Source organism: Oncorhynchus mykiss, chromosome 7, assembly GCF_057628025.1.
Source record: "Oncorhynchus mykiss isolate SJ-2025 chromosome 7, ASM5762802v1, whole genome shotgun sequence".
Classification (NCBI taxonomy): Eukaryota; Metazoa; Chordata; class Actinopteri; order Salmoniformes; family Salmonidae; genus Oncorhynchus; species Oncorhynchus mykiss.
Window position 1 is genome coordinate 51,949,786 of NC_143028.1, and position 72,089 is coordinate 52,021,874.

Genomic DNA, 72,089 nt, shown 5'->3' on the forward strand with positions numbered 1-72,089 from the left:
ACTTGGGTCACAGGAAGTCAGTGTAAGCCGTCAGAACAGACACAGAGAAAATGGAAAGATCTGACCCAGGTCAGTCTGTTAATCAGTCATTATAACTACTGGCGGTATGTGGGGTTTTCTTTCTTGGCAGCCTCCATTGCAAAATTTCCATAAGCACAAAAAGCGTATTTCTCTCATTGTGTGCACAAATATGTTTACATAACTATTAGTGAACATTTCTCCTTTGCCAAGATAATACCTGACAGGTGTGGCTTATCAATAAATTGATTAAACAGCATGATCATTACACAGGTGCACCTTGTACTGGAGACAATAAAATACCACTAAAATGTCCAGATTTGTCACACAACACAATGCCACAGATGTCTCAAGTTTTGATGGAGTGTGCAATTGGCATGCTTACTGCAAGAATGTTCCACAGAGATATCTAGATAACTGAATATTCATTTCTCTACCATAAGCCACCTTGAACGTAATTTTAGCAAATTTGGCAGTACGTCGAACCGGCCTCACAACCTCAGACCACGTGTTTGTCATTGTGTGGGCGAGTAGTTTTCTGATGTCAATGTTGTGAATAGAGTGCCAATGGTAGCGGTGGGGTTATGGTATGGGCAGGTATAAGCTATAGACGACGAACACAATTGCATTTTATCGATGGCAATTTGAATGCACAGAGGTACCGTGACAAGATCCCGAGGCCCATTGTCATGTCTTTCATCCACCTCAATCACCTCATGTTTCAGCATGATAATGCACAGCCTTATGTTGCAAGGATCTGTACACAATTCCTGGAAGCTGAAAATGTCCCAGTTCTTCCATGGCCTGCATACTCACCAGACATGTCACCCATTGAGCAAGTTTGGGATGCTTTGGTTCAACGTGTACGATAGCATGTTCCAGTTCCCGCCAATATCCAGCAACTTCGCACAGCCATCAAATAAGTGTGGGATAACATTCCACAGGTCACAATCAACAGCCTGATCAACTCTATGCAAAGGAAAAGTGTTGTGCTGCATGGGGCTAATGGTGGTCACACCTATCAGTCAAATGTATTTTTTAAGCCCTTCTTACATCAGCTGATGTTACCAAGTTCTGTGCAGAAACCCAGCCTAAAAACCCAAACAGCAAGCAATGCAGGTGTAGAAGCAAGGTGGATAGGAAAAACTCCAGAGAAAGGCCAGAACCTAGGAAGAAACCTAGAGAGGAACCAGGCTATGAGGGGTGGCCAGTCCTCTTCTGGCTATGCCAGGTAGTGATTATAACAGAACATGGCCAAGATGTTCAAATGTTCATTGATGACCAGCATGGTCAAATAATAATCACAGTGGTTGTAGAGGGTGCAACAGGTCAGCCCCTCAGGAGTAAATGTCAGTTGGCTTTGCCTAGCCGATCATTCAGAGTATCTCCACCGCTCCAACTGTCTCTAGAAAGTTGAAAACAGCAGGTCTGGGACAGGTAGCACGTCCAGTGAACAGGTCAAGGTTCCATAGCCGCAGGCAGAAAAGTTGAAACTGGAGCAGCAGCACGACCAGGTGGACTGGGGACAGCAAGGAGTCATCAAGCCAGGTAGTCCTGAGGCATGGTCCTAGAGCTCAGGTCCTCCGAGAGAGAGAAAGAAAGAAAGAAAGAGAGAAAAAGATAGCGAATTGGAGAGCATAGTTAAATTCACACAGGACACCAGATAAGACAGGATAAATACTCAAGATATACAGACTGACCCTAGCGCCCCGACACAAACTACTTCAGCATAGATACTGGAGGCTGAGACAGGAGGGGTCGGGAGACACTGTAGCCCCGTCCTACGATACCCCCGGACAGGGCCAAACAGGTAGGATATAATCCCACCCACTTTGCCAAAGCACAGCCCCCACACCTCTAGAGGAATATTTTCAACCACCAACTTACCATCCTGAGACAAGGCTGAGTATAGGCCACAAAGATCTCCACCACAGCACAACCCAAGGGGAGGCGCCAACCCAGACAGGAAGATCACGTCAGCGTACGTGTAGGTATGTACGGCAGGACCAAATCGGAAAGATAGGTAGGAGCAAGCCCATGTAATAATTTGTAGGTTAGCAGTAAAACCTTGAAATCAGCCTTTGCCTTAACAGGAAGCCAGTGTAGAGAGGTTCTAGTCAAAACGTTCTAGTCAAGATTCTAGCAGCCGTGTTTAGCACTAACTGAAGTTTATTTAGGTCTTTATCCGGGTAGCTGGAAAGTAGAGCATTGCAGTAGTCTAACCTAGAAGTGACAAAAGCATGGGTTAATTTTTCTGCCAAATTTTTGGACAGAAAGTTTCTGATTTTTGCAATGTTACGTAGATGGAAAAAAGCCATTACACCAGATACTGACTGGTTTTCTGATAAATGCCCCTACCTTTTTTTAAGGTATCTGTGACCAATATTCCCAGTCATGTGAAATCCATAGATTAGTGCTGAAATAATTTTTTTCAATTGACTGATTTGAACTGTAACTCAGTCAAATCTTTGAAATGGTTGCATGTTGCGTATATATTTTTGTTCAGTATTGCTGCCAAAGAGGACAGCAGTGGAGGCTGCTGCGGGGAGGACGGCTCATAATAATGGGTGGAATGGAGTCAATGGAATAGTATAAATCACATCAAACACGTAGTTCCCATGTGGTTGATACCATTCCATTAACTCCCTTCTAGTCTTTATTATGAGCCGTCCCCCCTCAGCAGCCTTCATTTGAGGACAGAAATGGGTAACCAAAGTGGATAGTGAGACTGCAGAGATGCATGGTGTTGGCACTGTTGGGGGGTGGGGTCTGGTTGGGCAGTAGGGGTGCTCAGAGGGTTAATGATTCTCTTCCCTCTTTTTCCTCCCGTCTTTTCTCCAACAGGAAGTGAGGTGGCAACGGGACACAAAAGTGCTCACCCCGGCAACGCTTCAAGAGAGCGCTTCTCCATAGAAACTGTGTGGCAGCCTGTGCCAATTCAGTCCCTGCGGTTCTTTGAGCCCAGAAGAATGTCAGGAGAGATTTGGAACTTTCGCTTGGGCTTGGATGAATAGCTGTCCACTGACCATCCCCTCCCCCCTCCACTATTTCCTTTAGTTGAGAGGCCTAAACAAGCAACTTCAACCGTCAGGTTTATGGGTCTTAATGTTTTTGTCTGACACCGCATTACTCTGGCTGAAAATACTTACTTGTGCTCTTTCAAAGTATTGATAAGTTAGGATAAGGCTGTGTGCTTCACTGTAAATAGGATTGACTAAAAAACTTGTGCTATTAGGGACATAGCACAAAACACTACGCAAATTGAATGTACATTAAAAAAAATTGTCCAGTACATATAATTCAAATCTGAACACTACATTTGCACCATCTGCAACTACAGGGCTTTCCAGAGGGTGGTGTCGTGACATTAACTAATATAATAGACTGTTGTTCATCGAACGATTAAAAGTTTCTAATTGCGTGATTAACTGAATCAAGCAATTATTAACTCATTAATCCAGGGCACCATGGGAAAACTAGTTTTTATTGAGTTTGTATTTCCCAAATGAACTCAAAGAATGTCAGGATATCGATTTTACAACAGCCGCTAATTAACCAGTTACCTCTACAATCTCGTTCTGAACGTCGTATAGTCCGTGAATCTGCCAATCTTAGTTGAATATTTATTTACTTAAAAGCTAAAATTATGATAAAAAATACACATAGACAAAACACATTATAGGCTATTGATTAGAACTTAGTATAACGGGCCAACACACTATGGCGCGTGTTACCCAAAATGGGGATTTCAAAGAGAGAGAGGAAAAAGAAAGTACACGAGAGAAATATACATTTGGGTGAATTTGTCAGCTATGCTATTCTAACCCTAGCCGTGCCAAACTGCCGCTCTTATGGGTCAGAATATAATGATGTAATTACGTGGGGGAAGTCTCAGAGGATTCTCTGCGAGGACCGTTCAGCTGCTCGATGACTCCTAATGTCAGTGTCTTTTTTGCTTAGGAGTCTGTTCCCTCACCCTTGCTCTGGAAGGGGTCTTCTGAGGACAGACAACTCTGTAGCTCAGAGCTCACAGCGTTGGAATGAAACAGTGTAGATACCACGATTCGATGGGAGATGGAGGCTAGGTGGTTTGACTTGAATTCACCCGCTTAGACACAGCTACTCATCCGTAGCTTGGGTAGAAAAAGATTTCTTTGTCTTCAAACTTGCGTTGCGTTTTGGGTTCGTTGACTTTTTAGACCTTGGCTGCAGCTTGGGTCACATAGTTTTCTCTGGAAATTCTTTACTCACAGGTTTTATACCCTTGTGTCAGAAGTTGGCGTAACCGCCTTTAGGACAATTCTCTGGGCGTACCAAGTTATGAGGGCAAGGTCTAGATTTGACTCAAATCCAATTTGAGACAACTAACTTCACATTTCATCTTTCCAAAAACATTCTATTTGATTTGGATATATTTCCATACAACGTACAATGTATAAACATCAAACATATACTAGGAAAACTATTCACGTTACAATGTTTTCGTAATAACGTCATATATTAACCTTTAATAACAAAACAAAAATGACATACATTTTCATATTCCATCCATCGTCATGACCACCCTTGTGGCTGACGGAAACCATTGTTCCAAAGTCCCTTTATTTCATGTTGAATGTTCTGAGGCTGGTTCTCCATAGTAACAGGACAAAGGAATTTGTCTGTGGCCTGAGATTTACCAGGGGCGTGAGGGGTCATAAAACCCCCACATCTTCAGACCCCTAGATCTCTCCTCCTCTGTTGGGGTTGAGAGATAATCTGTAGGGTTGTGGTCTCCTGTAACCTGACCTGATCAGGACATTCATGACAGTGGCGTGGTCAGTCCAACGCATCACCAGGGGCACACTGCCTGCCCTCCAGGACATCTACAGCACCAGGTGTCACAGGAAGTCCAAGAAGATCATCAAGGACCTCAGCCACCTGAGCCATGGCTTGTTCACCTCGAAACCATCTAGAAGGCAAAGACAGTACAGGTGCATCAAAGCTGGGAAAGAGAGACAGAAGCTGTTTTTCTATCTCCAGGCCATCAGACTGTTAAACAGTCACCACTAGCCAGCCTCCGCACAGTACCCTGTCCTGAACCTTAGTCACTGTTCTAGCCGGCCACCACCCGGCACTCTACCCTGCACCTTGGAGTCATTGAACACTGGTCACTTTGATAATGTTTACATACTATTTCACCCACATTAAAATGTATATACTGCATTCTAGTCATGACTCAGGTGAGAGCAAAGATTATGTTATGATACTGTTTATGCACCGAATGGTTGTTTTATGCAGTAGAGTAGGGTTCTTAGAACTCTCTATTCCTTTCTGAGTGAACGGAGAGGAGTCTTTTGAAGCTTTGGCCGGCAACTGATTAAGTGATGGCTTGGTGATAAAAACTAAACAGCCACATTCCATTCTATGAGTAGTGGTGCATGACAGAGATATCCTGAAGGAATAGATCAAACATGTAATTGTTCTCATCCTTGTATCTGAAAAACTTAGTCTGGAAGAGTAAAATAGTACCCCCGTGCAGATAATGACAGGATGAACCCAGAGTGGCTTAGGATACCCCTTGAGCTGCATGGGAGGGGTGGACCAGCCATGACTAAGAATTCTTATTGTCAGCTACATAAAAGAAACAGCATTGTCTTTAAAGGTTAGGCTGCTCAGCCCAACAGTCAAGTGTTGGGTTGACTAGTCTCATTAATGCAATAATTAATCAATATTGAATAAAGATGATTGAAGAAATTACAAACAAAGTCTCTCTCACTTGATTAGAATATTCCACCTCACTCATCCTATGTCACTTTTTGTTTTCTTGATTACATGTATATAGTTTTTTGAATGTATTTTTTTATTGCTAGGTATACGGCACTGTTGGAGCTAGAAACACAAATATTTTGCTGCGATAACATCTGCAAATCTGTACGCGATGAAAAACAGATTTGATTTTACTTTAAAGCTATCATACTAACAGCATCATTTCAAGGAACCCAGGCCACATCATCACCAACCACAGTACAGAGCACTGTACAGTAACTGACAGATCTGGAAATCAGTCAGCCAGTTAGTGAGTCAATCGGTCAGTCAGGACGGAAACTTGGATAGTGTTTGTCAGAAAGGTACAGTAGAGTTATGTCAGAAACCTACACAGTGACCATAATGAATATATATGTTGGACGACATCACTCACTCACCCCAAACTCAGGGACCAATAAATTATGCAGCTTATCAACCACACATCAACCTGTATCATGTAACACATTAGAGAGTAACAGGGAACCTTACCCATTAACCACCACGTGACCCTTGACCTTAGTGGATGAGGACACACTCTGCTCAATGTCCTCTCATCTGTTTATTCTCAGGGAGTAGAACTCGTTGTTGCATAACTGTAAGATTACTGGTGACTGGCCGGTATCTCTGTATCTGACCTGTGTGAAAGGATCAGGCCTGTGCTGCCATGTACCATGCAGATGTAAACAGAGGGCAGGGACAGGACAGGGACAAGACAGGGACAGGACAGGGAGGGAGATGAGCTGCTGCTTCAGCTTTTTCCTGTTAGACAGTTCAGACCACAGAGATGTAACCTACCAGTAAATGTTGATCTAGCAGGTCCCACACTATGTTCTGTAGCCCTGTCTTACAACAAGCCTACAAGCCCTCAGTCCAGCCTCTCTCAGCCTATTGCGGACAGTCTGAGCACTGATGGAGTGATTGTGCATTCCTGGTGTAACTCGGGCAGTTGTTGCCATCCTGTACCTGTCCCGCAGGTGTGATGTTCGGATGTACCGATCCTGTGTAGGTGTTGTTACACGTGGTCTGCTACTGCGAGGACAATCAGCTCTCCATCCTGTCTCCATGTAGCGCTGTCTTAGGCGTCTCACTGTACGGACATTGCAATTTATTTCCCTGGCCACATCTGCAGTCCTCATGCCTCCTTGCAGCATGCCTAAGGCACGTTCACTTAGATGAGCAGGGATCCTGGGCATCTTTCTTTTGGTGTTTTTCAGAGTCAGTAGAAAGGCCTCTTTAGTGTCCTAAGTTTTCATAACTGTGACCTTAATTGCCTTCTGTCTGTAAGCTGTTAGTGTCTTAACGACGGTTCCACAGGTGCATGTTCATTAATTGTTTATGGTTCATTGAACAAGCATGGGAAACAGTGTTTAAACCCTTTACAATTGAGGTTTATGAAGTTATTTGGATTTTGCTAATTGTCTTTGAAAGACAGGGTCCTGAAAAAGGGACGTTTCTTTTTTTGCTGAGTTTATAAAGATCCAGTTCATTTAAAAGAACATTGGAGGCCTCTTACACTTCAGTGTTGTGATGCAAAAATTTGAGCATAATTCATAGCCCATAGAATTAAAAAAAGGTATGGTCGGATATTATTGATCCTAACCAGATATTATTATTATTTGTTTTTATTATTATTTTTTTTTACATAGGAGATACATTGGAGATAATAAGACAAGTACTAGAAACAATAGAACACTATGAAAAATCTTGGAACCAGGCCTGGTCTTCAGACCTGTTTTTGAAAATACTTTTTTATAAAGTATGACTGAAATGTATACATAAATGCCTGGAATATTAACATTTTGGATGGGTTAAAGTCATGTATAGTAATCCTAGGTGTAAAATAAATAATGTTGACCTCTCCGAAAGTATTATTATCAAAGTAAAACAAGGTTCTCCACGATCGGCATATCTGTTTACGGCCATCAAAATGTTAGCCATTAAAATCAGATCCAACAATAATATCAAGGGGATAGAAATCCAGGGCTTTAAAACAAAGAAGGTGTTATTGTATACTGAGTCATGTTATTTTAAATCCACAATTTGGATCCCTCCACAGCCTCAGAACAATTTTTCTAACCTCTGGATTAAAACCAAATTGTGATGTGTACTATATTACGTACTGGGTCACAAATACTTTTACATTACCATGTAGTTTACCAATAAAACGGTCTGATGGTGAAGTGGACACACTCAGTATTCATATCCCAAAATACATTGTCACTACAATAAATTAAACAGTTAACAAAAATAGATACAATCGTTACCATGGAAAGGAAATTAGCTGTCTATTTGTAGGGGGGAGCAGGAAAAAAAAAAATCACCTGGATTAACTCTTTAGTCATGTCCCAGATGACCAATTTGCGTAAGGCCCTGCTGACACAACTTGTTTTTTAAATTATATGAGAATTTTAAAAAAAAATGTATAAATCCACTTAATTTGGGACAGCAAGCCAGACAATTTAAACAGGCCTATTTATATAATGAATATGAATTCGGATGGCCGAAATTAGATATTAAAGCATTAGACCTTAACGGTTTCAGTCATGCATAAACTACACTTAAATCCGAACTGCTTCTCTAGCAGATTAGTAAGAATTGCACACCCAGTGTTGAAAAACGGCCTCAGATTACAACCTCTCACTTTAGGTTATTTGAAAATTAAATATCCACCATATTGCTATTTTTAAAACAAGCCGTAGAAAGTCGGTTGATATTTTGGTTTATACCACCAGAAAAGACAGAACAAATATTATGGTTAAACTCAAATGTATAAACATTTAAAAACCATTTCTGGATAAAATTTAAAAAAAAAGTATAATCTGTGTAAATTATATCATCAATAGGACTGGTGGAGTTAGTCTAACAAGCAGCAAAAAAAGGAAATGTCTGCTCTATCCAAAATTACCAACTAAAAGCAGCATTACTGCAACAATGGAATGAGGCAAGTGGAACAGGGAGAAAGAAGTCAGCCCTGCATTAAAGACCAAAATTAGTTAAAGAAAATTACTTAATAGAAAGTATACCAGTTTAATTTAAGATCCATACAGATTGCAAAATAGCTGGGTAGAGAGTCGATGTACCGATTCCATAGCACATTGTTTATGAACGGATACGCAAAATGGCATAAAAAAATATTGTTTTCAATTCTACAAAATTCATGCAACTAATAGATATATATATATATATATATATATATATAGTACCAGTCAAATGTTGACAAACCTATTCATTCAAGGGTTTCTCTTTATTTAGTTAGAACCCATTGCCCTTTATGGTTGTGAGGTCTGGGGTCCACTCACCAACCAAGAATTCACAAAATGGGACAAACACCAAAGTGAGACTGCATGCAGAATTCTGCAAAAATATCCTGTGTACAACGTAAAACACCAAATAATGCATGCAGAGCAGAATTAAGCCGATACCTGCAAATGATCAAAATCCACAAAAGTGACGTTAAATTCTACAATCACCTAAAAGGAAGTGATTCCTAAACCTTCCATAACAAAGCCTTGACCTACAGAGAAATTAACCTGGAGAAGAGCAAGCTTGTCCTGGGGCTCTGTTCACAAACAGACCCCACAGAGCCCCAGGACAGCAACACAATTAGACCCAAACAAATCATGAGAAAACAAATCTAATTACAATGGAATTTACAAAAACAGAGCCAACTAGAATGGTCTTTGGCCATAAACAGTAAGTACATAGTGGTACCTTACCACTGTAAATGAGCCAAAATGAAGGAAAGCTTTGACTATGTACCGACTCCACATAGTCTTGCTATTGAGAAAGGCTGCAGAAAGCCGGTCTTCTCTTGAGCCAGGTCTGCTGTGTGCACACTGCCCACAAAACCAGATGGAAACTGAGCTGCATTTCCTAACCTCATGCCAAATGTATGACCATAGACATATTTCCCTCAGATTACACAGACAAAGAATTCTAAAAAAAATTAATCAAATTTTGATAAACCCCCATATCTATTGGGTGCAGTGAAGAACAAACACCATTGTAAACACAACCCATATTTGTTTTCCCTTTTGTAATTTAACTATTTGCATCTCATTACAACACTATATAAACATTATTTTGGAACTGTTGACTTCATCCATGTCACCTGCTTTGGCAATGTAAACATGTTTCCCATGCAAATTAAGCACCTTGAATTGAAAGATCTGAGTGAGAGCGAGCAAGGTTAGGCAGGGCGGAAAGCCTTCATGACACAGAAGAGCAGTCTCAGTGGAGTGACCAGTCTTAAAGCCTAACTGGTTAGGGTCAAGATTATTCTGAGAGAGAGAGATCGCAAGAAAGTTGAGACAGCACGCTCAGGTGTTTTGGAAAGAAAAGGGATACAAGTCTATAGTTGTTGACTTCAGATGAGTTGAGTGTTGGTTTCTTGAGGGGAGCGACTCATGCAATTTTGAAGTCAGAGGGGACACAGCCAGTGGTCATGGATGAGTTGATGTTGTAAGTGAGGAATGGGAGAGGGTCTCCAGAGATGCTCTGTAGAAGGGAGGGGATGGGGTTGAATGTGCAGGTTGTCGGGCAGCCAGACCTCACTAGTCGCAGGATTTCATCTGGAGAGAGAGGGGAGAAAGAGGTCAAAGCGTAGGGTAGTTGTGTGAGTGAGACCAGTGGACTCTAGGCTGAGTGAATGAGTAGCAGATGTAGTCAACCTTTTCAAAGTGGTTGACAGTTGTCCAAAGAGTGGAAGGGGGAGGACTAAGGAGGGAGGGGAAAGTGGAAAAGAGTCCCAGGTTTAGAGGCAGATGCTTGAAATTTAGTGGTAGAAAAGTGCTTTAACAGATACAGAGGAAGAGAAAGTAGAGGACAGAGTGAAAGGAGTATCAGTCCTGATAGTTTTCTTCCATTTTCACTCAGCTGCCCGCAGCCCTGTTCTGTAAGCTCGCATGGAGTCACTCAGCCACAGAACAGGAGAGGAGGGCAGAGCTGGCCGGGAGGAAAGAGCCCAGTGCAAGTCATAGGATGCAGAAAGGGCCCAGTGCGAGTCATAGGATGGGGAAAGGGAGGAGAGTAGGGTCGAAGAGGCAAAATCAGGAGACTGGAGGGAGAAGGATTTAACAGAAGGGAGAGATGATAGGATAGAAGAGGAGAGAGTAGTGGGAGAGAAAGCGAAGATTGGGGGGGGGGGGGGGGGGGTTGCAGTGAGATTAGTCTGGGAGGAGCCTCTAGTAAAGATTAGGTCAAGCGTATTGCCTGCCTTGTGTGATTTGGAGGGGATTGGGAAAGGCAGACATCTGGAGGTTGAAGTTGCCAAGAACGAAGAGTGGTGAGCCATTGTCAGAAAATGAGCTTATCAAGGTGTCAAGCTCAATGAGGAACTCGCCATCTATCACCTGTTTGGTGATAGATGACAATAATGTTAAGCTTGAGTGACAGCATGGAATTCAAGTGAGGAGATGGACTGGGGAGAGGGAGAAAAGAAGTTCCACTTAGGGGAAATGAATAGACCTGTGCCACCACCACAACGACCAGATGCTCTCAGACTATGAGAGAACATTGTCAGATGAAGAAAGAGCAGCAGTGTTCTCTGGGGTGATCCATGCCTCTGTCAGGGCCAAAAAGTCAAGGGACTGAAGGGCAGCATAGGCGGAGATGAAGTCAGCATTCTTAACCGCAGGTCAGCAGTTCCAAATGCTGCCAGAGACCTGGAATTCCACATGGGTTGTGCGCGCAGAGTACACTAAATTAGGAGGGTTGCAGCCAAGGGGTGGGGAGGCTCTGTAAAGCCTACAGGGAGCAGTGCGAACAGGTTTAGAAAACAGTTGCCAAAGCTACAAAAATTTGATCTGAAAATAACTTAAGATACTCAAGTGAGAGAGTGGTGGTATGGAGCCTTCCTCAAACAACTCCAAAGACCAGTCTTAGTTTTGTGACAAAACTGACATAGCCGCCACTTACAGCTACTGCTGCGAAACCAAGGGAGACTAAAGTACTAACACTAATTGCTAATTGCCAAGCAGAGGTGGAGAGCACGCCTCCCTCTATTAATTGCTGATTTCCTAGGAGAAGTGAAGCCACTCTCCCTCCAACACAGCCACTGATTACCAAAACAAGTCACAAATTGCCCTCCCCATGATCCTGGTTGATGTGTCAAAAACTATATGCAAATTATGAGCAGTCAGTAGATCACACACCAAGTAGGCCACTGGGAAGACAGGCAGCACTTAAAGTAGATGGTCATAGCTAGCAAAAAGACAGTACTAGATCACAACAGATATTAGGAGTTCTCTGGCTATAAGCAATCAGGACTCCGGGTCCAACGACTGTCAAGTCAACAACCTAAACCACTATGCCAAGAGGTCCGGACCACTTGAAAAGTTCGCTAGTTGTTTGGTTAAGGTTTGGTTAACATTACCCCCTTCCTTCGGGAGAGCGTGTCCCCACACTTCTTTATACCAAGTCCCTTACGTGTACATGCCTCTCCGATGGCCTAACAAGTGCCATCCCACTTCTGACACCAATGTAGCAAATGCAAGGGGTAGCCCCAATTGGGACGCAAACCCAGGTCCAGCAACTGTCAAGCCAAAACCTTAACCATTATTCCAAGAGGTCCGAACCTCCTCTTGACAAGGTCGCTAGGTATTGGGTTAAGGATGATACAATATGAAAAACAACAAACTGGTAAAACAAAGTAATTATCTTATGTAGGTGAGGATCTGGGATGGGCACCATTGTTAGTAATGTTTGAGTGAAACCCTCATGGCTGGACAGGTGTGATGTTCCGACCACACTGTTACTTCTTACTGACAGGGAACCCCTTCCTGTCTGGGTCACACGCTCTCAACTAATCACATTCTGATACAGACGAGTTGAGGATGAAGCAATCCTTCCCTCCATTATTTTATCCTCAGTAGCTACCTTATCCTTTGACAGTTGATATCACCCCTTCGATGCGACACTAGTCCTATTAGGGATGACTGAATCTAACTGTGATCATTTGAATGGATACAGCAGATATGGATCCTACCCACATCATGGCCTGTTGTTGTGTTCAAAATCAAACACTGCACTCAAATCATAAACAAAGTGATCAAAATGATATACACTCTCAGGCAGTCAGTAAACAATAGACCGAAAAATAGAAAACACATTGTTCAAAACATACAATTCTCAGGGAGAAGTACATTTTTAATCTAAAAAAAATATTCATATTTTTCCGTCATTGTCTTTTGATGAACGAAAACATGTTCTATCATAGTAGCTCAAAATTGATCAGAAATTACTACTCTGCTTTGCTTTATGCAATTTAGTTTTTTGTTCTTCCTCCTCGTTGTACCCCTATTTTTACAGTACTATACCCTACATCTCACAAACTTGTCCTTTGTCTCTGTGATACTGTAATTATTGTTCTTTGTTGATATGAACCTGCAATCAGTCAAAATCTATTGAGCAGTCAGTACTGTTAATAAATGGAAAGCACAATGTTCAGGGCCATACAATTTGTCCATTGCACAGTATACAGCCTACAATGCACTGTACTACAGTATACAATAATAAAAGGGACAAAAATCAAAGGAGTAAACATGTGATCAATGTGCTTCTTCTTGTCTTTGGGCTGGGTCAGGTCACTTTGTTGACATCACAAGCAATATTGTCCCTCCTGAGGCAACGGGGCAACTTGTGTGCCGTATCCAGCCCTGACATGATTCCTCACCTATATCACCACAGGCTAAATCCATGGCTTGCAGCAGATGTAGGGTTGGTGTAGGGTTGTCTATCATACACTTTCCATCTCCAAGAGGAGAAAAACTCCTCAATCGGAATCAGGAAAGGCGAGTATGGAGGGAGGTACAAGTTCATAAACTGCCCATTGATGTTAAACCATTCCCTTACCTGAGCAGCTCGGTGGAAACTGACATTGTCCCACACTATCACATAGGTGGGAATGGGATTCTCATTTAGCTCTTGACCTTGCTGCTCTTGAGCCTGCTGCTGAAATAAAATATCTCTTAGATTGGCAATAAATCTTAGAAGGTGCTGGGTGTTATATGGCCCGAGTGTAACATGGTGATGTAGAACACAATATACTGTATGTAGGATTTTGTAAGTCGTACAGAGACAATGCTATACTGTAGAGTACAATTCTGATTCACATACATTGTATGTACGGAAGAGTAATGTCATTCACATAGTATGTGTTAGTACTGTAGACAATCTGGATTACAGTAAATGTTTCTGAATGTACACTTACTTGCACATACTGAGCTCGCAGTTCTTTCACCCCTGGTGAGTTGCGCTCAAAGGTACTCTGTATACTTGTTTCATTCGCATCCTGTTACGATGGAGGACACAGTCAATTGTGGAAATGCTCACACTGTCGATTCCCTGGAAGTATGTGTTGTCTTGTATCAGTCGTTCCTGGATTTCTCTGAGTCGTATTGCATTATCTTGAAGGACCATGCCAACTATAACGGCCTCTTGCTCCTGAGTGAAAATAGCTGTCCTTCCACCTGCATGTGGCAGCCTTACAATTCTATAAAAAGTAGTTGTGCAGTTACAAAACATATTCATGCAGTACAATACATACAGTGATTAACTTTACAAATGTCTATTGAAACAGCTGCATATAGTGTAGTACAGTAAATTTGCAATTACAAAAATACAGTAGTATACTGTACCTGTTCTCTTCTCTGAATGTCCTTACTATGGTGGACACAGAAAATCGGCTCAAATTGGGTTGCACTCTAAGTACTGCTTCCCTCATTGTCAGTACATGGACAAGAACATGGTCTATAACTGTTGCTCGAATTTCATCAGATATTTCCACTCTTTGTCTTCCTTTTCCTCTTCGTCCCCCTCTTCCTCTTTCTTGCCCTCCTCCTCCTCGTCGCCCACCTCGCATACGCACTCGTCCTCGTCCTCTCACATTGTTTCTTCTATGCATTCTCAGACTTTCTCCTTCCCACCTTCAACAACCTGTTTGCTCTCTGAACTGGCTTATATTGTTTGTGTCGCATCATTTGAAACAGGTTAAATCAATTTTGAGTGGTTGTTTTCAATGAATGACATGTGTTCTCTATTTGTATTTGATTGTTGCCACTTGTGTTTACCAGTATGCATGGCATGTGCATTAGAGTGCAGAATGTGTTTTGAGAATGAGAATGTGTTTAGAGTTTTGCTGAAAAGTCTAAGTGAGATCTGCAAATTGTGTTTTACCATGTGAAATGGTTTAAGGTATTGACAACAGATGGCATAATTAGCTAAATTAGTCCAGGCAACTGAGAACTTTGTTCAGCCAATGGGTTTTAGTGTTTTAGCAATTGAGAAAAACTGTAATAATGTGGGAAAAGCAGAGGGGAGAATACACTTGCCACAGAGAACAGCCAACCTCTCCCCTCGGAATGCAATTAACCCATTTGACAGTGGTGATTCATATAGGGTGTTTGTGGTGTGTGTATGTGTCTGGCAGCTCAGCCTGTGTGCAGGGCAAAGAGGGGTCATGGGGCAAATGTAGACCCAAAATGGACAACGGAAGTCATCATGCACAGGAAGTCTTGGTTACAGCATTAGAATCAATAGAACCAACGTTTCCATTCACAACAAATCTCCTCCGTGGCAGATGAAAATAAAAAATACTATTTGGAAGATTGTTAATGTAATTGATGCTTATAACATGAGGCCATGTTTACTTCAACTGTTCACAATACATTCTACAACTCCACTTGGCGCCAACTTCGCCTGTTTTTCTCACCTTAGTGAGGAAGGAGTATCATTAAAAGACAAGTGTTTCAGAGCACAGTGTGTATCCATGTATAAACCCACTGTATTGTTGACTTTGAGGGGGATGGTTCAGAACTGAGCGTGTGTTTGCATAGTTATTGTGAGGCTTTGACCTATGGCTATACTGCGATAAAAAGACTGTTGAACAAAAAGATAAGTACACCATAAAGAGTCAGCCAGCCTGTTCAGTATGTTTGGGTCAATTCTGTGCTAGAGAAGAATCATCTTCCTCAGTTTATAGCTTATGTGTTGTGTTTAATTGTCATCTAGTGGTGAAGAGTGAGATTACAAGGCAGTTTTCAACACCGACTGTATGCCCAGGAGAGGCTGAAAATAATTTTGGTATTTGGTACACTACATGACCAATGTAGACACCCGCTCGATTCCAAAATCATTGGCATTAATATTGACTGGCCTGCACAGGGCTCTGCATCATTGTACGCAGTGGCGTTAAGATTTACATTCACGACCTCCTGGGTGGCGCAGTGGTCTAAGGCACTGCTGCAAGCTGTACCACCAGAGATTCTAGGTTCGAGCCCAGACTCTGTCGCAGCCGGCCGTGGCCGTGGCTGGTAGGTCAATGGTGCGACGCACCATTGACCCAGCATCGTCCGGGTTAGGGAGGGTTTACCCGGCAGGGATAACCTTGTCTCATCACACACTAGTGACTCCTGTGGTGGGCCAGGCACAGTGCATGCTGACCAGGCTCTTGACCTACGCCTCTCCTGAGTCCGTATGGGAGTTGCAGTGATGAGACAAGTCTGTAACTACTATCAAAAGGATACCATGAAATTGGGGGTAACTGAAATCCAGTAACTGTTCACTAAGGGCCTAGCCCAAACCATTAAAATCAAGCCTAGATTTCTCCTCCACCAATCTGTACAGTTGGAACTATGCATTGGGGCAGGTAGCGTTCCCCTGGCATCTGCCAAACTCAGATTATTTTTGAAGCATCACTCCAGAGAACGCGTTTCCACTGCTCTAGAGTCAAATGGCCGCGAGCTTTATACCACTCCAGCCAACACTTAGGCTGAACTTAGGCTGCGTGGCTGTGTGGCTGCTCGGCGATGGAAACCCATTTCATGAAGCTCCCGACTAACAGTTATTCTGCTGACGTTGCTTCCAGAGTCAGTTTGGAACTCGGTAGTGAGTGTTGCAACCGAGGACTGACAGTTTTTACATGCTACGTGCTTCAGCACTCAACGGTCCAGTTTTGGAAGCTTGTTTTTCCCTACCACTTAGCGCCTGAGCCGTTGTTGCTCCTAGACGTTTCCATTTCACAATAACAGCAATTGCAATTGACAGGGACAGCTCTAGAAGGGCAGAAATGTGATGAATTGACTTGTTGGAAAGGTGGCATCCCATGACTGTGCCACATTGAAAGTCACTGAGCTCTTCAGTAAGACCATTCTACTGCTAATGTTTGTCTATGGCGATTACATGTCTGTGTGCTCGATTTTAGTCACCTGTCAGCAACGGGTGTGGCTGAAATAGCCGAATCCACTCATTTGAAGGGGTATTGACATATTTCTGACCATGTAGTGTATTTTATTAGGATCCCCATTAGCTGTTGCGAAAGCCGCAACTACTCTTCCTGCGGTCCAACACAGGACATGCAACATGACATAATACAGAACATTAATAGATAAGAACAGCTCAAGGACAGAACTAGATACACTTATAAACAGCATACATGCCCTACATAGTGTAGCAATGAATACACATAAAATATCTTGGTCAAATAATGTGGCGGCAGGTAGCCTAGTGGTTAGAGCATTGGGCCAGTAACCGAAAGGTTGGTGGATTGAATCCCTGAGCTGCCAAGGTCAAAATCTGTCATTCTGCCCCTGAACAAGGCAATTAACCCACTGTTCCTAGGCTGTCATTGTAAATAAGAATTTGTTCTAAACTGACTTGCCTAGTTACATGAAGGTAAAAATAGCAGAGAGGCTGTGAGGTGTTGCTTTTATCCATTTTTTTAAAACCAGGTCTGCTGTTCATTTGAGCAATATGAGGTGGGAGTTCCATGCAATAATGGCTCTATATACAGTAATACTGTACGCTTCCTTAAATTTGTTATCGATTTGGGGACTGTGAAAAGACCCCTGGTGTCATGTCTGGTTGCGTAAGTGTGTCAGAGCTGTGCGTAAGTTGACTATGCAAACAATTTGGAATTTTCAACACATCAATGTTTCTTATGAAAATAAGTGATGCAGTTAGTCGCTCATTAACTCTTAGTCAAGAGAGACTGGCATGCATAGTATTTATAATAGGCCCGTGCAAGACGTGCCGCTCTGTTCTGGGCCAGCTGCAGTTTAACTAGGTCTTTCTTAGCAGCACTTGAACACATGACTGGACAATAATCCATATAAGATAAAACTAGAGCCTGCAGGACTTGATTTGTAGAGTGTGGTGCCAAGCAGATAAGCAGAATTTATCTTTATTACAGACAGACCTCCCCATGTTTACAACCATTGAATCTATATGTTTGACCATGACAGTTCACAATCTAAGGTAACATTAAGTAATTTAGTCTCCACAACTTGTTCAACAGCCACACCATTCATTACCAGGTTCAGTCTGGTGCTTAGAAAATGATTTGTACAAAAATACAATGCTCTTAGTTTTAGAGATGTTTAGGACCAGTTTATTACCGTGTCCATTCCACAACTGACTGCAACTCCTTGTTAAGGGTGTCAGGTACTTCAATAGCTGTGGTTACTGACACAGTACATGTGTCACACCCTGATCTGTCTTTGTGATTGTCTCCACCCCCCTAGAGGTGTCACCCATCTTCTCCATTATCCTCTGTGTATTTATACCTGTGTTCTCTGTTTGTCTGTTGCGAGTTCGTTTTGTTCATCAAACCTACCAGCGGTTTCCACCTTGCTCCTGTCTCATCTTTAGTTCCTGGTTTTCTAGTTTTGCTTTGTGGCCTTATGGCGGGGGTCCAAACCTTGGCTGAACGCCATGCCCGGGTGTTGGACAGTTTGATGGAGCAATTCCACAGGTTGTCTGGGAGGCAGCCTACCATGGTGGTAACCCCACAGCCCCTCTGTAACTCAGCTGTTAGCATCGCTGTCTCATCAGGCACTCCACCTTCTCGGGAGCCACGCATACCTCCCCCGGAAAGCTTCAAGCTTTTCTAGCTCAGTGTGCCCTCATCTTCGAGCTTCAGCCCTCCTCCTTCCCCTTGGATCGCTCCAAGATAGCCTACCTCATCACGCTGATGTCCGGGAGGGCCCTCACTTGGGATACTGCTGTATGGGAACAACAGCCGGCCATATTAGCCTGGAGGGGTTTGTGGGAGAGGTGAAGAAGGTTTTTGATGCCCAGTTCACTGGGAGAGAAGCTGCCCGGTAGCTAATCCAGCTTCGGCAGGACTCCCACAGTGTGGCAGACTATGCGGTGGATTTCCGCATGTTGGCAGCGGAGAGTGCTTGGAAACAGGAAGCGCTGTTTGATATGTTCCTGCACAACGTCTCAGAGGAGGTCAAGATGAGCTTGCTGCTCGGGAGTTACCTACGGATCTCGTTTCCCTCATTGCTTTGACCATCCGAATCGATGGCTGATTACGGGAACAACGGAGAGAGAGGAAATTCGATTTCGCTCGCACATCCAGGGATCCCACCCGAGTCCTCCCGGAAGTCCCCGATGGTCCCGTTGCCGAAGAGAACCCGAGGCTTCCCTACTTCCCTTGAAAGTCGCCGAAGACGGCTGAGTAACTGCTTCCCGAGCCTATGCAACTAGGCAGAGCTGGGCTGTCGCCAGCGGAACTGCAATACAGGAGCAACACGAAGAGTTGTCTGTATTGTGGGACTCTTGGTCATTTTGTGTCCTCTTGTCCTTTAAAAAAGACCAAGCTCACTGGCAGGAGTGAGTATTCTGGTGGGCCATATGGAGAACTTTTCTGCTTCCCTTGCTCGCACCCCTTTTCATGCCATTCTGCTGTGGGGAAACCAGTCTAAATCTCTCTGGGTCCTCATTGACTCTGGGGCCAATGAGAGCTTTTTGGACGCTACCCTGGCTTCCGAGCTGAACATCACCATTCAGCCCCTCTCCATGAGGATGTTAGAGCGCTGGACGGGCGCTGAATAGGCTGGGTCACTCATAATACCACTTCTATCAACCTACTATGGGTGTCAGGGAATCACAGCGAGACTATTACATAGTCTCCTCAGATTTCCGTGGTTCTGAGATTCTCCTGGCTTTAGGGAAACAATCCCCTCATCAACTGGTCTACTGGTGCCATCATTGGCTGGAGCCCGTTCTGCCACGCCCATTGTCTGAAGTCAGCACAACCTGCCCTGGGACATCTTCCTGGGGGCTTGAAAGGTGCCATGGACCTCTCCGCCATTCCCACAGAGTACCAGGACCTTCAGGAGGTGTTCAACAAGACCCAAGCAACTTCGCTTCGCCCACACCGACCACATGACTGCGGGATTGTCCTTCTTCCTAGCACCACTCCGCCCCGGGGATGACTGTACTCACTTTTGGGACCGGAGACCAAGGCTATGGAGACCTAAATTGGGGACTCCCTAGCTGCAGTATCTATCCGTCCTTCATCCTCTCCCGCCGGCGCATGGTTCTTCTTTGTGGAGAAGAAGGACAAGACTGCCTGTGCATCAACTAACGGGGACTCGATGACATGACGGTGAAAAACCGCTACCCGCTACTCCTCATCTTCTCTGCCTTCAAGCCGCTCCAGGGGGCCACTGTGTTTTCCAAGCTGGATCTACGGAACTCCTACCATCTGGTGGGAATACGGGAGGGGGATGAGTGGTAGACCGCCTTCAACACGGCCAGCGGCCACTACGCGTATTTGGTCATGCCATTTGGCCTCACCAACACCCCTGCTGTGTTTAGCACTGGTAAATGATGTTCTCCGCGACATGTTAAAATGGTTCGTCTTCGTCTACATTGATGACATCATCGTCTTCACCTGCTCCCCCCAAGAACATGTGCTCCACGTCCGTCAGTTTCTTCAACAAATCCTGGAGAATCAGCTGTTTATTAAGGCAGTGAAATGCGAGTTCTATTGCTCCACCATCCCCTTTCTGGGGTACATCATCTCCGCTGGGAGTGTCCAGATGGATCCCAGGAAGGTGAGAGCGGTGGTGGCCTACGTCCATGGTGCAGCTGCAACGTTTCCTGGGGTTCACCAACTTTTATCGCTGCTTCACCCGGGGTTACAGCCCCCTGGCTTACCCCCTGTCAGCACTCACCTCTCCCAAGGTTCCGTTCACATGGTCCCCTGTTGCTGACCGGCCGTTCCGGGACATCAAACACTGCATCACCACTGCTCCCATCTTTGTTCAACCTGACCCTTCCTGTCAGTTCGTGGTGGAGAATGATGCTTCTTGATGTAGGAGTGGGGGTGGTCCTGTCCCAGCGTTCTGCCCTGGACCTGAAGCTACTTCCCTGCACCTTCTTCTCCCACCGCCTCAACGCCACAGAGAAAAACTACAATGTGGGGAATCGTGACCTTCTCGCAGTGAGGATGGTGTTGGAGGAATGGAGGCACTGGCTGGAAGGGGCAGAGCATCCGTTCATTGAATGGACCGACCACAAAAACCTGGAGTATCTCCACACAGTCAAATGCCTCAACTCCAGGCAAGGCAGATGGGCCCTGCTGTTCACACGGTTCAACTTCTCCCTCTCATATCGGCCGGGCTCCAAGAATGTCAAGCCGGATGCACTGTCTCACCACTATAGCCCCACGGCTATTACCCAGAGCCCGACACCATTCTGCACACCTTGTGCCTGGCGACGGCACTCAGCTGGGGTATAGAGAAGCAGGTCCGGGAGGCGCAGCATTCCCAGCCGAACCCCAGTGTCCCTGACGTCTCTCATTTGTCGCCGCTTGCATGGTTTATGCACAAAACAAGACTCCTCGACTCCGGCTCGTTTCTTCCAACCTCTGCCTGTCCCTGGTCTCACATCTCCCTCGACGTTGTCACGGGGCTTCCCCCATCTGATGGCAACACCACCTCCTGGTATCGACGATTAACAGATCGCCACCGGCCCCCGGCTCTCCGGTATCGTCTTGGGCAGAAGGTATGGCTGTCCACCCGGAATCTGCCCCTCCGGGTGGAATCCCACAATCTATACCCTCTGTTTATTGGCCCGTTTCCCATCTCCAAAATCAGAGATTTGTCTTCTGTTGCCCCGGGCCTTCATATACATCCTACCTTTCGTATGTGCAGAGTTAAACTCATGTCTCACAGCCCTTTGTCTCCTGTTTACTTCCACACTGTCTGCACCTGGGTCTTACCTTCAAACCTGATAATATGGTTGAATCATCATCATACACTACCGGTCAAAAGTTTTAGAACACCTACTCATTCAAGGTTTTTTCTTTATTTTTTTAAACTATTTTTTGCATTGTAGAATAATAGTGAAGACATTAACACTATGAAATAACACATATGGAATCATGAAGTAACCAAAAAAGTGTTAAACAAAGATTCTTCAAAGTAGCCACCCTCTGCCTTGATGACAGCTTTGCACACTCTTGGCATTCTCTCAACCAGCTTCACGAGGAATATATATTATATTTGAGATTCTTCAAAGTAGCCACCCTTTGCTGAGGGTACCAAAAAATACTTCAGATATTGTTGGTACCCTCTCCCAGATCTGTGCCTCGACACAGTCCTGTCTCGGACCTCTACGGACAACTCCTTCAACCTCATGGCTTGGTTTTTGCTCTGTCATGCACTGTCAACTGTAGACCTTATATAAACAGGTGTGTCTTTCCAAATCCTATCCAATCAACTGAATTTACCACAGGTGGACTCCAATCAAGTTGTAGAAAGATCTCAAGGATGATCAATGGAAACAGGATGCACCTGAGCTCAATTTTGAGTCTCAGAGCAAAGGGTCTGAATACTTATGTAAATAAGGTATTTCTGTTTATATATGTTTAATACATTTGCAAACGTTTCTAAAACCCTGTTTTTGCTTTGTCATTATGAAGTATTGTGTGTAGGTTGATGAGCGCAAAAAAAAAACTATTGAATCCTTTTTAGAATAAGATTGTAATGTAACGAAATGTGGAAAAAGTCAAGGCGTCTGAATACTTTCCGAATTCATTGTAGCTCTGAATCCATGATATGGCAGAGGATGAAACGTTTCCTTAACAACAGGTAATGGACAATAATATAAAAGGCTGCACTGAAATCTAACAGTACAGAATAAGAATGAAACAAGAATGATATAGAAGAATACTACATACAGGTAGGAAGTGGATGCACTCCATGGAATTATTTTGTTAAGCTTCTTTTGTTTTATTTTCTAATCAAGTTAGAAGAATACCTCATTGAAGCCATACTTACTGTAGAAGTATTCATCCAGTAGTTTGTGCTTTTTAATAACATCCTGAGAATGAAGCTATTCATTAATACGTACATTTGACATGAATCAATTGTCAATACAGAGTGCACTAATTACAAACCAAAACATATGAACCGAAAACCAGTATTGCATGTAATCATGAGTATAAAATATTTTTTTTAAAGAGGGATTTTAAAAAGAGCAACATATCTTACATAGGATTAAAGAACATACACCATTTGATATATACTTTAAACCAGACATTACATGATTAACCTTCTCACACCTATATTGTCATGTACTGTCATGTTGTGTCTTGTCTCTGTCCTTTCCCTTCACCCTGTCTCCCTCTGCTGGTCGTTGTTAGGTTACCTTTCCACCCCCTCTTTCCCCCAGCTGTGCCTTGTCTCCTCCTAACCACCTCGTCACCCCTTTTCCCACCTGTTCCCTTTTTCCCTCTGATTAGTCCCCTATATCTCTCTCTGTTTTTGTTCCTGTCCTTGTCGGATTCTTGTTTGTTGTGTTTCATGCCTGAACCAGACTGTCGTCATGTTTGCTGTAACCTTGTCTTGTCCTGTCGGAATCTGCCGGTCCGTCTGAGCCTACCTATGTTTGGTAATTAAAGAAGCTCTGTTTAAGTTAATTCGCTTTTGGGTCCTCATTCACGCACCGTAACATATATAATTCCTATTGCCATAGCAATCCATAGGCAACCCATTCAAATATGTAGGTTTCAGTGGAGGCTGCTGATGGGAGGATGGATCATAATACTGGCTGGAATGGAGTAAATGGAATGGTATCATGGTTGTGTTTGATACCAATACATTCTGTCCATTCCAGCCATTCCAGTCCTCCCCTCAGCGGCCTCCATCAGTGGGTATAGTCAACTCCTGATGATTGCACACTCTGTTTCAGTAGTGCAGTTAATTCATATACATTATTTTGACATGCTCCAGATATATGGATGCTATGTCTGCATGCATGCTATATGCACACTCCAGTTAAGTGCATGTCTTCATGCTAGTCCAAGCGACTGCATACTGTACTGTACTGTATGTCAGGAGTTGGCTAACTTAGGTCTTAGAGATGGGTGTACACTAACATGTCACTTGCATCTACAGTAAGGAATATCAAACTGTTGACAAACTGCACACATTTCATACACAACAAATAAACAGTATTTATCTCAGTAACAATACAACATGTATTACCTTGCTCTAGTCTCTACTCCCTGTTAAGTTCACATCTATATCTCCAGTTAAAAACGTTTAAGGCAAGGCAAGCAGTAAATCTACAACAATAGATGAAAAAGTAAAAAAAATATTGAATACCTTGAGAAACTCTATAGGGAGATCACACACAGTGAAGAGGAATCTTTACATTACTAAAACTCTTCTGAATAACTTATTTACAGAGAAAGCCAGCTCCTCGTGTGTGTAGAACAGGGATGTGCAACTGGCTACCTTTTTTTTAATAGAATACACAAGGCGCAATTTCGAAATGTGGTTGTGCCCACGTGGGTACGCAGACCCGCAAGTAACTACGGCTCCTCATGATGAGTTCAGATTTTTAGTGGGCCTACGCCCATCAAAGTTGGCTATCCCTGGTGTAGAATATTTTGTACAATGTGAGTCAGTATGGTGATAATTGGGATCTATTCTCTGTGTGTGTAGCCTGTGTGATATAAGTTCTCTCACTGTGTGTTGGAGTTGAGTGTGCATAGACAACCCAGCAGAGGGCACTGTTCTGTGTTTGTGGCATTATTTCCCCATCCTTTCTATTCCTCTGTAGATCTTAGGAAACATACTGCACTTGTCCCAGAGCAGCAGCCATTATGAAAGCACTGGAACCACTGATCTTGAATAGAATGTTCTAGAATTCAGAATCTTCTTGTGGTCATCCTGCTGTCAATCATCCTGTAAGGGTCATGTCCTCTAGCCTACAGACACTCCTCTTTCACATACAGGATCTCATGGGCTGAACTAGGGACCTTAAAGACAGTTAGACAGAGACAGACGGTAAATGGCGAGTGTGTGTGTGTGTGTGTGACAACAAGCACAGCAATATTCCAGCACCTGGTTGACTCCTCCCACCACCAGCAAGCGGTCCCTGATGACGATGGACGAGGCAGAGCATCGCGCTATTGCCATGGGAGCCAGTCTCTCCCACTTCCTCTTCTGAGGGTGGAAGGCTTCCACCGTGTCCAGAACTGAAGGCTGGTGACCTGGGGACCACGCACGGTCATCATACGGTGTTCATACAGTCAATATACAGTGCATTCGATAGTACATTATTCAGACCCCTTGATTTTTTCCACATTTGCTACGTTACAGCCTAATTCTAAAATGGATTAAAAAAATTAAAAATCTCCAATCTACACTCAATACCCCATAATGACAAAGCAAAAACATTTTTTGACTATATTCTATCTACATTGTAGAATAATAGTGAAGACATCAAAACTATGAAATAACACATATGGAATCATGTAGTAACCAAAACAGTGTTAAACAGATCAAAATATACTTTATATTTGAGATTCTAGCCACCCTTTGCCTTGATGACAGCTTTGCACACTCTTGGCATTCTCTCAACCATCTTCATGAGGTAGTCACTTGGAATGCAATTCCATTAACAGGTGTATCTTGTTAAAAGTTAATTTGTGGAATTTCTTTCCTTAATGCATTTGAGCCAATCAGTTGTGCTGTGACAAGGTAGGGGTGGTATACAGAAGATATTTGGTAAAATACCAAGTCCATTTATGACAATAACAGCTCAAATAAGCAAATAGAAACAACAGTCCATCATGACTTTAAGACATGAAGGTCAGTCAATTTGGAAAATTTCAAGAACTTTGAAAGGTTCTTCAAGTGCAGTCACAAAAACAATCAAGCGTTATGATGAAACTGGCTCTCATGAGGACTGCCACAGGAAAGCAAGACCCAGAGTTACCTCTGCTGCAGAGGATAAGTTCATTAGAGTTAACTGCACCTCAGATTGCAGCCTAAATAAATACTTCACAAAGTTCAAGTAACAGACAAATCTCAACATCAACTTTTCAGAGGAGACTACATGAATCAGGCCTTCGTGGTCTAATTGCTGCAAAGAAACCACTACCAAAGGACACCAATAATAAGAAAATACTTGCTTGGGCCAAGAAACACGAGCAATGGACATTAGACCGGTGGAAATCTGTCCTTTGGTCTGATGAATCCAAATTGGAGATTTTTGGTTCCAACCGCCGTGTCTTTGTGAGACGCAGAGTAGGTGAACGGATGATCTCCACATGTCTGGTTCCCATCGTCAAGCATTGAGGAGAAGGTGTGATGACGTGGGGGTGCTTTGCTGGTGACACCGTCAGTGATTTATTTAGAATTCAAGGCAAACTTAACCAGCATGGCTACCACAGCATTCTACTGCGATACGCAATCCCATCTGGTTTGTGCTTATCATTTGTTCAACACGACAATGACCCAAAACACACCTCCAGGCTGTGTAAGGGCTATTTGACCAAGAAAAAGAGTAATGGAGTGCTGCATCAGATGACCTGGCCTCCACAATCACCCAACCTCAACCCAAGATGAGATGGTTTGGAATGAGTTGACCGCAAAGTGAAGGAAAAATAGCCAACAAGTGCTCATCATATGTGGGAACTCCTTCAAGACTGTTGGAAAAGCATTCCTCATAAAGCTGGTTGAGAGAATGCCAAGAGTGTGCAAAGCTGTCATCAAGGCGAAGGGTGGCTACTTTGAAGAATCTTTGTTTAACACCTTTTTGGTTACTACATGATTCCATGTGTTATTTCATAGTTTGGATGTCTTCACTATTATTCTACAATGCAGAAAATAGTGAACATAAATAAAAACCCTTGAATGAGTCGGTGTGTCCAAACTTTTGACTGGTACTGTAAGTATTCAGACCCTTTACTCAGCACTTTGGCAGCGATTACGGCCTAGAGTCTTCTTGGGTATGACTTTACATGTTTGGCACAACTGTATCTGGGGAGTTTCTCCCATTCTTCTCTGCATATCCTCACAAGCTCTGTCAGGTTGGATGGGGAGCGTCGCTGCAGAGGCATTTTCAGGTCTCTCCAGAGATGTTCAATCGGGTTCAAGTCCGGGCTCTAGCTTGGCCACTCAAGGACATTCAGAGACTTGTCCTGAAGCCACTCCTGTGTTGTCTTGGCTGTGTGCTCAGGGTCTTTGTCCAGTTGGAAAGTAAACCTTCGCCCCAGTCTGAGGTCCTGAGCGCTCTGGAGCAGGTTTTCATCAAGGATCTCTCTGTACTTTGCTCCGTTCATCTTTCCCTCGGTCCTGACTAGTCTCCCAGTCTCTGTCACTGAAAAACATCCCCATAGCACAATGCTGCCACCACAATGCTTCACCGTGAAGATGGTGCCAGGTTTGGCATTCAGACCAAAGAGTTCAATCTTGGTTTCATCAGACCAGATAATCTTGTTTCTCATGTTCTGAGAGTCCTGTCAAGCGGGCTGTCATTTACTGAGGAGTGGCTTCTGTCTTCTGTCTGGCCCTCTACCATAAAGGCCTGTTTGGTGGAGTGCTGCAGAGATGGTTGTCCTTCTGAAAGGTTCTCCCATCTCTACAGAGGAACTCTAGAGTTCTGTCAGAGTGACCATCGGGTTCTTGCTCAAATCATGTCCAAACCTCTCTGACTTTTTTTGGTACCCTTCCCCAGATCTGTGCCTCGACACAATCCTGTCTCGGAGCTCTATGGACAATCCCTTCGACCTCAAGGCTTGGTTTTTGCTCTGACATGCACTGTCAACTGTGGGACTTTATATAGACTGGTGTGTGCCTTTCCAAATCATGTCCAATCAATTTACCACAGGTGGACTCCAATCAAGTTGTAGAAACATCTCAAGGATGATCAATGGAAACAGGATGCACCTAAGCTCAATTTTCGAGTCTCATAGCAAAGGGTCTGAATACTTATGTAAATAAGGTATTTCTGTTATTTTGTTTTTATAAAACAGCAAAAGTTTCTAAAAACCTGTTTGACTTTGTTAACATGGGGTATTGTGTGTAGATTGATGAGTATTTTTAAAAATGTATTTAATCCATTTTACAATAAGGTTGTAGCGTAACAAAATGTGGAAAAAGTCAAGGGGTCTGAATACTCTCTGAATGCACTGTATGGTCATCACACATTGTCATGACCAACTAACGTTCAACAAAAACACCCATATATGAGCACATATACACACACATTCACACTCCCTCACCGAGTCCTCCTGCTACGACCATCCTGCCCCTGAGGAAAGATGAGGCAAAGTCAGCCCTCTTAGTCTTCATGGCCACTGTGTCCTCTGACTTCAACCACAACCCTGGAGGGAGACAGGAGAGGACGATGTCAGAGTGTGTGTGTGTGTGTGTGTGTGTGTGCATGCGTGCGTGTGTGTGCGTGTGTGTGCAAGTGTAAACCACATTTTAATGAGGGTGGGGGAGGCAGGGAAGTGTGTATACAATCAACTTTGACCACTGCATAAAACTCCAGCAAGGTGCCAATTTTATTTTTTCCATTTGTTTTTGAATTCTGCAAGTTACAATTTGGTGTGTGCCTGAATGTTGGTGGCACCACAACTCAATAAGAAATACAGTGTGCACCTTGAATACAAATGTCCACACACACACCAAGCAACCAGGTCATGGCCCCAGATATTGGAAATAAGAAAATAGGGTACACTTCCTGTAAAACCATCCAATCTGAACACTTCAATTGCTTCAAAGGAGAAAAACAAGTTATTTTCCTCCTGCAGTCTGGCAGGGGATGACTATTACAGTAAATTGGCATATTATTTACAGTTCTACTTATGCAAACATTTGTGCTGCTAAGGACAGTGAAACTATTTCAGAGAAACAGCGACTAGGGAGATTTTTTTCTTTTTCAAAGAATCTTTTAAAGCTTTTATGTTGTCTGTAAGAAACCCAAGCCTGCGTGAGTTTAGTGTCTCTGACTTCACAATCAGCTCCACAGAGAGAGAGAGGAAGAGAAATACAGAGGGAGAAAGAGAGGGAGACACAGAGACGAAAACATAACCAGAGCAGATAAAAGCACTTTGTTAATGAACTGTTGCCAATCCAGCCCATATTTGAGCTTGAAAGGGAATAAGGCAGAGCACAGCTGGCGACGGGCACACTGCTCTGCGACTCACTGCCAGGGCCTTTGTTGTTGAAGTGTTGGCTGGCTGGCACTCTCAGGGGCTTCCTCCAAATAACTTTTTAAAACATATCATATTCAGCACTAAGTTCCCTTTTTCCTTCAGATTCAGAGGGAGGGGCACACACTAACACACTAGCGGGAAGAAAGGTTCAGAGAGTTTAGTTGCTCTACTACAGATAGCTGAACTAGAAGGGACTGGAGATATTGCAGTTGTGTAGTTAATGTATGTGCTGGGCTGTGTGTGAGTGTATATTGTATACAGAGAGTGTGCATTAGTGTGATGTATTTTCTACAGTTTTGTAGAGGCTTTGGTAGTTAGTGGTTTTCCGTTGAACAGATCATGATGAGCTACAGTCAGACATGGAGAACCCAATTCTGGATACTAGAAAATTTGGTGCTCTAATTTGTTATGAGTTATGTCATATTACACAATGTCTGTCTTTGTATATTGGAGTCATTTTAATATTCTACTTTTATCAATGTAATCTACACTCAGTGGCCAGTTTATTATTAGGTACACCCATCTAGTATCGGGTCTGACCCCCCTTTGTCTCCAGAACAGCCCAAATTCTCTGGGGCAAGAAAACGTTGCTCAATTGGAATCAAGGTACTTAATGTGTGCCAGGAAAACATTCCATACACCATTACACCACCACCAGCCTGTGCCGTTGACACAAGGCAGGATGGGGCCATGGACTCATGCTGCTTATGCCAAATCCTGACTCTGCCATCAGCATGGCACAACAGGAACGGGGATTCAATGGACCAGGGAATGTTTTTCCACTCTTCAACAGGAGTGGAACCTGGTATGGTCTGCAATAGCCCATCCGTGACAAAGACTGGCGAGTTGTGCGTTCTGAGATGTGTTCTGCACACCACTATTCTGCGCCGTTATTTGCCTGCCTGTTAGCTTGCACGATTCTTGCCATTTTCCTTCGACATCTCATTAACAAGCTGTTTTCTCCCACAGGACTTCCTTGTTGTTGCTATTTTGCACACACATTTTCTGTCAACATTCTGTCAACATTCTGTCAAGACATTGAATTCTATGTCAATCCAGAGCCATATGTTCAGATATCTAAATACATGTCTCCTGGGTAAATCTAACAATGAGTGAGCTACAGAGTATAATATCCCAATGTGAGAGTTGCAGACAGCATGACCATCTGTGGAGGAAGGCAGATAATAACACAATCTGTTTCTGAATCCTGTAATTTAAACACCTCCCTCCCTCCTCACTGTAGCTCATCTCCCATCTCATCTCCACTTAGATTAGATTGGGAGGGGGAGTGAATGGGCCTTATTGTTTATTGCTTACTGTGTGTGTGTGAGTGATGAGTGTGTGTGTGTGTGTGTGTGTGTGTGTGTGTGTGTGTGTGTGTGTGTGTGTGTGAGGAGGAAGGTAACGAGGTAGGTATTGTAAATGTCTATCTGATATCTCTGGAGTAAAACCCAGCCAGCCTGCCAGCTGGCCAGACAGACATTCTCACCGTGGTGTTAGATTAGTATTCAGACTCCCACTGCTTCTTTCATTTGACTTCGACTGGTAAAAATAGAAAAATCTAAATGCGTGACAAAACACCCTATTGTTTGAAATGACTTATCGATTTTTTACCTGGGTATGGCTCTTACTTTTCTCTTCCTGGTCTCTTTTCAATTTGACCGTTTGATATTCATTTTCTGTGAGACGGAAGATAAGTAGTTTTTTGAGGTGTGTGTGTATGCAGCATGCACCTAGCTTTTATTTGGAGAGAAATATAACTTTATTGTGTACCTGGAGAGGAAATCAGTGCACTTAAATGCATATGTATGTGTTTTTTTTGTGGTTCTTACCCTGGTTAGTATCAAAGATGTTGACATTCTTGGTGAACTTGGAGCTCTGGTGGCCCCCTCCCTTCCTTAGCCCCCCCAGCAGACACAGCCTCCCCGAACTGTCCCAGAACACGCCACTGTACGAACGTTTACACGGCATGTTGGGTAGTGTACTCCAGGAGCGTGTCTCTGAATCAAATACCTCAAAGACCTTCAACGTGCGCTTACACTGACGCCCACCTAAAAAGAACACACACACACACTTAGTATACACATTACACGTGCAAACTGTCAAACACACACACAAGCATGAACAGACACCCAAACACGCACACAAGCATGAACAGACACCCAAACACGCACACAAGCATGAACAGACACCCAAACACGCACACAAGCATGAACACACACCCAAACACGCACACAAGCATGAACACACACCCAAACACGCACACAAGCATGAACAGACACCCAAACACGCACACAAGCATGAACAGACACCCAAACACGCACACAAGCATGAACAGACACCCAAACACGCACACAAGCATGAACAGACACCCAAACACGCACACAAGCATGAACACACACCCAAACACGCACACAAGCATGAACAGACACCCAAACACGCACACAAGCATGAACAGACACCCAAACACGCACACAAGCATGAACAGTCACCCAAACACGCACACAAGCATGAACAGACACCCAAACACGCACACAAGCATGAACAGACACCCAAACACGCACACAAGCATGAACAGACACCCAAACACGCACACAAGCATGAACACACACCCAAACACGCACACAAGCATGAACACACACCCAAACACGCACACAAGCATGAACAGACACCCAAACACGCACACAAGCATGAACAGACACCCAAACACGCACACAAGCATGAACAGACACCCAAACACGCACACAAGCATGAACAGACACCCAAACACGCACACAAGCATGAACACACACCCAAACACGCACACAAGCATGAACAGACACCCAAACACGCACACAAGCATGAACAGACACCCAAACACGCACACAAGCATGAACAGTCACCCAAACACGCACACAAGCATGAACAGACACCCAAACACGCACACAAGCATGAACAGACACCCAAACACGCACACAAGCATGAACAGACACCCAAACACGCACACAAGCATGAACAGACACCCAAACAAGCATGAACAGACACCCAAACACGCACACCCTTTACTTACCTGCCACGTAGATCTTGTTGCCCAGTAGGTGTGCTGTAGCATCATATCGCGGTGTGGGCATAGGGGGCAGTAGTGCCCACACATTCTTCCTCAGGTCATACTGCTGTAGTATACTACGAGGGAGCAGGTCTGAACCCATACCACCCACTGCCAACGCACGCCCATCTACAGAGAAGGGTGAGAGAGAGAAAGGTAGAGTGAGAGGTGAGAAACTAAGCCATTAACGTGGATCTGGCCATGTACAGAATGCAAGTATATATGTCCTTGTGTCACCCCCCACCCTACATACCTTTCACAGCGACAGCCACCTCCCACCCTACACACTTTTCACAACGACCACCCCCCACCTACACACCTTTCACAACGACAGCCACCCCCCACCTACACACCTTTCACAGCGACAGCCACCTCCTACCCAACACACCTTTTACAGTGACGGCCACCCCCATCAGTGCTTCTCTGAGGGCGCTCCTCTTCCTCCACCTCCCCTCCTCTGTGTTGTACACCTCCACCACCTTGAGAGGGCGCTGGTCCTCCCCCACACCACCCACCACCAGGATCTGCTTGCCCAGCACCGCCACTGCCGCACCCGCCCGAGGGGTGGGCATGGGGGGCAAGCTTAGCCACTGGTCCCCCTGAAAACAACAAAAAAGTGTAATTAATTACATGGTCGATTAGTCCTGTGTAAATGTTTGAACCGATGCATTCTGTGTTTAATCCTGTGTGCGTTGTGTGTTTGTGTGCGTGTGGGTCGTGTGTTTGTGTGTGTGTGGGTTGTGTGTTTGTGTGTGTGTGTTTGTGTGTGTATGTGAGTGCGTGCAGGTGTGTATGCTCCAACCTACCTCTGGAGAGTAGAGTTCCAGGGCTGGGGAGGGCCTCCCTGCAGCATCACAGCCCCCCAGCATGTACATCTGCCCCCCCACCTCCGCCAGGGAGTGGTAGACACGCCCGCTTGGCAGCCGAGCCAGGCTCTGCCAGTGGAACTCCAAGGCCGAGGGCACAGACATCTATATCTCGGCCCAGGGAGGGGAAGGGTTGCTGGGGAGAGGTGAGGGAGAGGTGGGTCCAGGAAACCAGAGATGGAGATGGACAGGGTTAGCACCCCTGGGTATAGTGCCGTGTCAACGGGAAGAGTCGAGAGAGTGGTGTTGTCAGGAGATCCAGAGAACTAGGTGGAGGATCAGAGATAGTGGATGGAGCAAGGTCAGCAAAGCCCAACCGGAGGCTCTTTCCCTGGAGTTGACCACCGGCTCGTACTAGGTCCTGGAGGAAATGAGAGGGAAGGATGATTAGTATGGAACATGAAAGACAATGTAATATAATCCAATAGAAGAGTACTTATCTCAGTTCCCACTGACTCAGAATAATATGGTCATTTAGCAGATGCTTCTAATCAAAGCAACCTACAGCTATTTACTATTGAATAGATTGGATGTTCTGTTGTGGCCTTTGGCTGTGTGTGTGTGTGTGTGTGTGTGTGTGTGTGTGTCATGGCCCTCTTTAGCTGTGTACACAATCAGGATGAATTGGGCTTTACAAGCAGAGGAAAACATCCATCAGTAACCAGGCAACCAGCCTTCCCCTCCCCACATCCCCCTCCCTCTTCCTCCTCTCTCTCTGCCTCTTCAACCCTACTCTCATCACTTCCCGCATCCTATGACTCGCACTGTCCCCTTTCCTCCTACCCGTCTTGGCCCTCCCCTCCTGAAACATTGTCTGAGTGACTCACTGCTTACAGAACAGGGTTGCGGGCAGCTGAGTGAAAATGGAGGGAAACTACATTTCCAGAGGACCTATCAACCTTCCACTCCCTCCTCTCTACCTTCTGTTGCTCTGTATGCACTTTGTATTACTCTAAATTATAACCTTCTGTCTCTAACCCGAGAAAACTCTTTTCCACCTTCTCCTCCCTCCTTCATCCTCCGCCCCTCCCTTTCCCTCCTCCCTCTCTGCGGACGACTTTGTCAACCTCTTTGAAAAGAAGTTTAACGACATCTGCTCCTCATTCACTCAGCCTATTGAATCCACTGTTCACTCTCACACAGAACTACCCTGCGCCTTGACCTCTTTCTCCCCTCTCTCTCCAGATGAAATATTGCGACTAGCGAGGTCCGTCCACCCGAGAACCTGCCCACTTGACCCCATCACCTCTTCCCTTCCCTGGAGACGTTCTCCCATTCCTCACTTTCCTCATCAACTTATCCCTGACGAATGGCAGTCATTCCCCTTTAAAAAGCAACAACACTCTGACTCAAACTACAGACCGGTATTCCTTCTTTCTTTTCAAAACACTTGAGCATGCTGTCTTTGATCATCTCTCTCGCTACCCTAACCAGGCTTCAAGACGGGTCACTCAACCCAGACTGCTCTTCTCTGTGTCAATGAGACTCTCCTCACTGCCAAAGTTGACTCTCTCTCCTCTGTTCTCATCCTCCTAGATCTATCCTCTGCCTTTGACACTGTGAACCATCCAATCCTCCTCTCCACCCTCTCAGGGCTGGGTGTCTCATGTTCTGCACACTCTTGGATTGCATTCTACCTGGCAGGCCGCTCCTACCAGGTGTAGTGGAGAGGATCCGTCCACGGTGTTCTCCGCTCCTACCAGGTGTAGTGGAGAGGATCAACTCCACAGTGTCCCCCTCCCAGAGTTAAAAAAGCCTTGGCATGACCCTGGACAACATGTTCTCTGCAAACATCAAAGCAGTGACTCAGTCCTGCATGTTCATGCTCTACAACATTCGTAGGTTATGACCATACCTCACAGAGGAAGGGCCACAGACATCCCCGGCCTGGACAACTGCAACTCTAGCACCACTTTCTGCCAACTCTGGTCGCTTGGCCCTTCTACACCTAAACCTAGAACAGCAGAGTCCCTGCCTATCTTCTGAAAACATCTGAAACCCTAGCTTTTCAAAGAGTATCTTAAATAAGAGCATCTGCTACAGTAAATGACTACAAAGTCAAATGTAAATTGCGTAAGAGTCCACAACTAAAACCCTGGTAACCACAGGATCACTTACAAAATACCTATTTCTACTGAGCAGTGACAATCCATTAACACCTCCACACATCACACTGAGAGTGTGGGTGGGTAATATAAAACATGGATATCATTAGGCTTCATTGACAAAAAGCCTTTAGTAGACGAAGTGCTTGGGTCCACATCACTCAAACATAATTGGCTTATTTCAGTATGTCTTTTTTCCTGCGAGGTAACTTGTGTGAGTTTGGCACATTCAACAATGGATGTTTAGTTAGTCAATCTCTCAATCAATCAAATGTATTTATAAAGCCCTTTTTACATCAGCCGATGTCACAAAGTGCTGTACAGAAACCCAGCTTAAAACACCAAACAACAAGCAATGCATATGTAGAAGCACGGTGGCTAGCACAAACTTAATAGAAAGGCCAGAACCTAGGAAGAAACCTAGAGAGGAACCAGGCTCTGAGGGGTGGCCAATCCTCATCTGGCTGTGCCAGGTTGAGATTATAACAGTACATGGCCAACATGTTCAAAAGTTCTTAGATGAACAGCAGGGTCAAATAATAATAATCACAGTGGTTGTAGAGGGTGCAACAGGTCAGCAACTCAGGAGTAAATGTCAGTTGGCTTTTCATAGCCAAGCATTCAGAGTTTGAGACAGCAGGTGCAGTAGAGAGACAGAGTCGAAAACATCAGGTCCGGGACAAGGTAGCGCGTCCGGTGAACAGGTCAAGTTTCCATAGCCGCAGGCAGAACAGTTGAAACTGCAGCAGCACGACCAGGTAGACTGGGGACAGCATGGAGTCATCAGGCCAGGTAGTCCTGAGGCATGGTCCTAGATAAGACAGGAGAATTACACAAGATATAACAGACTGACCCTAGCCCCCCGACACAAACTATTTCAGGCTGAGACAGGAGGGGTCGGGAGACACCGTGACACCACTGCGTCTTGTGACCGTAGCGTACGTGTATGTACAGCAGGACCAAATCGGAGAGATAGGTAGGAGCAAAACCATGTCATGCTTTACAGGTTAGCAGTAAAACCTAGCCTTAACAGGAAGCCAGTGTAGAGAGGCTAGCACTGGAGAAATGTGATCACATTTTTTGGTTCTAGTCAAGATTCTAGAAGCCGTGTTTAGCACTAACTGAAGTTTATTTAGGGCTTTGTCCGGGTAGCCGGAAAGTAGAGCCCTCCAGTAGTCTAATCTAGAAATGACAAAAGCATGGGTTAGCTTTTCAACAATGTTACGGAAATGGAAAAACGCTGTCCTTGAAATATTCTTGATATGTTTGTCAAAAGAGAGATCAGAACAAAGTACTGCTGAGGTCCTTCACCGTTTTATTTGAGACGACTGTACAACCATAAAGATTAATTGTCAGATCCAACAGAAGATCTCTTTGTTTCTTGCGACCTAGAACTAGCATCAGATATATTCTCTCTCTCTCTCTCTCTCTAGACAAATAAAAGGAAGGATGCATGCACAAAGAGAATAAAGAAAGATCGACACTTCTTTTTAGAAAGAAAAATATTCTCCACTGTAACTTTTGAGGGCAGGAATGGGTTACCATAGAAACAGTGACATGTTTTGGAGTTGCGAGGCCAGGGTACAGATGGCCAGCCAGCCAGTATATTACTTGGTTTGGTTTTAATAATGGATTAAAGAAGGAAAGCATAACAGCAAATAAAAGCTGTGGTGTTGTTCTCCACTCTGACCCCGGCAGGCAGAGCCTTGTTAGTGAGACAGAATTGCTTTCTCCTGGTGTGCCTTGCAGAGCGTATTAATTGCAATCAGTAACCGATTTTCTTCGCCACATCTTTTTTTAAATGAACTGCTTGAACAGCTTGAGATCAACAGTAGTCCCACCAGCACCCAAGGAAGTCATTCACAATCAGCATGAGTCTCTTTTCATACTTTTAATTAGTTAGTTAGTCTCCTTCGATCCCTATATAGGCACGAGTCGACTGCCAACTTTAGTTATAATGTAATCCTCAGCAAAGCTATAAGTCAATGTTTCAAATACAAGGAGCTTGGTTTGATCGTGGTGATGGCATACTCCCAATGGTCTCCCTATTGTCTCTCCTCTCTCCCCCACTCCATCTGTCCCCTATTGCTCCCCTTTTTTACTCTCTCTCTCCCTCTCTCTCCCTACAGGGTGAAAACGGCCAAGCAGGGGATTGTTTAACGACTAACATTTAATTAGCCTGCAGTATTCAAATAGTGCTTTACTCCCCACACCTCAGAACCACTGCAGTGTGAGCAGTGGAGTCAGAGCAAGGGGTGTGTGTGTGTGTGTGTGTGTGTGTGTGTGTGTGTGTGTGTAGTAGTAGTCAGGTTTTTTTGTAACAGGTCTTAATCCTGCTCTAATAGCAGTGTTCATGCTGGGGTGGGCTGAAAGTGAACTGACACCCAGGAGAGCCACTCATTGCTAACGTTATAAAACTGCTGGTCATTCAGTGTAAATACAGTCCAACACAGCTTTATTCCACTCATACAAGACTGTTCACAATAAGGTGGATGACTCATGCCTAACACATTTCAATAACAGTACTGGCCCCATTAGACAATCTCCCAGACAGAGACCAGAGGAGGATAGAATCAAACCTACGTTAAAACTGCTTATTTAGTACCTTTTCATACGTTACTCCTCACAGCAGTTTTACCATAGTGATTTACCAGCTTGAGGGCTTGCTATACTGCAGTATACTGCTCATGCTATTATTCTTTGTTTACACAGCTTTAATACAGTACATTTCAGGGAGGCAGTCTCTCACAGCGTCATACCACCCTGAAGGCTAACATTACTGCCTATTACAAGACCAAGAGCAAGAAGAACATTCTCCCTATAGGCCCAAATATAGAAATGAGAAAATCTCATCGTTACTTCTCATCATTAAAAAAGTTGATTTGAAGAATTTCATACTCTGTTCTGATTGCATTCATTAGCATCAGCAATGCTCTCCCGCTTTCTGACAAATGAAATGGTGCCTGCCTTGTGCCTCGCTGTTGTTGTTGTCTATGAACATTACAATAACAACAATATTGATGTTGGATTTAGTTTAAATGGCTCCGCTGTTGATAGGACGCAGTTCCCTTCCCTTCACAACATGTTGTACAGTATGAGTGTACCGACATCATCACACACAGTAACACATTAACTAACAGTGACAGATGTTGACTCTCAGCAACATCTTCTACATCTTAACAGACAAATGCATCTCTTGGAGCTGCTCTACTCCGAGCTTAGTGATTACCAACCCTGGTCCTGGAGATCTACAGGGTGCGCAGGCTTTTGTTACAGCCCAACACTACCACACAGCAATAGAGATAGTCAAGGCCCGGCAGTTGAGTAGTTGAGTCAGGTGCGTTAGTGGTGCTGGACTAAAGGACCAAGGTTGGAGAATAGCTGATTGTAAGGTTGTGGGCAGAGGCCAGAACACTGAGTGGCTATACACATCCCTCATTAAATCTAACCTCTCTCTCTCGCTCTCTCAGGGGGTTTGACCCGATGACCAATATCTGATGACTGATACACCGATACTGATGGTTTATACACAACAGCAACACTGAGAGGAGGCTGAGGTAATGCCTTGAATTGAATGTCAGCTCTCTCCACTACACTGCTACTGCTCTTTCTCTCTCTCTCATACGTCTTAATTTCTTATGAGCAATTAGCAGCCCAACATAGCTCTATCTAAATAAATGCATATGGGTTTCAGAACATAGGACCAGGGAGAAGAGAGTTGGGATAGATTGTTGGCAGAGTTGGAGGAATAGTTGGCCAAGTAAGTATCTAATCTCTCTCTGTTAAAAGGCTAATGTTTGTCTCGCCCTCCTGGCATCGCTTGTGTGTGTGTGTGTGTGTTTGTATGCTGTCTGCATGTTGGTAAACAGCTGCTGTAAAAGCAGACCAATAGTTTCCATAGCAACCCAGCAGCGTACATACAGGCAGCACAAGCTAATACAAGGTGGTGTGGCAGTTAGAAATGAAATCATCAAAAACTTAGATTGAATGTCTCCCTATCGGCCAATTAACAGACTTACGGCCGATTACATTGCAATCCACGAGGAGACTGCGTGGCAGGCTGACCACCTGTTGCGCGAGTGCAGCATCAAATGGACCAGGTGGCTGCAAGGAGCCAAGGTAAGTTGTTAGCTAGCATTAAACTTATCTTATAAAAAAACTATAAATCTAAACATAATTACTAATTAACTACACATGGTTGATGATATGACTAGTTTAACTAGTTTAATCCTGCGTTGCATATAATCAATGCGGTGCCTGTTAATTTATCATCGAATCACAGCCTACTTCAACTTTGCCAAACTGGTGATGATTTAACAAAAGCGCATTCTCGAAAAGAGAACAATCGTTGCACCAATGTATCCAACCATAAACATCAATGCCTTTCTTAAAATCAATACACAAGTATATTTTTTAAAACTTGTATATTTAGTTAAAAGAAATTCAGGCAATATTAACTAGGGAAATTGTGTCAATTCTCTTGCGTTCTGTGCAACAGAGTCAGGGTATATGCAGCAGTTTGGGCCACCTGGCTCGTTGCGAACTGTGTGAAGACCATTTCTTCCTAACAAAGACTATAATTAATTTGCCAGAATTTTACATAATTATGACATAACATTGAAGGTTGTGCAATGTAACAGCAATATTTAGACTTAAGGTTGCCACCCGTTCGATAAAATACGGAACGGTTCCGTATTTCACTGAAAGAATAAACGTTTTGTTTTCGAAATAATAGTTTCTGGATTTTACCATATTAATTTTGTATTATTATTACACCTTTATTTAACCAGGTAGGCAAGTTGAGAACAAGTTCTCATTTACAATTGCGACCTGGCCAAGATAAAGCAAAGCAGTTCGACACATACAACGACACAGAGTTACACATGGAGTAAAACAAACATACAGTCAATAATACAGTATAAACAAGTCTATATACGATGTGAGCAAATGAGGTGAGATAAGGGAGGTAAAGGCAAAAAAAGGCCATGGTGGCAAAGTAAATACAATATAGCAAGTAAAACACTGGAATGGTAGATTTGCAGTGGAAGAATGTGCAAAGTAGAAATAAAAATAATGGGGTGCAAAGGAGCAAAATAAATAAAATAAATTAAATACAGTAGGGAAAGAGGTAGTTGTTTGGGCTAAATTATAGGTGGGCTATGTACAGGTGCAGTAATCTGTGAGCTGCTCTGACAGTTGGTGCTTAAAGCTAGTGAGGGAGAGAAGTGTTTCCAGTTTCAGAGATTAAAATGAATGATTGAAAATTAATGACCTAAGGCTCGTATTTCTGTGTGTTTATTATATTATAATTAAGTCTATGATTTGATATTTGATAGAGCAGTCTGACGGTAGGCAGGAGCAGACATCCAATAGTCAAAGGTATATGAAATACAAATGGTATAGAGAGAAATTTTTATATAATTCCTATAATAACTTCAACCTAAAACTTCTTACCTGGGAATATTGAAGAGTCATATGTTCTCATGTTCTGAGGAAGGAACTTAAACGTTAGCGTTTTTACATGGCACATACTGTGCTTTTACTTTCTTCTCCTTCACCGTGTTTTTGCATTATTTAAACCAAATTGAACATGTTTCATTGTTTATTTGAGATTAGATTTTATATATGTATTATATTAAGTTAAAATAGAAGTGTTCATTGTTCATTCTGTATTGTTGCAATTGTCATTATTACATATATATATATATAAAAATGGGAGATTTCTCGTTATCTGCTTTTTTTGTCCTCCAATAATCGGTAACAGTATCAGCATTGAAAAATCATAATCGGCCGACCTCTAGAATAAACTGTATGCGTGTAGGTATCAAGGCATAAAACGGAGGACACATACTTTAGGCATTCTGTTATGTAAGCCATTGGACGGTATACTCAATTGAGACATTTTGCACATTACCCCCTGGGAACAAACACGCATACACACTTGGAGACACACGGACACTCAGTACAATGGCTGATGTGAAAGAGCCCCATTAGAATGACTTTATCCAACATGGCAGCCTGGAGAAGGCATGAGTGCAGACAGGGAGAGCAGAAAGAAGGAAAGAGAGATGAGGAGAGTATTGAGGAGGAGTGGGATAAAGGAAAGAGTTTTTGCTGAGGCAGAGAAAGAGAGAGATTATTGAGAGAGCAATAAAGAACAAGTAGACTTGTTGATGGTTGGGAAGCCTGGGACACAATCCCTAGGGTTTTATACTTAATTACTAGTGGGTGTGTGTGTGTGCGTGCGTGCGTGCGTGCGTGCGTGTGTGTGTGAGTGAGTGAGAGAGAGACTACAGGACCAGGTCTCCCTATTTAATTTCTGGCCTTGATCTTATATTTGTTAATTTACCATAAATCCCATAGGGTAGCTCAATGCACAAGCCCACTGATCTATAAGGGTTTTTATGATTTTAAGTAATCAATAAGCACTGAGAGGACAGGAGGAGGTGAGAAGGAGGAGATGAGACGAGAAGAATAGAGCGAAGGGGATTTCAGTCTATATTCAGCTCAGAGAGTGTCCCAGATCTCTCAGCCTTGCTCCTAGCTGTATAGCGTGCGATTGGGCTGGGGGTGAGACATTCAGACAGCATAACAAACAGATTACATTTCAGACAGAATAATTCATTATCTTCAGCATCATTCTCCTCATCACTACAAGCACAGTCATCATCATCTTTATCAACAACAACAACCACCACAACAACACCATCATCACAATCCTCATCATCATCTTACGACTTGTAAAAAATAAGTTAGAACATAAAAATAGATAATAGGTGTATCACCATGAATAATAGGCTTATAATCTACTGAATGTATTGCACACTTTTATCTGTTTTGTATTAAGGTGCATCATGATGACTTGAAAGTATTTTAATACTCACATAGTTCAAACGGATCTCATCCCCAGGGTAATTGAGTATAAGCGGAAGTGTATGGTGATGCCATATGCATATCATGTCGGAAAGACGTAATGTCCGACTTGCTAACCTAGGCGGAAGATTCGGATCCCGAGTTTCACACTTGGGATAAACCCGAACCAACCAATAGGAAGCTCTACGTAAAAAACTTACGTTCATTTTAACTCGGACGTCCCGAGTTTCCGACATGATCAGAACGCGGTATAAATTCAAACAGAAGATTTATGAACACGATCAATATTTGAGGCCTTGTATGATCAAATTGAATGACAATGTATCCAGTCAGCGCAATATACACTAAAGTATGTACAAAACAACGTTAAGGATGCTAATAAATTTGTTGTTTCTGTAGCCTACAATATCCATTCAACGTTGTTTTATTTACGCCGCAATTCGTCTGAATGACACAGCAAACCAAACATAAATTACTGGTATACTGAAACAACGTTTTGTATGTAGAAGTAAGGCTATTATTAGGAATAGGAAGACCCCACATGCAATAAGAGGCTGTAGAGCTTCCGGCGACTGAGTTTTCGGAACACCGAGAGGTGCACCCACACTCCCCAGAGAAGTTGATCACAAAGCGGACGCGGCGCACAAAACGATCGGCCGGTCACATTAAAAGCGACAATATTTATATGAATCCTTCTCAGTTACATTACGATCTTCACGCGGTCCAGGTGCTCCCATGCCTTCTATCCGTCGGCGTTTCCCCTGGCCAGGCTGAGAGATGGAGAGAGGTTTCAGTGCAATAAGCCACTCAAGTAGCCTATAGACACACCCTCTCTCTTCTATCCTCGCTGTGAAACAGGCAGGCTCTTGTGGTACCACACTCTTAAAAAACATTTTCAAACAAACCCAGCCACTTCCATCCATCATCATTATATGGGTCACACTTGAAGTATACATTTCTGCCTTCACCGTAGCCTACTAACTGTCATTCATACATTAACTGTATAAATCGGAAAGAGACTGCTGTACTGATAACCCACATCGCACTTTGACCCACTTTTATGCATTTTACTTTGAAGTAGTTTTGCATAAAAAGTAAATCACTAACATGTATTGCCTTCAGTCGACTCAACTCAAATCACTGCATGACTATTTTATAGTGAGTACATAGCTCTGCAGAATTGTGTCAAAAAAATGTTATATCTAATATTCCTTTTGTTTGTGTTTGTCATTTAACTCAACTTTTTCTGTCAATGTCTGTGTATCAGTGCCATTGAATTATCTCGTTTAGATCTATCATAATATCCACTGTAGGCACATTTTATGGCCTGGAATGCCATACACCACAGCAGGCCTACATCATGAAGCTCAAAGCTTTTCTCATAACTTCACTTTTGTTCATCTAAACTTAATTAAATGTTTTTATTTTACCAGGTAGGCCAGTTGAGAACAAGTTCTCATATACAACTGCGACCTGGCCAAGATAAAGCAAAGCAGTGCGACAGAAACAACACAGAGTTACACATGGAATAAACAAATGTACAGTCAATAACACAAAAGAGGCTATACACAGTGTGTGCAAATTAAGTAAGATTAGGGAGGTAAGGCAATAAATAGGCCATAGTGGCAAAATAATTACAATTTAGCAATTAAACACTGGAGTGATAGATGTGCAGGAGATGAACACCGAAAAAACATCAAATACAAACAAAACATAAAGTTTAGTAGGGCTAAACAGCACAGTACCAAAACAAGATCCCACAAACTACAGGTGGGAAAAAGCTGCTTAAGTATGATTCCCAATCAGAGACAACCATAGACAGCTGCCTCTGATTGGGAACCATACCCGGCCAACAAAGAAATAGAAAACATAGATTGCCTACCCTAGTCACACCCCGACCTAACCAAATAGAGAATTAAAAGGATATCTAAGGTCACCCCCCCCTCCCCCCCCGAACCTATAGTGGAGGGTCCGGGTGGGCATCTACCCTCGGTGGCGGCTCCGGTGCGGGACGCAGACCCTGCTCTGCTCGTGGCTCCACCAACTTCGGTGGCACCTCTGGTGCGGGGAACGTCGCCGGAAGCTCCGGACCGTGAATCATCGCCGGAGGAATCGAACCGTGGATCATCGCCGAGGCCTCCGGACTGGGAACCCTCGTTGGAGGCTCCGGACTAGGCACCCTCAATGGAGGCTCCGGGCCATGGATCATCACTGGAGGCTCCGGGCCATGGATCATCACTGGAGGCTCCGGGCCATGGATCATCACTGGAGGCTCTGAGCCATGGATCATCACCGGACGCTCCGGGCCGTGGATCATCACTGGAGGCTCCGGGCCATGGATCATCACTGGAGGCTTCGGGCCATGGATCATCACTGGAGGCTTCGGGCCATGGATCATCACTGGAGACTGCGGGACATGGATCCTCACTGGAGGCTTCGTGCCATGGATCATCACTGGAGGCTTCGTGCGTGGAGCTGGCACAGGACGTACCAGGCTGGAGACACGCACTGGGAAACATGTGTTTACATTGCCAAAGCAAGTGAAATAGATAATAAACATAAATAAAAAAATGTACAGTAAACATTACACTCACAAAAGTAAAGAAATAATACAAACATTTAAAATGTCATATTTAAGCAATAAGGCCTCAGGAGGTGTGGTATATGGCCAATATACAACGGCTAAGGGCTGTTCTTCCGCACGATGCAATGCAGAGTGCTGGGATACATGTCATGTACTGTCATGTTGTCTTGTCTCTGTCCTTTCCCTTCACCCTGTCTCCCTCTGCTGGTTGTGTTAGGTTACCTTTTCTCCCCCGCTTTCCCCCAGCTGTCCCTTGTCTCCTCTAACTACCCATTCACCCCGTTCCCCACCTGTTCCCTTTTTCCCTCTGATTAGGTCCCAATATCTCTCTCTGTTTCTGCTCCTGTCCTTGTCGGATTCTTGTTTGTTTGTGTCATTCATGCCTGAACCAGACTGTCGTCATGTTTGCTGTAACCTTGTCCTGTCCTGTCGGAATCTGCCGGTCCATCTGAGCCTACCTATGTTTGGTAATTAAAGAAGCTCTGTTTAAGTTGATTCGCTTTTGGGTCCTCATTCACGCACCGTAACAGAAGAATCCGACCAAGAATGGACCCAGCGACTTCGGATCCTCTCCACTCAGCCGTCGAGATCCAGGGAGCGATGCTAGGCAGACACAAGCAGGAATTGTCTGCTGCTCGACATGCCGTTGAGACCCTGGCCACCCAAGTCTCCAACCTCACAGAACAGGTTCACCATCTCCGCCTCGATCCACCGGCCACTTCCAGGGCTTTCGAATCTCCGGAGCCCAGAATCAATAACCCGCCGTGTTACTCTGGGGAGCCCACTGAATGCCGCTCGTTCCTCACCCAGTGTGATATTGTGTTTTCTCTCCAGCCCAACACTTACTCCAGGAGCACTGCTCGTGTCGCCTACGTCATATCTCTCCTTATTGGACGGGCTCGTGAGTGGGGCACGGCAATCTGGGAGGCAAGGGCTGAGTGTACTAACCAGTATCAAGACTTTAAGGAGGAGATGATACGGGTTTTTGATCGATCTGTTTTTGGGGAGGAGGCTTCCAGGGCCCTGTCTTCCCTATGTCAAGGCAATCGATCCATAACAGACTACTCTATTGAGTTTCGCACTCTTGCTGTCTCCAGTGGCTGGAACGAGCCGGCCTTGCTCGCTCGTCTTCTGGAGGGTTTCCGCGCAGAGGTAAAGGATGAGATTCTCTCCCGGGAGGTTCCTTCCAGCGTGGATTCCTTGATTGAACTCGCTATTCGCATTGAGCGACGGGTTGATCTTCGTCACCGAGCTCGTGGAGAGGAGCTCGCGCTCTCCGTCGCCTCCCTCTCCGCATCACTACCATCTTCCTCTGCCGGCTCGGGTGCTGAGTCCATGCAGCTGGGAGGTATCCGCATCTCGACTGAGGAGAGGGAACGGAGAATCACCAACCGCCTCTGTCTCTATTGCGGTTCCGCTGGTCATTTTGTCACTTCATGTCCAGTAAAAGGCCAGAGCTCGTCAGTAAGCGGAGGGCTACTGGTGAGCGCTACTACTCCTGTCTCTCCTTCAAGATCCTGCACTACCTTGTCGGTCCATCTACGCTGGACCGGTTCGTCAGCTTCCTGCAGTGCCTTAATAGACTCTGGGGCGGAGGGCTGTTTTATGGACGAGACCTGGGCTCGGGAACATGACATTCCTCTCAGACAGTTAAAGGAGCCCACGGCCTTGTTCGCCCTGGATGGTAGTCCTCTCCCCAGGATTCAGCGTGAGACGCTACCTTTAACCCTCACTGTTTCTGGTAATCATAGTGAAACCATTTCTTTTTTAATTTTTCGTTCACCTTTTACACCTGTTGTTTTGGGCCATCCCTGGCTAGTTTGTCATAATCCTTCCATTAATTGGTCTAGTAATTCTATCCTCTCCTGGAACGTCTCTTGTCATGTGAAATGTTTAATGTCTGCTATCCCTCCTGTTTCCTCTGTCTCTTCTTCACAGGAGGAGCCTGGTGATTTGACAGGGGTGCCGGAGGAATATCACGATCTGCGCACAGTGTTCAGTCGGTCCAGGGCCACCTCTCTTCCTCCACACCGGTCGTATGATTGTAGTATTGATCTCCTTCCGGGAACCACCCCCCCCCCCCGGGGTAGACTATACTCTCTGTCGGCTCCCGAACGTAAGGCTCTCGAAGATTATTTGTCTGTAGCTCTTGACGCCGGTACCATAGTCCCCTCCTCCTCTCCCGCCGGAGCGGGGTTTTTTTTTGTCAAGAAGAAGGACGGGTCTCTGCGCCCCTGCATAGATTATCGAGGGCTGAATGACATAACAGTGAAGAATCGTTATCCGCTTCCTCTTATGTCTTCAGCCTTCGAGATCCTGCAGGGAGCCAGGTTTTTCACTAAGTTGGACCTTCGTAACGCTTACCATCTCGTGCGCATCAGGGAGGGGGACGAGTGGAAGACGGCGTTTAACACTCCGTTAGGGCACTTTGAATACCGGGTTCTTCCTTTCGGCCTCGCTAACGCTCCAGCTGTCTTTCAGGCATTAGTCAATGATGTCCTGAGAGACATGCTGAACATCTTTGTTTTCGTTTACCTTGACGATATCCTGATTTTTTCACCGTCACTCCAGATTCATGTTCAGCACGTTCGACGTGTCCTCCAGCGCCTTTTAGAGAATTGTCTTTTTGTGAAGGCTGAGAAGTGCACTTTTCATGCCTCCTCCGTCACATTTCTCGGTTCTGTTATTTCCGCTGAAGGCATTAAGATGGATCCCGCTAAGGTCCAAGCTGTCATTGATTGGCCCGTCCCTAAGTCACGCGTCGAGCTGCAGCGCTTTCTCGGCTTCGCGAACTTCTATCGTCGTTTCATCCGTAATTTCGGTCAGGTGGCAGCTCCTCTCACAGCCCTTACTTCTGTCAAGACGTGCTTTAAGTGGTCCGTTTCCGCCCAGGGAGCTTTTGATCTCCTCAAGAATCGTTTTACATCCGCTCCTATCCTTGTTACACCTGACGTCTCTAGACAGTTCGTTGTCGAGGTTGACGCGTCAGAGGTGGGAGTGGGAGCCATCCTTTCTCAGCGCTCCCTCTCTGACGACAAGGTCCACCCATGCGCGTATTTTTCTCATCGCCTGTCGCCGTCGGAACGTAACTATGATGTGGGTAACCGCGAACTGCTCGCCATCCGGTTAGCCCTAGGCGAATGGCGACAGTGGTTGGAGGGGGCGACCGTTCCTTTTGTCGTTTGGACTGACCATAGGAACCTTGAGTACATCCGTTCTGCCAAACGACTTAATGCGCGTCAGGCGCGTTGGGCGCTGTTTTTCGCTCGTTTCGAGTTCGTGATTTCTTATCGTCCGGGCTCTAAGAACACCAAGCCTGATGCTTTGTCTCGTCTCTTCAGTTCTTCAGTAGCCTCCACTGACCCCGAGGGGATTCTCCCTGAGGGGCGTGTTGTCGGGTTGACTGTCTGGGGAATTGAGAGGCAGGTAAAGCAAGCACTCACTCAAACTCCGTCGCCGCGCGCTTGTCCTAGGAACCTTCTTTTCGTTCCCGTTCCTACTCGTCTGGCCGTTCTTCAGTGGGCTCACTCTGCCAAGTTAGCCGGCCACCCTGGCGTTCGGGGTACGCTTGCTTCCATTCGCCAGCGTTTCTGGTGGCCCACCCGGGAGCATGACACGCGTCGTTTCGTGGCTGCTTGTTCGGTCTGCGCGCAGACTAAGTCCGGTAACTCTCCTCCTGCCGGCCGTCTCAGGCCGCTTCCTATTCCCTCTCGACCGTGGTCTCACATCGCCTTAGATTTTGTCACCGGACTGCCTTCGTCAGCGGGGAAGACTGTTATTCTTACGGTTGTCGATAGGTTCTCTAAGGCGGCTCATTTCATTCCCCTTGCTAAGCTTCCTTCTGCTAAAGAGACGGCACAAATCATCATCGAGAATGTTTTCAGAATTCATGGCCTTCCGTCAGACGTCGTTTCGGACAGAGGTCCGCAATTCACGTCTCAATTTTGGAGGGAGTTTTGCCGTTTGATTGGGGCTTCCGTCAGTCTCTCTTCCGGCTTTCACCCCCAGTCTAACGGTCAAGCAGAACGGGCCAATCAGACTATTGGTCGCATCTTACGCAGTCTTTCTTTTCGCAACCCTGCGTCTTGGTCAGAACAGCTCCCCTGGGCAGAATACGCCCACAACTCGCTTCCTTCGTCTGCGACCGGGCTATCTCCTTTTCAGAGTAGCCTCGGGTACCAGCCTCCGTTGTTCTCATCTCAGTTCGCCGAGTCCAGCGTCCCCTCCGCTCAGGCTTTTGTCCAACGTTGCGAGCGCACCTGGAAGAGGGTCAGGTCTGCACTTTGCCGTTATAGGGCGCAGACTGTGAGAGCTGCTAATAAGCGTAGAACTAAGAGCCCTAGATATTGTCGCGGTCAGAGAGTTTGGCTCTCCACTCAGAACCTTCCCCTTAAGACGGCTTCTCGCAAGTTGACCCCGCGGTTCATTGGTCCATTCCGTATCTCTCAGGTCATTAATCCTGTCGCAGTGCGACTTCTTCTTCCGCGATATCTTCGTCGCGTCCACCCGGTCTTCCATGTCTCCTGTGTTAAGCCCGTTCTTCGCGCCCCCGCTCGTCTCCCCCCCCCCCCCCCATCCTTGTCGAGGGCGCACCTATCTACAGGGTCCGTAAAATCTTGGACATGCGTCCTCGGGGCCGTGGTCATCAGTACCTAGTTGACTGGGAGGGGTACGGTCCTGAGGAGAGGAGTTGGGTTCCCTCTCGGGACGTACTGGACCGTGCGCTGATTGATGATTTCCTCCGTTGCCGCCAGGTTTCCTCCTTGAGTGCGCCAGGAGGCGCTCGGTGAGTGGGGGGGTACTGTCATGTACTGTCATGTTGTCTTGTCTCTGTCCTTTCCCTTCACCCTGTCTCCCTCTGCTGGTTGTGTTAGGTTACCTTTTCTCCCCCGCTTTCCCCCAGCTGTCCCTTGTCTCCTCTAACTACCCATTCACCCCGTTCCCCACCTGTTCCCTTTTTCCCTCTGATTAGGTCCCAATATCTCTCTCTGTTTCTGCTCCTGTCCTTGTCGGATTCTTGTTTGTTTGTGTCATTCATGCCTGAACCAGACTGTCGTCATGTTTGCTGTAACCTTGTCCTGTCCTGTCGGAATCTGCCGGTCCATCTGAGCCTACCTATGTTTGGTAATTAAAGAAGCTCTGTTTAAGTTGATTCGCTTTTGGGTCCTCATTCACGCACCGTAACAATACAGGCCTTAGCTGTGGTATATTGGTCATATATATTATATATATTGGTCATATACCACAAAACCCCCGAGGTGTTATCAGAAACTGGTTACCAATGTAATTAGAGCAGTTAAAATAAATGTTTTGTCGTACCTGTGGTATACGGTCTGATATACCATGTCTGTCAGCAAATCAGCATTCAGGGCTCAAACCACCCAGTTTATAATATGTCTGTATAGTGTTGTAATGAAATATTGGTTGTATTTACAATGGTGTTTGTCCTTCACTGGGTGCCTTTTCTTGTGGTAACATGTCACAAATCTTGCTGCTGTGATTGCACCCTAGTATTTCACCCAATAGATATAGGAGTTTATCAAAATTGGATTTGTTTTCGAAATATTTTGGGTCTGTGTAATCAGATGGAAACATGTGTCTATAATATGGTCATACATTTGTCAGGAGGTTAGGAAGTGCAGCTCAGTTTCCACCTCATTTTGTGGGCAGTGTGCACATAGCCAGGTCTGCCTACGGCGGCCTTTATCAATAGCAAGGCTATGCTCACTGAGTCTGTACATAGTCAAAGATTTTCTTAATTTTTGGTCAGTCACAGTGGTCAGTTTTTATGTTGTACACAGATGATTTTTTTTGCAGAATTCTGCATGCAGTCTCAATTTGGTGTTTGTCCCATTTTGTGAATTCTTGGATGGTGAGCGGACCCCAGACCTCACAACCATAAAGGGCAATGGGTTCTATAACTGATTCAAATATCACTGGAATAAAGACCTCCATTCCTGTCTTTATTAAAATAGATTGTGATATCTCACATCTCAAAATAGGGCTACTTACGGTTAGATCCCTTACTTCCAAGGCAGTCATAGTGTCACGACTGCTCCCTCTCAAATGCCAGGCTGCCTTGCATCACGCACACCTGTCATCAATTATGCACACCTGCCTTCCCTCATCGCGCGCATCAACGATATTGGACCCACCTGGACTCACTCACTCATCTGTTCATTTCCTCCCCTATATTTGTCAGTTTCCTGCTCTGTTCCCTGCTGATTCATTAATTGTTTTTTGTCTGTGTTACCTGTTTGCTGACGCTGTTACTGTCTCGTTCCATGTCCGTTCCATATTAAATGTTTTACTCCCTGTACCTGCTTCGTCTCTCCAGCGTCACTCCATGTGACAGAATGCATCAGCCAACACAGGAAGCATCGGGGAGAACTGGCGTTCCGGTTGGTATGGTGGCATCAGCTCGGGGTCGCCACCAATGGAACAGGGGGTGCCTAGCCACCTCATCGGGCTTCCACGCCCTAGCTGGCTCAAGAGGTTTCCTTGCCCCGGTTGGCTCGGATGGCGCCCATCCCACGTCGGGCCTCAGCCGGATCGTCAGTTCTTGTTTGCCCAGCCGGTCCAGGAGTTTTTTGTTTGTTTTTTGTTTTGTTGGTGACTTCGGGGTGGATTCTGCCGTCGATGTAACCGGTGGTGCCTAAGCCAGCCCATCGGGCTTTCACACTCTGGCTGGCTCGAGAGGTTTCCTTGCCTCGGTTGGCTCAGCGGCTTCCCATCCCACTTCACTCTCCACTGGATCTTCGGGCTCCCTCTCTCTGCAGCGAAATCGACAGGCGTCTTGCCTCAGCCGGATGTTAGGCTCCCATGCCTCAGCCCCAACCGGCTTGCCCAGCGCCCATGTCTCGGCTGGTTAACCCAGGTGGGACGCAGGTGGCGCCCGAAGGGGGGGGGGGGGGGGTACTGTCACGTCTGCTCCCGCTCTTCCCTCCCCTGGCGCTTGAGGGCGCCAGGCTGCCCTGCATCATGCACTCCTGTCATCAATTACGCACACCTGCCTTCCCTCGTCACACGCATCAGCGATATTGGACTCACCTGGACTCACTCAGTCATCTGTTTATTTCCTCCCCTATATTTGTCAGTTCCCTGCTGATGCATTAATTGTCTTTTGTTTTTGTTACCTGTTTGCTGATGCTGTTCCTGTCTCGTTCCATGTCCGTTATTTATTAAATGTTTTACTCCTGCTTCATCTCTCCAGCGTCATGTCATGTGACACATAGTCAATTAACTAATCACTGATCATAATCTGGATGTGATTGGCCTGACTGAAACATGCCTCAAGCCTGATGAATTTGTAAGGAGGCTTCTCCTCCTGGTTACAATAGTGACCATATCCACCGCGAATCCCGCAAAGGCGGAGGTGTTGCTAACAAATTTCAATTTACAAAGGAAAAAGACTGCGTTTTCATCTTTTGAACATCTAGTCATGAAATCTATGCAGCCTACTCAATCACTTTTTATAGCTACTGTTACAGGTCTCCTGGGCCGTATACAGTGTTCCTCACTGAGTTTTCTGAAATCCTATTGGACCTTGTAGTCATGGCAGATAATATTCTAATCTTTGGTGACTTTATTATTCACATGGAAAAGTCCACAGACACACTCCAAATGGCTTTCAGAGCCATCATTGACTCAGTGGGTTTTGTCCAACATGTCTCCGGACCTACTCCTTGCCACAGTCATACCCTGGATCTAGTTTTGGCCCATTTAATAAATATTGTGGATTTAAATGTTTTTCCTCATTATCCTGGACTATCGGACCACCTTATGTTTGCAATAGTAACAAATAATATGCTCAGACCCCAACCAACCATCAAAAGCCGTGATATAAATTCTCGGACAACAAAAAGATTCCTAGATGCCCTTCCAGATTCCATCCACCTACCCAAGGACGTCGGAGTACAAAAAAACAGTTAACCACCTAACTGAGGATCTAAATTTAACCTTGCTTAATACCCTAGATGCAGTCTCACCCTTAAAAACAAAAAACATTTATCACAAGAAATGTGCTCACTGGCATACAAAAAATGCCCGAGCCCTAAAGGAAGCTTCCAGAAAAGTGGAACGGAAATGGCGCTCCACCAAACTGGATGTCTTACGACTAGCTTGGAAGAATATCGAAGAGCCCTCACTGCTGCACAATCATCCTAATTGAGGATAATAAGAAACATCTAACATTTGTTTTTGATACTGTTGCAAAGCTAACTAAAAAGCAGCATTCAACAAGAGAGGATGGCTTTCACTTCAGCAGTGATTAATTCATGAACTTCTTTGATGAAAAGATCATGATCATTAGAAAGCAAATTACGGACTCCTCTTTGAACCTGCGTATCTCTCTAAAGCTCAGTTGTCCTGAGTCTGCACAGAACTGCCAGGACCTAGGATCAATGGAGACACTCAAGTTTTTTAATCCGGTATCGCTTGACACATTCATGAAAATAGTCATGGCCTCTAAACTCTCAAGCTGCTTACTGGACCCTATTCCAACTAAACTGCTGAAAAATCTACTTCCTGTGCTTGGCCCTCCTATGTTGAATACAATAAATACCTATCCACCGGATGTGTACCAAACTCACTAAAAGTGGCAGTAATAAAGCCTCTCTTGAAAAACCCAAACCTTGACCTGGAAAATGTTTTAAAAAACTATCACCCTATATTAAATCTCCCATTCATCTAAAAATGTTTAGAAAAATCTGTTGCGCAGCCAAACACTGCCTTCCTGAAGACAAATAATGTATACGAAATGCTTCAGTCTGGTTTTAGACCCTATCATGGCACTGAGACTGTACTCGTGAAAGTGGTAAATTACCTTTTAATGGCTTCAGACCGAGGCTCTGCATCTGTCCTTGTGCTCCTAGACCTGAGTGCTGCTTTTGACACCATCGACCACCACATTCTTTTGGAGAGATTAGAAAACTCAAATTGGTCTACACGGACAAGTTCTTGCCTGGTTTAGATCTTATCTGTCGGAAAGATATCAGTTCGTCTCTGTGGATGATTTGTCCTCTGACAAATCAATTGTAAGTTTCGAACTTCCTCAACATTCGGTTTTAGGACCACTATTGGATCAGTCTCTCTTTTGAAGAACATATCAAGAACATTTCAAGGACAGCTTTTTTCCATCTTCCTAACATTGCAAAAATCTGAAACGTTTTGTCTAAAAATGATGCAGCTAATCCATGCGTTTGTCATTTCTAGATTAGACTACTGCTATGCTCTACTCTCCGGCTACCCGGATAAAGCACTAAATAAACTTCAGTTAGTGCTAAACACGGCTGCTAGAAATTTGACTAGAACCTCGTTTTTTTTATCACATTACTCCATTGTTAGCTTCTCTACACTGGCTTCCTGTTAAGGCTAGGGCTGATTTCAAGGTTTTACAGCTAACCTACAAAGCATTCCGTGGGCTTGCTCCTACCTATCTCTCCGATTTGGTCCTGCTGTACGTACCTACAGTGCCTTGCGAAAGTATTCGGCCCCCTTGAACTTTGCGACCTTTTGCCACATTTCAGGCTTCAAACATAAAGATATAAAACTGTATTTTTTTGTGAAGAATCAACAACAAGTGGGACACAATCATGAAGTGGAACGACATTTATTGGATATTTCAAACTTTTTTAACAAATCAAAAACTGAAAAATAGGGCGTGCAAAATTATTCAGCCCCTTTACTTTCAGTGCAGCAAACTCTCTCCAGAAATTCAGTGACGATCTCTGAATGATCCAATGTTGACCTAAATGACTAATGATGATAAATACAATCCACCTGTGTGTAATCAAGTCTCCGTATAAATGCACCTGCACTGTGATAGTCTCAGAGGTCCGTTAAAAGCACAGAGAGCATCATGAAGAACAAGGAACACACCAGGCAGGTCCGAGATACTGTTGTGAAGAAGTTTAAAGCCGGATTTGGATACAAAAAGATTTCCCAAGCTTTAAACATCCCAAGGAGCACTGTGCAAGCGATAATATTGAAATGGAAGGAGTATCAGACCACTGCAAATCTACCAAAACCTGGCCGTCCCTCTAAACTTTCAGCTCATACAAGGAGAAGACTGATCAGAGATGCAGCCAAGAGGCCCATGATCACTCTGGATGAACTGCAGAGATCTACAGCTGAGGTGGGAGACTCTGTCCATAGGACAACAATCAGTCGTATATTGCACAAATCTGGCATTTATGGAAGAGTGGCAAGAAGAAAGCCATTTCTTAAAGATATCCATAAAAAGTGTCGTTTAAAGTTTGCCACAAGCCACCTGGGAGACACACCAAACATGTGGAAGAAGATGCTCTGGTCAGATGAAACCAAAATTGAACTTTTTGGCAACAATGCAAAACGTTATGTTTGGCGTAAAAGCAACACAGCTGAACACACCATCCCCACTGTCAAACATGGTGGTGGCAGCATCATGGTTTGGGCCTACTTTTCTTCAGCAGGGACAGGGAAGATGGTTAAAATTGATGGGAAGATGGATGGAGCCAAATACAGGACCATTCTGGAGGAAAACCTGATGGAGTCTGCAAAAGACCTGAGACTGGGACGGAGATTTGTCTTCCAACAAGACAATGATCAAAAACATAAAGCAAAATCTACAATGGAATGGTTAAAAAATAAACATATCCAGGTGTTAGAATGGCCAAGTCAAAGTCCAGACCTGAATCCAATCGAGAATCTGTGGAAAGAACTGAAAACTGCTGTTCACAAATGCTCTCCATCCAACCTCACTGAGCTCGAGCTGTTTTGCAAGGAGGAATGGGAAAAAATTTCAGTCTCTCGACGTGCAAAACTGATAGAGACATACCCCAAGTGACTTACAGCTGTAATCGCAGCAAAAGGTGGCGCTACAAAGTATTAACTTAAGGGGGCTGAATCATTTTGCACGCCCAATTTTTCAGTTTTTGATTTGTTAAAAAAGTTTGAAATATCCAATAAATGTCGTTCCACTTCATGATTGTGTCCCACTTGTTGTTGATTCTTCACAAAAAAATACAGTTTTCTATCTTCATGTTTGAAGCCTGAAATGTGGCAAAAGGTCGCAAAGTTCAAGGGGGCCGAATACTTTCGCAAGGCACTGTACATGTACGCTATGGTCACAAGACGCAGGCCTCCTTATTGTCCCTAGAATTTCTAAGCAAACAGGTGGAGGCAGGGCTTTCTCCTATAGAGCTCCATTTTTATGGAATGGCCTGCCTATCCAGGTGAGAGACGTAGACTAGGCCTTGACCTTTAATCTTTACTGAAGACTAGTGGTGTGGGGGCTGTGCTTTGGCAAAGTGGGTGAGGTTATATCCTTCCTGGTTTACCCTGTCCGGTGGTATCATTGGACGGGGCCACACTGTCCCCCGTCCCACCCCTGTCTCAGCCTCCAGTATCTATGCTGCTATAGTCTATGTACCGGGGGGCTAGGGTCTGTCTGTTATATATTTAAGTATGCTCCCTCTAATTCTCTCTCCCTCTCCCTCCCCTCCCGGAGGACCTGAGCCCAAGAATCATGCCTCAGGACTACCTGGCCTAATGACTCCTGGCTGCCCCCATTCCACCTGGTTGTCCTGCTGTTCCAGTTTAATCTGTTCTGCCTGCGCTTATGGAACCCTGACCTGTTTTCGACTCTCTCTCTACCGTACCTGCTGTCTCGACCTCTGAATGCTTGGCTTTAAAAAGCCAACTGACATTTACTCCTGAGTTACTGAACTGTTGCACCCTCTACAACCACTGTGTTTATTATTTGACCCTGCTAGTCATCTATGAACGTTTGAACATTTTGAAGAACAATTTGGCCTTAATGGCCATGTACTCTTCTATTCTCCACCTGGCACAGCCTGAAGAGGACTAGACACCCCTCAGAGTCTGGTTCCTCTCTAGGTTTCTTCCTACATGCCTGCCTTGTGTGCTCTAGGGAAATGGTGTCTAGATGGAATTTGCATTTGTGGTCCTTGCAAACTTTTTTGGAACACCATTATTTTTGTCTTCCTGAGATTTACTTTCAGGGCCCAAGTCTGACAGAATTTGTGCAGAAGATCTAGGTGCTTGTCTCTTTCTGTCTCTCTCTCACTCCCTTTCTCTCTCTCTCACACACACACACACACACACACACACACACACACACACATCGATCACTTCAAGACCATTGCTGTTGGGCAAGATGGAGCAACTACCATATACTGTAGCCATCAAATTGTTTCAGATCAACAGATCAACATAGGAGGAGGTTGTGTCTGGGCAGACCTCTGACACCTAGTAATGTGGATCACAGGTGGGAGGTACTATCATTGGTTTGTCAAAATGTCACTGTCTTTAATCCATTGGCCAGAACTTAGGTCTGCAGAGCAGAACTCCTGCGGAGTGAACAACTACAGTATCGCACACACACACATCTCTCAGTAAGAGGGATAGTTTACACAATTACACTTGACTTTAGCATGCTAACTGGATCCCATTCACTCCGATTGTAGTTTGGGCATCAATGCTAATGCTAGCCTTGCATCTTTCAGTATGGTTAACTTGTCACTCCCTGACCTTAGAGAGCTGTTTTATTTCTCTATTTGGTTAGGTCAGGGTGTGATGTAGGGTGGGCATTCTATGTTTTGCGTTTCTATGTTTTGGCCGGGTATTGTTCTCAATCATGGACAGCTGTCTATCGTTGTCTCTGATTGGGAATCATACTTAGGCAGCCTGTTGTAACACCTTAGGTTGTGGGATGTTGTTTTTTGTTAGCTCTGTGAAGCCTACAGAACATGACGGTCGTTATTCCTTTGTTATTTTGTTTGGTGTTCTGAGAAATAAAGAATCATGAACACGTACCACGCTGCACCTTGGTCCACTTCTTCCGACGGACGTTACTTAACTACTGTAATTTCGCCAACAATCAACTGACATGATGTGGTTATTTTTATAGCAACTCCATTTGTGTGTTCCTAAACTGAGACCTCTCGGCCCCACACGTCACACACACACACACACACACACACACACACACACACACACACACACACACACACACACACACACACACACACACACACACACACACACACACACACACACACACACACACACACACTGTAGAGTAGAGAACCAGAGAACACATTACCCATGCACAGAACCGAGTGTGCCCCAGGCAGGTTTCTACATCTGGGGGCTTCTCACTAACTCTCTGCCCTGATCCACTTTGATCATCAAGCTGAACAGCGTAGAATCAGAAAGGCTTGGCTTCAATCGATGACAATCCCAAGCTTGTGATGAGAGGCAGTGTAGTGAAGTCTGGGGTAGTACCAGGCTTTTGTATGGTAATTTGTTCTTTAAGGGGGGGGAGTTGTTTTTCAAAGGAATCTTTTCAAGGTTCATGGAGATATGAATGTGGGTAGAGAGAAGAATAGTTTGGCCTAGGTTCATGGAGATATGAATGGGGGTAGAGAGAAGAATAGTTTGGCCTAGGTTCATGGAGATATGAATGGGGTAGAGAGAAGAATAGTTTGGCCTAGGTTCATGGAGATATGAATGGGGTAGAGAGAAGAATAGCTTGGCCTTCAATTCTGAGGAGCGCAACAAAGTTTGAGGATATTTCAATGAAAGTAAAGGACAGTAATGTTACAAGTAGGGTAGGAATCCCAGGTTTCAACAGGCGATAAGATATTAATGTGTCATGAGGAAGTGTGGATATTGTGGGCTGATTGAATGGGAGCTGATAATTATTCGTTTTTTTACTCCATTGGTGTCGGTAAGAAATTCCTGAAGGTCCGATGGTGTAATTTGTAATAGGAAGCAGAGATGAAATTCACGACCATTGAAGCGAACAGTGACAGAACCACAATTCTGAAGTTCAGCACCACATGAAAGTGGACAGCGACTCAGTCTAAGATACTGCTACTCCACCACAGGGGAAATATCTAGAAATTAAGACATACTTAAGTAGCAAAAGCCTGAAGGGGAAGGCTGGAATGTTAGCCTGTGCCAGCCTTTTCAACACAAACTTTAGAGTTATGAATAATATGAAATAAATCGGCCAGTGATTCTTACACTAATGAACATTGGAGATAAATGTCAAGGTACTGTAACTATAATATAGCAGTGAAATCTCTGTTCTGCTTGAAAGTTCTTCATGTTGTTTCTCCCATGTGCAGGTTATGAATTTACATTCCAATGCAGCTACTACTATGGTGGATCAGAGCCAATTATTCAGACAAATGAGAGCAAGGTGAGGAGAACTCGGAGCAATCAATAATGTTTCTGGAGAGTCCTGCAGGTTTTAATTTCTTCCTGGAACGTGTTAACTGATCAGTTAATGTGTTCACACCTGGTGAGACGTATAAAACAATTTTCTACACCAACAGCAATCAAGGATGATGTAACTAACCATTGAGAGGGAATAGAGGTCTAGACCACTTGGCAAGAGCTTTTTTACATTTATACACTTACACACTATAATGCTACACTATAATTAAGCAATACGGCGTGAGGTGGTGTGGTACAGTATATGGCCAATATACCACGGCTAAGGGCTGTTCTTAGGCACAACGCAACGCGTGGTAAACTGGTTATTAACATAATTAGAACAGTAAAAGCAAATGTTATGTCATACCTGTGGTATACGGTCTGATATACCACAGCTTTCAGACAATCAGCTTTCAGAGCTCGAACCACCCAGTTTAGAATGCCACACACTACACAACTGGTTGTTATGGTGATGATGAAAATCTGTCCATTATGGCAATGACAGAGCTGGCAAGTGTGAGGGAGATTATATGCTACCCTGTATCTGTTGGCTGCCACTCCAGTCCTCCACAGGCAGCGGTTTCTCAGTCCCAGGGGAGAGGGTATTCAGAGGATGATGGCAGACAGACAGTGGCAGGTGGAAGCTCCCTGGACTGGTGACAGGAGACAGCTAGCTAGGAGAGAGATGGAGAGAAAGAATGGAGAAGTGAGGGGAGGGTAGGGGAAAGACTGGGGCAGTGGTGCATCATGAAACTATTCACAGGGTATCCACTAAGTATTAATTTACTTCAACTGAATTAAATTAACTTTATACACACTTCTGCACACACATACGTAGCACACGTGCACATACACGCACATGTACACATACGCAGATATGCAACCTTAATGGAATCTTCAAGGTCACCTTAAACAATTATGGGATGCTCATTACTTCTGCGTGCCCTTCTATAGTTCCCATAGCAACCCCACAGAGCTGACAGATGAGTGGAGCAAGAGTTGGCCTCCCAAAGCAACACATCACACACACACACACGACACGTGCGTACTGATAATAACACACTGGGGGACCTACACACACTTTGTTTAAAATAACCCAAGCCTTGGGGCAAGGTGTTGTAGTGAGAGATTGCTGTGCACAAATAGGCCATTTTGCTAAAACTGGGACACACGTAGTAGTCTCAGAATAAAATCCTTCAGTGTGTCTCTGTAGGGAGGATGTGAGTGGCTGCGCTCGTTATCTGAACAAACAGAACAGCGTGCTGAAGAATAGGGAACACGCAGCGTTCCACAGAAAAGGGATGAAAGCCAGGAGGAAAAACCAAACATTCCCAATGAGAACCAGAACATATAACAGTAACATAACAGAAGGGAATTATTCAGAGCGTTTTAACACATTGTAGGCCTACCAAGCAAAAACAAAGAGGCTTTGTGCAGGGGTACGAGGTAGTTGAGGTAATTCAGGTAAGACAGTATGTATACTTAACAAAAATATAAACCCAACATGTAAAGTGTTGGTCCCATGTTTCATGAGGTGAAATAAAAGATCCCATAAAAGTTGCATACGCACAAAAAGCTTATTTCTCTCAAATGTTATGCACAAATGTGTTTATATCCCATTTAGTGAGCATTTCTCATTTGCCAAGATATTCCATCCACCTGACAGGTGTGGCATATCAAGAAGCTGATGAAACAGCATGAGGGGACAATAAAAGGCCTCTCTAAAATGTGCAGGTTTGTCATACAACACAATGCCATTGTCATGCCCTGACCTTAGAGAGCCGTTTTATTTCTCTATTTGGTTAGGTCAGGGTGTGATGTGGGGTGGGCATTCTATGTTTTTGTTTTCTATGATTTTGTGTTTTGGCCGGGTATGGTTCTCAATCATGGACAGCTGTCTATCGTTGTCTCTGATTGGGAACCATACTTAGGTAGCCCTTTCCCTCCTTTCAGTGTGGGAAGTTAACTTTGTTTGTGGCACATAGCCCTTAAGCTTCATGGTTGTTTATTGTTTTTGTCGGCGTCATCCTAAGAAAAATAAATATGTATGCTCTCCACGCTGCGCTTTGGTACTCTTCATTCGACGGCCTTGACAGCCACAGATGTCTCAAGTTTTGAGGGAGCATGCAATTGGCATGCTGACTGCAATAATGTCCACCGGAGCTGTTGACAAATAACTGAATGTTCATTTCTCTACCATTAGCTTCCTCCAACAGTGTTTTAGAGAATTTGGCAGTACGTCCAACCGGCCTCACATCAGCAGACCACAAGTCCAGGACCTCCACATCAGGCTGAGAAAACTGAGGAGTATTTCTGTCTGTTATAAGCTCTTTTGTGGGGAAAAACTATGATGAACCTATGATGAACATTACAGGCCTCCCTCATCTTTTTAAGTGGGAGAACTTGCACAATTGGTGGCTGACTAAATACTTTTTTGCCCCATTGTAGGCGTTCCTTTTGTCCATGTGGGAAAAGTCAGTGTGGAGTGCAAAAGAGATGCCGTCATCTATGGATCTGTTGGGGCAGTACGCAAATATGAGTGGGTTCAGGGTTTCTGGGATGATGGTGATGATGTGAGCCATGACCAGCCTTTCAAAGCATTACAGATATGAGTACTACGGGGCAGTAGTCATTTAGACAGGTTACCTTGGCGTTCTTAGGCACAAGGACTATGGTGATTTGCTTGTAACAGACTGGGTCAGAGAGAGTTTGAAAATGTCAGTGAAGACACTTGCTAGCTGGTCAGCACATGCTCTGAGTACTTGTCCTGGTAATCCATATATACTTAAGTATCAAAAGCAAATGTAAACATATAAATAATTAAAAATTCCTTACGTTAACACAGGTGTGAGTGTTGACGAGGACAAGGCTGTAGATCACTCTGTCATGCTGATTGAGTTCGAATAACAGACTGGTAGCTTCAAAAGGAGGGTGGTGCTTGGAGTCATTGTTCTTCCTCTGTCAACCATGGTTACCTGCAAGAAAACATGTGACGTCATCATTGCTTTGCACAAAAAGGGCTTCACAGGCGATGCTATTGCTGCCAGTAAGATTGCATCTAAATCAACCATTTATCGGATCATCAAGAACTTCAAGGAGAGCGGTTCAACTGTTGTGAAAAAGGCTTCAGGGCGCCCAAGAAAGTCCAGCAAGCGCCAGGACCGTCTCCTAAATTTGATTCAGCTGCAGGATTGGGGCACCACCAGTACAGAGCTTGCTCAAGAATGGCAGCAGGCAGGTGTGAGTGCATCTGCATGCACAGTGAGGCGAAGACTTTTGGAGGATGGCCTGGTGTCAAGAAGGGCAGCAAAGAAGCCACTTCTCTCCAGGGAAACATCAGGGACAGACTGATATTCTGCAAAAGGTACAGGGATTGGACTGCTGAGGACTGGGGTAAAGTCATTTTCTCTGATGAATCCCCTTTCCAATTGTTTGGAGCATCCGGAAAAAAGCTTGTCCGGAGAAGACAAGGTGAGCGCTACCATCAGTCCTGTGTCATGTCAACAGTAAAGCATCCTGAGACCATTCAAGTCTGGGGTTGCTTCTCAGTGGGCTCACTCACAATTTTGAATAAGAACACAGCCATGAATAAAGAATGGTACCAACACATCCTCCGAGAACAACTTCTCCCAACCATCCAGGAACAGTGACGAACAATGCCTTTTCCAGCATGATGGAGCACCTTGCCATAAGGCAAAAGTGATAACTAAGTAGCTCAGGGAACAAAACATATATATTTTGGGTCCATGGCCAGGAAAATCCCCAGACCTTAATACAATTGAGAACTTGTGGTCAATCCTCAAGAGATGTGTGGACCAGCAAAAACCCACAAATTCTGACAAACTCCAAGCATTGATTATTGCAAGAATGGGCTGCCATCTGTCAGGATGTGGCCCAGAAGTTAATTGACAGCATGCTAGGGCGGATTGTAGAGGTCTTAAAAAAGAAGGGTCAACACTGCAAATATTTACTCTTCGCATCAACTTCATGTAATTGTCAATAAAAGCCTTTGACACTCATGAAATGCTTGTAATTATACAGTATTCCATAGAACATCTGAAAAAAATATCTAAAGACACTGAAGCAGCAACCTTTGTGAAAAGTTATATTTCTGTCATTCTCAAAACCTTTGGCCACGACTGTATATATACTGAGATCATGTGACAGATCATGTGACACTTAGATTGCACACAGGTGGACTTTATTTAACAAATTATGTAACTTTTGAAGGTAATTGGTTGCACCAGATCTTATTTAGCGGCTTCATAGCAAAGGGGGTGAATACATGTGCACCCACCACTTTTCCGTCTTTTAAAATTATTTTAGTTATTTTTTAAATTTCACTTCACCAATTTGGACTATTTGTGTATGTCCATTGCATGAAATCCAAATAAAAATACATTTAAATTACAGGTTGTAATACAACAAAATAGGAAAAACTCCTAGGTGGTGAATACTTTTGCAAGGCACTGTATGTATGTATGGTCACTGTTGGGACAATGTTGCCAACATACGTATTAATGAAGCTGGTGACTGATGTTGCAAACACCTCTGTGCCATTGGATGAATCGGAACATATTCCAGTCTGTGCTAGCGAAACAGTCCTGTAGGTTAGCATCCAATTCATCGGAGCGCATCACTGGTACTTCCTGTTTAAATGTTTAGCTCGTAAGCAGGAATCAGGAGGATAGAGTTATGGTACAATTTGCCAAATTTGCGGGTGAGGGGGAGCTTTGTATGCATCTCTGTATGTGGAGTAAAGGTGATCTAGAAATGTTATCCTCTAGTTCACGTCTCCACCTCTTTCTGTGGAGGGCTGAGTGTCTGCAGGTTTTCACTCTACCCTTGTACTTGATTGATGCATTTAGGTCACTAATTAGTAAGGAACCCCTCACCTGGTTGTCAAGGTCAGGGTTTCCCAAACTTGGTTATTTAAATCAGTTTTGAGTGCAAGTGCAAATACCAAAATGTGCACCTAGGGTAGGCCCCCAGGAACGAGTTTGGGAAATCCTGGTCTAGGTCTTAATTGAAAGGAAAAATCAAAAACCTGCAGACACTCGGCCATCCGTGGAATGAGTTTGACACCCCTGTTCTAGTAGCACAGGTGACATGCGGGTAGAAATGAGGTAAAACGATTTGAGCTTTCCTTCATTAAAAGAACCAGCCACTAGGAGCGCGGCCTCTGGATTAGCAATTTCTTGTTTGCTTATGGCCCTATACAGCTCGTTGAGTGCAGTCTTAGTGCCAGCATCGGTTTGTGGTGGTAAATAGACATCCACGAAAATAGTATAGTCAATAGTATGGTCTACAAATTATCATGAGGTATTCTCTAACTCAGGTTAGCAGAACCTCGAAACGTCCTTAATATTACAGATTCCACACCAGCTGTTGTTATTAAAGAGACACACACTGGACTCTGCTGTTCTGTCCTGTCGATGCATAAAAAAACATAAAACATCCGCCATTCACTCTGATGCCATTCCCCAGTAGTTTGAGAGAGAATGGATCTTTGCGAAGAGATAGCCGTGTAAAACTAAGTAAGGATGGGAAACTGAGAGGCTTTGATACAAGCCACTCAAAGAGGCTCACAACTCAATAGGCTGCATCTATAAAGACATCTGAGAGCTGCACAGTGATTACTGTTACTCACAGCCTGGCTAGATAGAATCAGTGGACAAGTATTCTTATCACTATACCGTTGAAGTCGGAAGTTTACATAAACCTTAGCCAAATACATTTAAACGCAGTTTTTCACAATTCCTGACATTTAATCCTAGTAAAATTTCCCTGTCTTAGGTCAGTTGGGATCACCAATTTAGTTTAAGAATGTGAAATGTCAGAATAATAGTAGAGAGAATGATTTATTTCAGCTTTTATTTCTTCATCACATTCCCAGTGGGTCAGAAGTTTACATCTACTCAATTAGTATTTGGTAGCATTGCCTTTAAATTGTTTAACTTGGGTCAAACGTTTCAGGTAGCCTTCCACAAGCTTCCCACAATAAGTTGGGTGAATTCTGGCCCATTCCTCCTGACAGAGTTGGTGTAACTGAGTCAGGTTTGTAGACTTCCTTGCTCGCACACGCTTTTTCAGTTCTGCCCACAAATGTTCTGAAGGATTGAGGTCAGGGCTTTGTGATGGCCACACCAATACCTTGAAATTTAGAAGTATGCTTTGGAAGTTTGCTTGGGGTCATTGTCCATTTGGAAGAGCCATTTGCGACCAAGCTTTAACTTCCTGACTGATGTCTTGAGATTTTGCTTCAATATATCCACATAATTTCCCATTCTCATGATGTGAGGATTGTGAAGCGCACCAGTCCCTCCTGCAACAAAGCACCCCCACAACATGATGCTGCCACCCCCGTGCTTCATGGTTGGGATGGTGTTCTTCGTCTTGCAAGCATCCCCCTTTTTCCTCCAAACATAATGATGGTCATTATGGCCAAACAGTTAAATTTTTGTTTCATCAGACCAGAGGACATTTCTCCAAAAAGTACAATCTTTGTCCCATGTGCATTTGTAAACCGTAGTCTGGCTTTTTTATGGCGGTTTTGGAGCAGTGGCTTCTTGTTGAGCGGCCTTTCAGGTTATGTCGATATAGGACTTGTTTTACTGTGGATATAGATACTTTTGTACCTGTTTCCTCCAGCATCTTCACAAGGTCCTTTATTGTTGTTCTGGGATTGATTTACACTTTTCGCACCAAAGTACGTTCATCTCTAGGAGACAGAACACGTCTCCTTCCTGAGCGGTATGACCGCTGCGTGGTCCCATGGTGTTTATACTTGCGTAATATTGTTTGTACAGATGAACGTGGTACCTTCAGGCATTTGGTAATTGCTCCCAAGGATGTAGCAGACTTTTGGAGGTCTACAATTGTTTTTCTGAGGTCTTGGCTGATTTCTTTTGATTTCCCATGATGTCAAGCAAAGAGGCACTGAGTTTGAAGGTAGGCCTTGAAATACATCCACAGGTACACCTCCATTTGACTTAAATTATGTAAATTAACCTATCAGAAGCTTCTAAAGCCATTACATAATTTTCTGGAGTTTTCCAAGCTGTTTAAAGGCTCAGTCAACTTAGTGTATGTAAACTTCTGACCCACTGGAAAGGTGATACAGTGAAATAATCTGTAAACAATTGTTGGAAAAATGACTTGTGTCATGCACAAAGTGTATGTCCTAAACGACTTGCCAAAACTATAGTATGTTTATAAGAAATTTGTGGAGTGGTTGAAAAAACAAGTTTTAATGACTCCAACCTAAGTTTATGGAAACTTCCGACTTCAACTGTAGCTGTACAGCATCGTCTGGCTATATATTTCATCAATACAACTTCACCTGTGTCTGTTTGATAGCCGTGTTTTCTTTCATTGAATTAAATCTCTCTGTATGTAGTGTTGTGGTGTCTCTCTTGTTGTGATGCGTGTTTTGGCCTATATTTTTTATTTTATTTTGTATTTTTAATCCCATCCCCCATCCCCGCAGGAGGCCTTTTGCCTTTTGGTAGGCCGTCATTGTAAATAAGAATTTGTTCTTAACTGACTTGCCTAGTTAAATAAAGGTTAAATAAAATAAAAAATTAAACAATTATGTTTTCACAGTAAGCAGATAGAGATGGAGTACATAGCTCAACCAGGAGAGGTCACTGCTCCATTAGTAACAGGTCTGGTATGGAGTCATGGAGGCCCGTTCACCAATCTGAGCTTTGCTATCCGCAGCACTGCCTTTTCTCATTCTTCTTCTCTATTCAGACCCTGATTCAGATCAGAGCTAAATCTCAGCTTTGACAGACTGCCAAATATACAGAGAGATGTGTGTGTGCATATCCCTCAGCAGTAGATCAATAGCCTGATCAGGACAGCTTAAACTCTGTTTCAAGTGTTTACAGAGACTTTCCACTCTGTTGGCCCAGAGAATTATAGAAGTCCCCTCTCGATTCCTCTCTGGTCTGTTTGTAGTCTATGTCTATCCTGATGTAAAAGTGGAGAGAAAACAATAAGATAAATCAGCATTATAAATTAGCTAAATTCAATGTAAATCAATGACCAGCACTTGGCTATTCCTACAGGAGCATAGTGTCTGTATATTTAGAAATAACCTGTAAACATTTCACATTCGCATCACGCCAGAGAGGCAATATTACTCTGGATGCTACACAAGTGTTTTCTTTCTCTTTCAGCGCGTCAGAAATTACAGAGGCGCAGGCAACGAGCGAGGCAATTTCTTCCTCATTAAAAATCTGCAGAAATGAAGCATCTGGGTGACACACACACACAGATGCAGAGCGACGCTGGAGAGCTTTACTCACTAACACAACCTGACGAAGTAATCATAGTCATGGACATTTGATTCCCTTTCTCTCGCTTTCTTATATATCTATCATATCTTTCTCTATCTCATTTCTCCTTTTTTTGTTTCAACAAATTCACTCTCATTTTCCATCTCCACTCTCTCTTCTCTCCCTCTCTCTCCTCTCTTATCCCCTCTCTCTTGCTTCTTCTTTCCCCCTTTCCCCTCTCGTCTCTCTCCCTCCCCTCTCTCTAGCCTTCTCTCCCTCCTCTCTTTCTTCATCAATCTCTCCCTCCCATCTCTCTTCATCCTTCTCTCTCTCCCATCTCCCTCTTCCATCTCTGTGTTCACATCAGATGCTATAAGCCTATACACAGGGCATTGCAGCCCAACCCAGTTTCAGCAGCCCCCTCGTTTGTTCTTTGTTTCCTCCCTCTGTCTCCTTCTCCCTCATCCTATCTCTCTGTGCTGTTTTCTGGGTGGGGGTGGAGAGGTAATGCGATGCAGAGAGAGAGAACTAGAGCGAGACTGAGCCCTATCTCAGTCAGAGAGAACACAGAGGTTCACACAGGGCTGGGTTACACCTCCCTGAGCCTGCTCGCACACACACGCACACACACATATACATTACATACTGTATAAATATACAGACACACATTCATTGGCGCTAGCAATTTCCATTTTCCTTTTGTGTGGATACAGTGCATTCAGAAAGTATTCCTACCCCTTGACTTTTTCCACATTTTGTTTTGTTACAGCCTGAATTTAAAAATGGATTTAAAAAAAAAGAATTCTCACCCATCTGCACACAATCCCCCATCATGACAAAGTGAAACATGTCTTTTTTAAAGTTTTACAAATGTATTGAAAATGAAATATAGAAATAGATCATTTACATCAGTATTCACACCGCTGAGTTAATACTTTGTAGAAGCACCTTTGGCAGCATTTACAACTGTGTGTCTTTCTGGGCAAGTCTCTAAGAGCTTTCCACACCTGTATTGTGTAATATTTGTCTATTATTCTTTTCAAAATTCTTCAAGCTCTGTCAAATTGGTTGTTGATCACTGCTAGACAACCATTTTCAGGTCTTGCCATAGATGTTCAAGTAGATTTAAGTCAAAAGGAACAATCACTGTCTTGGTAAACAACTCCAGTTAAGATTTGGCCTTGAGTTTAAGGTTATTATCCTGTTGAAAGGGTTATTCATCTCTCAGTGTCTGTTGGAAAGCAGACTGAAACAGGTTTTCTCTAGGATTTTGCCTGTGCTTAGTTCCATTCAATGTACTTTTTATCCTGAAAAACTCCCCAGTCCATAACGATTACAAGCATACCCATACCCATTATTATGTGACTTTTTAAGCACATTTTACTCCTGAACTTATTTAGGCTTGCCATAAGAAAGGAGTTGAATACTTATTTAGTCAAGACATTTCAGCTTTTCATTTTAAATTAATTTGTAAAAATTTAGAAAAACATAATTACACTTTGACATTACGGGGTACTGTCAGTTTCATCATAGCACTTGATGTTTTTTGCGGCTGCACTTGAAGAAACTTTAAAAGTTCTTGAAATTTTCCGGATTGACTGACCATCATGTCTTAATGATGGACTGTCATTTCTCTTTGCTTATTTGAGCTGTTCTTGCCATAATATCGACTTGGTCTTTTACCAAATAGGGCTATCTTCTGTATAACCTGTTAATTTAAATGCATTGCAGGTGTCTACCTCATGAAGCTGGTTGAGAGAATGCCAAGAGTGTGCAATGCTGTCATCAAAGCAAAGGCTACTTTGAAGAATCTAAAATCAAAAATATATTTAGATTTGTTTAACACTTTTTTGGTTACTACATGATCCCATATGTGTTATTTCATAGTTTTGGTGTCTTCGCTATTATTCTACCATGTAGAAAATAGTCAATAAAGAAAAACCCTTGAATGAGTAGGTGTGTCCAAACTTTTGACTTGTACTGTGTGTGTGTGTGTCTGTGTGTGTGTGTGTGCATGTGTTTCTGTGTGTATATATTAAACACCTGCTGCAGTTCTGCCCATCTGTGAAAAGGTAAATTGAATTTTACAGGCACAAAGCAGAGTTCCCTGTGGTCCTTTGGAAAAAGCCCACGTTGTGAGTGTAAAGCTTTCTAAAGCTTTTCTCTCTCTGGAAATAGGGGTGTGAGAACAGCTGATCGATACGCTCATTAAAGAACTCTGTCTTTCTAAGGCTCCGTCTCAATGCAGCTTGGCAGGAAACTCAACACACAGAGGAAAGAGAGGAAAAAACGACCTCAAAGAGCTTTAAAAAAAGTTCCTTATCTTAAAACTTCCCCATCACACTTCTGATGATGAGTTCCAAATAACTAGTCAAAAGGAGTTTCTCGTCTAAAAGGACGCAAACACAGTTCAGAGTTACCAGTGTAAAACAGGTGGCAGGTAGCCTCGAGGTTAGAGCATTGTGCCAGTAACCAAAAGGTTGCTGATTTGAATCCCAGACAAGGTAAGAAATCTGTCGCTGTGCCCTTAAGCAAGGCATTTAATCCTCTATTGCTCCAGGGGTGCTGGACAATGGTGACCCTGGCAGTGACCCCACTCCCTGCGGGTGTCTCAGGGTGAGTTGGGATATGTAAGAAACACATTTCCATAAAACACTTTTACAAGTGTTTAACAGGATCAATATATTAAGCACCCCATAAATGACTATTAAACTACAATATACTAAACAATGTAGAGATGAGATGAATTGGGGAAGAGATACCAGTAGTGATTCTTTGTTCCAGATTGGGTCCACCTGGGATATTTCCTGCATATCGTCATTGTGCTGAGGGTTTCTACAATCTGTTAATAACATATATTTTTAGCAGCCTGTATCTTCTGTTGTGCTGTAACATGTCACTCCACTGAATTAACCCACACACGGCACACACACACACACGGTTTCGTGATGTGTTGTTCTTTCTCTTCTAGTTATTATTATAGGCTCATACAGCATGGTGTGTGGTAACACTGAGAGGAGGTCAACAGCGGGGCAGAGAGTCTGCCCACACAATTAATTCACTGTGTGAGGGTGTCAGGTAGAACACAATTAACTCACTGTGTGAGGGTGTCAGGTAGAACACAATTAACTCACTGTGTGAGGGTGTCAGATAGAACACAATTAACTCACTGTGTGAGGGTGTCAGGTAGACCACAATTAACTCACTGTGTGAGGTTGTCAGGTAGAACATAATTAACTCACTGTGTGAGGGTGTCAGGTAGAACACAATTAACTCATTGTGTGAGGTTGTCAGGTAGAACACAATTAACTCACTGTGTGAGGTTGTCAGGTAGAACACAATTAAATCACTTAGACTCTTATTAAACAGAGAGACAATGCCTGTGTGTGTGTGTGTGTGTGTGTGTGTGTGTGTGTGCGTGTGTGTGCGTGTGTGTGCGTGTGTGTGCGTGTGTGTGTGTGTGTGTGTGTGTGTGTGTACTGTATGTGCACGCGTGTGTGGAACAAAGTTATGGCAGGTACTCAATTCTTGACAGTCTTGCAGAAGAGTTTTCAACTAGATTTAACCTCAATTAGTGGAGATAAAGGAAAGGTAACAGTTAGAGGAGAGGAGACCACTATAGACTGTTGAGATACACCCTAGTACACCCTAGTAGGAATCCTGTTATTTTGCTTGGTTCAGTGGCTGGACTGGCCAGTTCTGGTTGCCAGGGTTACCAGGTCCATATTGAGGGACAGTGTTCTTTTGTTATGCTAATGTGACTGGACCAAAGTGACCGGTATTAGCCGGTCACTTTGATCCTGTATGTGTGTGTGTGTGTGTGTGTGTGTGTGTGTGTGTGTGTGTGTGTGCATGTGTGCATGTGTGTAAATGTTGATTAGAGATTGGGAAAGATACACATTTAAAAGGTAGGTATCAGCCTTATTCTAAAATTGATTAAATAGTTGTTTTACCCTCACCAATCTAATACACACAATACACTATAATGACAAAGCAAAAACAGTTTTTGCTAATTTTTGCAATTTACTGTACATAAAAAAACATCTGAAATATCACATTTACATAAGTATTCAGACCCTTTACTCAGTACTTCGTTAAAGCACCTTTGGCAGCAATTACAGCCTCAAGTCTTCTTGGGTATGACGGTAGAAGCTTGGCACACCTCTATTTGGGGAGTTTCTCCCATTCTTCTCTGCAGATCCTCTCAAGCTCTGTCAGGTTGGATGGGAGCGTTGCTGCACAGCTATTTTCAGGTCTCTCCAGAGATGCTTGATCTGGGCTCTGACTAGGCCACTCAAGGACATTCCAAGACCTGTCCTGAAGCCATTCCTGCGTTGTCTTGCCTGTGTGCTTAGGGTCGTTGTCCTGTTGAAAGGTGAACATTCGCTCTAGTCTGAGGTCCTGAGCACTCTGGAGCAGGTTTTCTTCAAGGATCTCTCTATGCTATGCTCCGTTCATCTTTGTCTCGATCCTGACTAGTCTCCCAGTCCCTGCCGCTAAAAATCTTCCCACAGCATGATGCCACCACCAAGCTTCACCATAGGGATGGTGCCATGTTTCCTCCAGACGTGACGCTTGGCATTCAAACCAAATAGTTCAATTCATGGTTTCATCAGACCAGAGAATCTTGTTTCTCAGGGTCTGAGAGTCTTTAGGTGCCTTTTGGCAAACTCCAAGTGGGCTGTCATGTGCCTTTTACTGAGGAATGGCTTATATCTGGCCACTCTATCATAAAGGCCTAATTGTCCTTCTGGAAGGTACTCCCATCTCCACAAAGGCACTCTAGAGCTCTGTCAGAGTGACCATCGGGTTCATGGTCACCTCCCTGACCAAGGCCCTTCTCCCCTGATTGATCAGTTTGACCGTGCGACCAGCTCTAGGAAGAGCCTTCCATTTAAGAATGATGGAGGCCACTGTGTTCTTGGGGACCTTCAATGCTGCAGAAATGTTTTGGTATCTGTGCCTCGACACAATCCTGTCTTGGAGTGCTACGCACAATTCCTTCGACATCA

At 44.2% G+C, this 72,089-nt stretch overlaps 1 protein-coding gene and 1 long non-coding RNA gene across 8 annotated transcripts in view; one reads left to right on the top strand and one right to left on the bottom strand.

Annotated features, from left to right (window-relative positions):
• The window catches only part of LOC149982584 (uncharacterized), a 16,494-nt gene extending 10,729 nt beyond the window's left edge, over window positions 1-5,765 (top strand). The window contains exon 2 of the long non-coding RNA XR_016497311.1: window positions 2,863-5,765. This is a non-coding gene — a long non-coding RNA (uncharacterized LOC149982584). The remainder of the gene's footprint in view (window positions 1-2,862) is intronic.
• A 17,131-nt stretch (window positions 5,766-22,896) lies between these two features.
• klhdc8a (kelch domain containing 8A) lies at window positions 22,897-42,845 on the bottom strand. 7 transcript variants are annotated; one of them, XM_090241290.1, is made up of 9 exons: window positions 41,997-42,845; window positions 32,948-33,368; window positions 32,530-32,740; window positions 32,106-32,270; window positions 30,889-31,107; window positions 28,118-28,219; window positions 24,951-25,099; window positions 23,552-24,865; window positions 22,897-23,161 (listed from the first exon to the last, which is right to left on the bottom strand). In XM_090241290.1, the coding sequence occupies exons 2-8, from the start codon at window positions 33,110-33,112 to the stop codon at window positions 24,815-24,817; spliced, it is 1,062 nt and encodes a 353-aa protein (XP_090097416.1). In that variant the 5' UTR covers window positions 33,113-33,368; window positions 41,997-42,845; the 3' UTR covers window positions 22,897-23,161; window positions 23,552-24,814. The 7 variants fall into 7 exon arrangements, with proteins under 7 accessions (XP_090097416.1, XP_090097417.1, XP_090097414.1 ...); XM_090241291.1 differs by having other exon boundaries at window positions 42,690-42,843; XM_090241288.1 differs by lacking the exon at window positions 41,997-42,845 and having other exon boundaries at window positions 32,948-34,314.
• Window positions 42,846-72,089: the final 29,244 nt, after the last annotated feature.

Coding starts and splice junctions, on each gene's coding strand:
- klhdc8a (XM_036983605.2), bottom strand. CDS start 33,112: ATGTCTGTGCCCTCGGCCTTGGAGTTCCACTGGCAGAGCCTGGCTCGG. Junction 31,108..32,105: donor CAACAAGATCTACGTGGCAG/GTAAGTAAAGGG, acceptor TGTTCTTTTTAG/GTGGGCGTCAGTGTAAGCGC. Junction 25,100..28,117: donor GGTCGTAGCAGGAGGACTCG/GTGAGGGAGTGT, acceptor CGTGGTCCCCAG/GTCACCAGCCTTCAGTTCTG.